This window comes from Myodes glareolus, chromosome 5 (genome assembly GCF_982192425.1).
Source record: "Myodes glareolus chromosome 5, mMyoGla1.1, whole genome shotgun sequence".
NCBI lineage: Eukaryota > Metazoa > Chordata > Mammalia > Rodentia > Cricetidae > Myodes > Myodes glareolus.
The window spans coordinates 21292673-21363855 of record NC_142030.1 but is presented as its reverse complement, the minus strand read 5'-3'; the positions used below and the strand labels follow the sequence as shown (position 1 = coordinate 21363855).

Below are 71183 nucleotides of genomic sequence, written 5' to 3'. Positions count from 1 at the left end.
TAGGCCAGGACCACTAGATACTTGATCCCAAGGGCAGAAGTATATTGTATGTGCTTTAACAAATTCAGTTTTAGCTATTTATGTTATGCAGCTCCTGCTAAAGTGTGGGACCTATGGTAAAATTACTTTGCACAACATAAAACATGTCCCTGACTCTGGTAGTTATTTTCAATAAATGCATGATAATGGCATGAGGAGCTAAGCTTATTTGCATATGCTTCGGTGTTGACAAAGAGTATTAGTTTCTTCTCTGTTCACTGCGAACGAATATTCGACAAAACAAACAAAGAAAATTCTTAAATTAAGGAAAGATGTATTTGCTTATGGTTTCAGAGGACTGAGTCCATCACAGTGGGGAGGGTGTGCAGGACCTGAGGAATTCAAACTCTGGAGGACAAGAAGGGTTGTAAAGCATGGCTAAGTACATAGACACATGCCAAGTAACCTACTTCCTTTACAGCACTAACTCTTATTGTATTTTTAATCACCTTCAACTAATACCATCATATTCTGAATCTATTAGTAGACCAAGGCATCCATATGTCAGAACCCCCTGGATCTAATTATCTTTGGGATGACCCACCCCCACGCATACCTAGAAGTGTGCTTTACTAATCTGAAAACTATTTCTTAATCCAACCAGTTGACAGTCAAAGTTAACTATCATAGAACCTTTTTCGGTTTTACCTCTGCTGGGACCTCTAACATTTATTGAGTTCTTTATCATGGACATTATTCGTTAATACCTTTCTCTTCTTCACTTCCATTTTTGGTGGCTTTTGTTGTTTTTAAAAAGTCTTCCATAAAAACTGCAAGGCCCTAACTTTGTCTGGGCTTAGTTCAGTGCAATGGAATTTTCTGATTGGCTAACCTGGATTCTTTACTTGCCCTGAGACAAGTGGGGTCCTCATACTGTGCTGAGCACATTGCTCATGGTGAGTTTTCATTTTCCTTATCTACAAATAATGATTAACTCTGAAATGGACATGTGTCCCAACAAGGACAGAATTTTCCAGGGATTGTATAGCTTCTAAGGTTTGTCAACTTCAAAACTGTTAAAGCTGAAGGCTGTGGAGGCCTACAGACACCAAAGGCAACTCTTGTCACTGACTAGAAAATGGTCAGGGAAAGGAGACCACAAACAGAAGTGTCAGAGCCAAGATATTAAAGGAGACATCTTATGATGTTGTTGGAGTCATAGTACTCAACTTCACCTACCGTGAATCACCGACTTACATGAACCATGACATTCTTTCAGTCTGGTCGTTTTTCTGTTATCTAGTCCAGGTTACATATTTGCCATTTACATCCAAATAATACACAACCTTCTCAGCTGTCTTGATTTTCTTTTTTATTTCATATCAGCATTTCAGCACTGCTTTCCCTGCTGAAGTGCCCATGACAATTACATAAAAGACTGAATGAAGATGACAATGTTTTGGTGTTCCATGCCACATACAGCAGAATTTTTCAACCCTCTGTTCTTTGGTTCTTTGACTTGTGTACTGTTGTGTTCATGGTTATAAGTGAAGAAACAATGGCTCATAAAGTTCAACGATTTTATCCAATATTATTAGCTATAAAGCAACTGTGGCAAGATTGGCAACCTGAATTGACTAATATTTGTACTCAAACTGAATTCCCAGCTAAGGAATAAAATTAGTGTTTGTCTGTTGTTGTTTTTAGCTATTTTCGATCTGTCTATGGTTGCTGAATTCTCCATGCCCACTGTATCTCCTCACTTACATCTCTCGATGAGATTATTGATCTCCTCCAGTATCTGAAAACCACTTTAATAATGAGAAATGTTTAGTTTGGTGTTTCAGACATTTTATGCTAAGTTTTGGAGCTCTTCTTTGTATCCCCAGCATAAAACACACACAGTGGCACCAGGTGGGTGATGGATGTGTACTCATGTGTTGAGGATTGCTTTGAGCCATCAGTGACTTGCTTTTATGATCACTATGTAAAAAATGGCTAGAGTGTTTGCCTTGATTTTTTTCTCTTTTCATGAGGAAAATTCCTTAATCTTTTTGGTTCTCCTGTTGAACATATTCCAGTTGAAGATTGTTTGGCTTACCGTAGTCTTTACACATGTGAGAATCTGCCTCCCTTGGAAGATGAATGTGATACTCATTTTCAGAATGGTAAAGGGGAAAAGAAGTAGATAGCAAACAGGCCAATGATGTCTCATGTTTATCACAGCCCTTATCAGTGTATGGCAATTATTCATTTGGTTATCTCTCCTATTAGACTGTAATCCGCAAGAACAGATATGCCATTTGTCTTATCCATTAACTTCTTTGAAAGGACAGCACAAAACACACAAGTTCACAACTGATATCAAGTGCATAGGCTTTCAGGCTGGACTCCTTCTGTTCAAATTATAGATTAGCCACATGGAAGCTTTATGACCTTAGGCAGCCACACAATTCCCTGCTTTTAAGTGGGGATCATTTTCATGCCTTAGTCAGATAGTCAGCGGAGAGATTAAATTAGGTAGACCATAGACTGTGTTTAGAATGTTGACTTGTGCACATTAAGTGCTCAAAATCACCAATTGTTGCTATGGACATGAGTTCCTCAGTAAATGCTTTTAAATGAATTAGTTATAGATTCCAGACCTTTGCTTTCTCTGTCTTTAATAAGTCATACATAGAAGTCTGATAATGTTCTACACAATTAACCAACTCTGAAGCTAGGAAATGACCAATGACACATTACACCAGAGCCATTTCCCTTTTTATAGATAACTTTCTCATTTAGGAGTCCAGTAATACTGTACCTTGAACCCTCTGCATGGATAACATTCCCACTTAGGAGCCCAGTAATTCTGTACCTATTTTGCTTGCCAGTACTTGAAAGCTCTCTCAGACACTTTGCCAACTCATTAGGGAAATATTGGGTGTAGACAGTGTAACCTCACCAAGTTGGAATCAAGCAATTGCTAGCTTTGGCTTCAAAATTAAGTACAGACCTGAGGGCAAACAGAAAGGACATTGCCTCTTCAATGACCCAGGACAGTAAAGAAAATAGCTCTGGAATTGGTGATGAATGGGCAGAGATTAAAAGTGAAAAGGAGGAAGCAGAAAGGGGATAATCATGGATTTGCTTTTTGTCTCTGCAAATGCCAAGCTGAAATCAAATTGTGCTTAAAATTCCTCACGCAGATAACATTTGCGTCCAGAGAGCCTCGTCCACTGCAGTAAAGTGACTTTGTCCTCTGTAACAGCTGCAGGGAGAAGGGTAGAGCTGAAGAAACGACAGGGCGGAAAGTCAGTCCTGGGGCATGCTCTTTAGAGGAGAGACTCCCCTCACCTTATGGAAGAGCCGTGGAAATGTGTTCAGTGGCAAAAGTGACCATAGAGCCTTCTGGCCAGAAGCTGCTCTGGGCAGCTGTGACATCACGTGTGCATGGAAATCAGGTAGTTCTACCAGCCCAGATGGACACCACCTGGTCCTCGGCCAACATCCTATACTTGTGGGCATGGAACAGTAGCCAAAGGTTATGTCCTGACTGAGCTGCCACTGTGGGCCTGAGTCCTGTCGCTGGGCAGCATGCATTCTCTGCATACCCTTGTTTCTTCTTCCTTAGTGTGAAGCATCCTACCACCCAGGCACTCACAGACAAGCTCCGCACCTCCCTTCTCTGCCGTGACCAATGTAGCCTCCAGTCTAAACAAGAGTCTCACTCTTCTTCCACATACATCCTTCTCCATGACTTGCCATCATGAAAATGCATAATGAAGATTTGTTTAAAGAGCTAATGCATTGATTACCTAATTAATGAAAAAGGTCACTTCCCAAGTTAATTGTGGTTTCTGTATGAAAGATTATAGCCTATGCTTAGTCTAGCCTACCCAAAGATAAAGTTTTTCCTTCTGCTAAAGTCAAAAGGCCTTGGGAAAATAACACACAATCTGCATAATGCCTGGAGTTTATGCATCCTGGATACATTTACAGATGCTCTAAAGGCGGGCAGAAATAATTGCAGTATGTCTGATCTTTATTGTTTTCCCAAAGAACGTTTAAGAAACCCTCATTCAAAATCCGAAGCATTTCTGGCTCCGATCCAGTCTTTGATAATCACCAGCGTTACTTATGCCTTGTTATTATTTTGCATTTAGCATCAGCCTATTTTAAAACCTCTTTTCCAGGACTCTACCTCTCCAGAGGCTCTGTGCCAACACCCTAAATTCCCGTGGAAACACACATCCTATCTGAATCACACAGAAAGCCACTCTCATCCAGGGAAAGAGTTTAAATTATTTTATCAGATTGATTTCACCCACTTGCAAAACCCAAAGCAATTGAGGCTTAGGATGTTACCATTAGACGAGGTGTTTTTGGAGCCCAAAATGAAGAGCGCTTAAAGGGGTGTTTTTGACCTGCTCCAGTGTGCTAAAAAACCAGACACAGATAAATTCGTTAAGAGAACAAAGGGAAACAAACCCATACACAGTGAAATGTATCCTTCACACAGAAGTGGCCATTAGATATTGAGAATATAAGAGGTGTGTTCTTAGATACTCTCTGCCACAGGGCAAGTGAGATAGTAGAGATGATAGTGCAGTGAGAGTCCCCTTGTCGTCGTCTACAAGAAGCAGTACATGTCAAGAGAGGCACATGTCTCACCCTGGCTTAGGGAAACAGTTCAATTATGAAGAAATAGACAACAACAGGAGCTCAACTCATCAATCAATGAAAAGCGCACCGCACTGGTGCCTACACCTATTCTTAGCTAGTAATCCTAAATCATATAATCACTAAACAGTGTTCTGTTCTCTGCTTTGCACATCCTGCACCCTCACCCAGGTCATTTAAACTTCTGGGGCATATCTTTAACGGCATGACGGAAAGTCTAAACTGGAAAGCTAAAGTCTTTCCTAAGTGCTAAAAGTTCGTGTGGAAGGTGTCATTTGTAGTTTTATGTCCCAAGCAACCAGCCAAGGAAAAAAAAACAGGTACAAATTGTCAAGATTTACTTGATGAGACCCTTTTTTCTTTTCCCTGTGTCTGCCTCTGGTGACCTTGCGTCTGGGGCACTTCATTAGAGCGATATTATTGTTTACATAAAGTACTGTGTTCCAGTTTGCGAAGTGCTGCTGTGATAGAAGAGGGCATAACTCTCTGCCGGCTTGGGTTCAGAGCCCAAAAGACCCAGATTTAGCAAATGTTTTGCTACTTCCCAGCTACATCATTTTGTATGATTATTGGTGCTCTGGTGTTGCCTATTAGAAAAAAAGGTACTCAGGGGGACCTAATACATAGGGTGATTGTGGGCGAATACATCCAAGCATTTAGACAGTTGCACCGCCCGTAGCAAGCCCTCAGAGACTATTAGCTACAGCATTAATAACAATCATTATGTCTATTGATTTTCAAAAAACTAAACAGCCATTTGAATTGATCCTCCCGATGAGGCACCTGGAGGGTAGTCACACCTCTTATCAAAGGTCACTACATTAAGTGCCCTGTCCTGAGAGAACTCTTGGAATTCTAATTTCAAATCTCTAGTCCTGTGCACACAGTTTCCCCTGTTAAGCCAAAGGCGGTGCAATCTGACCACACACTGGTCTGGCAGGCTTCACTCCATCAGAACTCTGCCTCCAAGGTTAGCGCAGACCCCAGTGCCAAGCCAGCCATCTCCAGCTCTTCTAGTTGAGAACTTACAGGCAGGGTTAACAGCTCCATAATTTTCTGTGTGGGCATAAACTGGCATATTATCTCCCCGAGGCATCTGCCTTTACTACTGTCTTTTCACAGAAAGTAATTACTCTCTTCTTTTGACAGCCACATCACTTCATCTCTATCTCTTTCATGGCTTTATTCACTTCCCAGCATACATTATGGCATCCCGCACACTTATCTGCTTTGGCGCACTGTTTGCTCTATGTGTAAACTGTAGATGTCTTACTCATTCTGCATCTGACCGTGCACTCTGTAAGCGTCTGTTAGTTGGATGGAAGAATGAATGCGCGATGAATGAAGGCATACTTCAAGTATTTGGTAACAAAATTAAGACCCTGCAAAGATGTAACACAGTCCAAGGAATGTTTTAATGGTGAAGATATACCTAGCATGGTACCAACTATTATAGGTGATTTGAAACATACATCATCATCTTTTGCATTTTTGGACATTATACTCACAATTAAAGAATATTCATAATGAAATTTTATCAGGTGGATAAGGGGCAGGAAATCATACAAAAGCGTAACGTGGCAGTCCTCAAATTAAAAGATATTCCAAAAATGCAATTAGGCTGCTCATTTGCAGTTTGAAATATATCTTCTTATGGAAACATTGTCATACTTTTTTTTTTTAGTAAATTTTATTAAATTATAAAAGTTTCCATTTCCGCCCCCCCTCCCAACACCCTCTCACTCCCCCCATTCCCCCCCTCCTTCCCCTCCATCCCCCAGGGGAGTCAGGGTTTCCTGCCCTGTGGGAAGCTGCAGCTCCCTCCCCCTCCCTCCAGGTCCAGGATATTATGTCCTGTTTCCAGTCTTGCCCTATAGTTGCTTTCCAAAAAGTCTAGCAGAAAAAAAAGGGGTTAGTATTTACCTGGTTCAATACCCATTTTATAGAAGAAACAGTATGGCTTTCTCCAGATCACATAGTGAATAATCTGTGACCAGAATTCTCTCTTTAGTAGCATTCAGTAGTGGTTACAAAAAAAATCAACCATCACGAGAGTGGCCTATGCGTGCATAAATATTTATCAATTATATATCAGACACTATATCTCTGCTGACTTCTCCATCTTCTTCTTCTGCTTCCTCTCATTTTCATCCTGCTGATTTTGTGACCAAGATATTCTTCCGACACTGTCTCCCCAGCCAACCCATGGCTTTCCTATTTCAGGTCATTCACCTCTTACTAACCAATTACAGATGCTTCATAATTTGCTCCCATGGGCCCTTTGCCTCAACAATCTCCAAAGTGATTTGCCTATGATTTCTTTTTAATTAAATTTTATGAAGCCTTGCTCATATTATTTCTCTGATTAAAAACATCCTGTGAGTCCACACTGTGGACCAGATAAAATCCATGCTCTTACTTGTTCCACAAAGTTCTCATTGCTCCTACAGCCTCCTATCTCTCCTGTAATCCTCTGCTTCCCACTCTAGGTGTGAATTGCCACTCTCTAGCTAGACTACGACACCATCCCTCCTTCTTGCCTTTTCCAGAGTCCTTAACTCCATTCTGTTTACCAGGATAGGTCCGGATCTTTGATAAAAGATGTAGCCTCCACTTCCATCTGTCTCTAGATTGCTCACTTCATAGACTAAAATTAGGTTCTTGAATTCTTTGTCTACCATATGATGACAGAAGAAAGTTCAACAGAACCTTTCTATTACTTCATTACGAATTCAAAATTTCCTACTTTTTGTATGAGCAGAAGCATTGCTTAGGTAAGTTAAAACAGTCTAGGACACAAAAGACAAATCTCAGAGTTAACAAAATACACATACACACACACACACACACACACACACACACTTACAATATCTCCAACAACAATAAAATAACAGGAATTAACAATCATTGGCCACTGCCACTCACTGGCTGTAACACTCAGAAGAGGAGGTCCTGCACCTCACCCAAGCACACAATAGACGGGTATAGGTGATTCACCCTGGAGAAAGTGGGTGGAAAATCTAGCCACACCTCTCAACTACTATATGGTGGATTGGGCCAGAAGAGAAGAATGTCCCCCTCACCTGTCTCCCTTGCTGTCTGTGTAGGTGGGAGAGCTGGCCCATGGAGAATATGCATTGCACATCACCTGGGCAGCACAGTAGAGCTGACCCTCTCGACCAGAGGACGATGTCTGGTGGGGTAGAGGGTGATGATGGTGTTTGTGCAGGTGAGCAGGCCTGGAGGGCGTGAGACCAGTAGAACTGGCCCAACTCCTAGGGGAGTTTAACATTGAATGAGCAAGCTGGGGCAGTGCGGAGAGATCACCCTGGTTGTGAGAATGAGGGAAAGCTGGTGAACTGACTAACTCGGCTACCATCCAGGCCCAGAACCAGGAATATGAGTTAGTCCACCCCAATATCCACCTCATCTATGATCTACTGGAGTATATGAAGGGGCCAGATCTGCAAATCCAAAGCTACAGGATCTCCATGACACAGGACAACAGGATATCCAGGAGGAGTCCCACTGTGGACACAATAGGGTAGTAGAAGGTAGAAGCCTCTAGCCAGATCAACAATCCATTTCAAAGAACACGTACAAGTAAAGTTGTATGGACTAAGGTGTATATTGTCTGACTCATTGGGCCACACTACAGCTTCCACACAGAAATTTTCTTTTCTTTTCTTCTTCTTTTTTGTTTTGTTTTTAGTCTACACTTTTAAATTTTGTTTAGTCCTGGGGGTCTGTCACAAGGCCAGAGTGCTGTGGTGAGATGTGTGGGATTGCTATGAATGTTTTAAAATCCACAAAGAATCAATAGAAAGTGAAAACAACAACAAATCATTGGTCATTAATATCTTGAAACACTAATGGACTCAATTCCCCGATAAAAAGATGTAACTGTATTTTAATTTAGAATATATAATAATGAAAAATCATAAAGAGGATATTTTCATAAGCAAGCTGGAGCAACTGGGTAAGAAATGCCATATCTTGAGCCACACTCCATGAAATCAACACACTTAATCATGGAGAAGGCTTTTGCATATTATGGAAGCCCTGATTAAAATAAACAGACCACGTAAAAATGAAAAGAAAAAGAACGGTTGATGGAATTTCAAGGTAGAAACAAGATTGCTTGCATTGGCTCCAAATTCCAAAGGAACGAGAATGATCAGGGTTTCAAATGTGGCTTGACCAACCAAAAAAGACACTGCTGAAAAAATCTACAGCAAGCCCTCCAGAAGGTTCTGCTGGAATGGCTTCTCCAGGAGCCATCACTTTAGGCGATCCACTCACTCTCCTATCAACCAACCTAGGTCTTTCCGGTGCTTGACTTGGGACATGACTACCTCACAAAGTACTCCAGGACCCTGAAGCTCTTCTCTCAAATGTCTTCCTCAAGCCCAAGTCCAAGACTGATCCATTCTCCTTACAGGCTCTTGTCTGGGTATCCATAGACAGGAGAAGGGCTGTTATTTCTGGTCAGTTTGAACCCAACAGTTAATCAAAGATGAATGAAAGTTGGATTCATTTTTGCACGGCAAAACAACCCTCTAATAAGTGAGACGCTGTCATATGTTCTTACTAAGCTTTAGGATGAAATTCTGCATTGAGGCTGACTGCAAGCCACCTTGGCAACCAATATTTCTGTCCTGTCTGCTCCCTGGCTAAGCTGGGGCCATTCCTCTGTGCTCTGCAATTAGCAGGATTATACTCACCACACTATGCTGCTAGAATCTGTTTTTATGCCTCTCTCCACTATCTGTAAGACATTTTAAGAGCTTCCATTGTTCTGTTCATCTTTGTATTCTTTACCCTAACAACAGAGTCTGACACATAATAGATATTCAATACATTTGTGCTTCTTTTACTAACTTCCATTGATGCCTGGAGTAATTCAGAAAGCTGCCCTCTACCCTCAGAGAAGTTATGTTTAATTTCACCACAATTATTACAAGTGCAAATACCCATATTTAGCTGACATGGGAGCTAATAGGGGTACAAGAAATACTCTGAAAATGAAAGATGTGTAGAAATATTTCTAAGAAACCAATACTCCATAGCTCAGATAGGCTGAATGATCACCCAGGGTGTGAGGGTTCAGCATCAGTCAGAGACATGAGAAGTCCACCCGGAACCCCAGCACTTTGTCGTTTCCTCAGGCGTTCTGGATAAGAGGTAGATTTTGATAGAGGTGTGACTTATACTCTGACTCATGCTGAACACAGTTAGGTGCCCAGCGAGCCTTAAACGTGTGCTTCTTTAAAGCTTCATGCATTAAAACAAACAAACAAACAAACAAACAAAAAACCCATGATACTACAAACTAGATAGCAGTTGGCTAACTAATAGTAGAACGTTAGGCCTTTATGAAGGCTATTAAGAACAGGGAATCTTCTAATAACTTTCATTGCCATGGAGGAGATAAGACAGGCTCATGTGCAAATTGGCACAGAGATATCTTTCTAATCTCTTTCCTCTGAATTGCAAAACTTGGCAGAAAGGCAAGATCTACTGGGTACAGGGAACCTCAGCTAGCCTGGCGTCTGCTAGAAGGCTCATGCGGAACAGCTGATGATTTTTGCCTGGTATGCTGACAACGTCATCTCTCACTAGGTAGAGAAAGCAGTGAGGGAGAACTGCTACTCAAGATTTAATTATGACCAGTAAAGAGGGCCCAGACAAGGATGTGTATACGGTACTCAGCTAAAGGGACAGTAGTTATGCTGTCTCCCAAATTTAATACTAAGTGATAGGATGGCCCTTGTTAAACTAGAACCTGATAAGAATCTCAATTTGGTTTTGTAAACGGGTGTGACATGGATAGATGAATGAAGATATTCCCTTTGGTGTACCTCCAGACACTAAGAAATCAGCTTTCTGGAAGTTTCAGAACAAAGATTTAAGACCTTGTAACCTGTGATCTGAAACAATAATGGAATTCTTTAATGGGATGGGCACTTCTAAGAGCTGAAGTTCAAATAAAATAATCATGAGTTATCCTGATAAAGAAAGGAGAAGGCAGCTAACAAAATCCACGGGGATCCATAAAAATCTCTTTGATGAACTCAGATTGAATAAAGACTTGTACAAAAGGTATAAGGAGGAAGCATAACTTAGAAGAAATCCAAAAGTCCATGAGGTCCTGGAATGTCAGCGAAGTGTTAATACTCAGTATGTATTTACTGCCTGCTGAGAGCTTCTCTTAGCACCATTACATATATTAACTCATTGACTCCTCAAAGTCAATGAAACACAAAGCAGATAATATTTAATAATATTTTGTCTTTATTTTTTAGATAAAGGTTCTAAGAAATAAAGTGGTGACTGTCCCAAGGTCAATAAGACCAATATGCAGCAACCTTAAAACCTGAATCTAAATAAGATGGGCTGGGAATTAATTTGGGGGAGGGCACTTTTGTTAAAACAGCATTTCTCTGTGTAGCCCTGGATGTCCTGGCACTAGCTCTGTAGACCAGGCCAGCCCTTGAACTCACAGAAATTCACTTGCTTCTGCCTCCCAAGTGCTGAGATTAAAGATGTGCACCACCACTGCTCAGCTGGGAGTTGACATTCTTAATCCTTAAATTCTGCTTCTCCCACACTGTCCCAGGACACTGTGTTGCAGGTAGGGTAGAATACATATATTCAGGGGTGGGACAATAGTTCCAAATAGCTTTTAAAAGGATATGAAGAAGAAATGACAAGAGGTTATAAAGATGGCAAAATGGAAACAGATGTCAAAGAAAGGGAAGGCAGGTCTATTAGACTCTTACTTTGTTGCCATTTTCTCCAAAGAGAAAGCTTTTTAACTTGAGGATAGGTTTAAATTGTGGGACTCTTGAAGCCAAGGTATGTGGAATAAATCTATTTTCTTCAAAATACTAGTTTCTTTGGGAATCTTAGGAATATCAGCTGGTGAGAAAGAAAACAAGGCCCATGTATGCTCCCATGGTTGTTTCAAACTAGAGCACCCAGTATAAAAGGCAAATAGGACAGCCAGTCATAGACTCTATGTCCCCAGAAGACCATCCAACCTAGTTCTTTGCTTTATGTTATCCATATAGTCAGCTAGGTCAGAAGATTATGTTCAGTTCTGGGTAGAATGTTTTGTAGATAGTATTGAATAATCATATTCAACCTGTGTCCAGAGGAGTCAAAACTGATATGTACAATAGAGGCTGCGGTTTGAGAAAACCTCTCAGTGGATATGGGGTTGAGTCTTATTAATAGACACAACATCATTTATGATGTTCATCCCTCATCTGTGTCTTTCTTGGTTCCCACAACATTCTTCAGAGGGAGATGTTCCTAATCCACTCGATAGAAGGTTAGAGGGAAGCAAACACACTAACAGAGGTGCAATTGCTTTATATCAAAGGCTCTATCCTCAGTACTAAGATCCCTTCTGGTTCCTATTTTCAAAGTCCTGGAGAACAATTCTTCAGAAGAAGGGTGAGGTGTATTTTCTTGTCTATGCCTGAACTCTAGAGTATATAGAATTTTCCAGAACCATGGTTCAAATGGAACTAAGATGATGACATGTAAGGTTGTTCTGCCGACAGAAGGGTTCTTAAATTATTTAATTTTATGAACAAAATAATGATTATAAATGGGCCAGTGATCTCACTACCTGGATTTCCACAGCAGAGAAAAAAATAGTTTGCCTCTTTATTGTGTTTCTGCTTTTATATTTTGTTGTACCCCAGGTTAAAAAAAGAAATCAAAAACTGGCAACAATCCACACACAATTATTTGAGAAACATTGGATTAGAGAGTTTTCAAGGTAAGGTTTTTTGTTGTTGTAATTTTGACAATTGTACAACTCTAAATCACATATTTCAGTACTTAATTATGCCTTTCTTTTATTTAGTTAACGCCTTAGAATTTTACTTAGTGCCAAGTAAAGTGCTGAGTTCCTTTCATGTTAGTTAACTTAACCCTACATGGGATGCTATGTTAGAGATGCTTCTGACTCTACTTTCGATGACAGCAGAGACTCTGGGACGTTAGTGACTCATCCCAAGAGAACTGAACTCTGATTTCTAACTATGATATCTTTGTTCTAAACAGCTATCCTTGCTTGGTTGTCCGTACCCTGCTTGCTTCCTTTCACTCCCACACATGTATTGAAAGTCCACCCCAGTATATAGGAGTCTAGGGAAGAGTTTAAGGAAGTAACTAGAATGTAAAGCTTTAGGATTAGTTCCCCTACGGAAGAGACACCAGAGATTCCTAGTTGTTGTCTATAAACCATTAAGGGTTCAGGATTTTATTATTGCAGTCAGTCCAAACTAAGACAACCACTGAGTGCATGCCTTTTGCTATTAAATATTAACAAACATCGCAAGTTTCTTTATAGACTCCGCATTCCTGGATGGTGGGTCTGTTCATTTTTTGTTGTTGTTGTTTTGTTTCTGAAGCTCTCAGCAGCAGCATAGAGGATTATGGAGTGTCCCCTGAAGCTTGTGGTAACTCACACCGTAATGCACGGGGTAGCTTAGCAGGCTCGGGGCTGACAGAGGTACACAGAAGATATCTGCCCGCTTATAGTTTCACAAATTTAAACATTAGAATTCTGAATCTGTGAAGCTGGTAAAAACGGCGCTGTCGTTTAAATTGGTCACTCAGTGATCACCGTGGAGAAGAACCTGCAGAGCTTGTCCCAATCTCCTCCCAGAGACAAGAAGAGCTGCAAGGAACTGCCTGATCCTTTGTTTCCTGTGTCCTCTAAGCACTCAGCAGGACCTGTGGGCCCCAGAAGACTGAAATGGCTGGCTCTCTTGGTCTTCCTCAGTTCCAGCACCATTAAGAGTCTGTTGATTAAGAAGAATTCAGCATGAGCCACAAAGTAGGAAGAGCTGATTCCAAGTGAGAAGAGGAGTGGATTTAGTGAAAAGGCAATGAGGAAATTACTCTACAGGGCCCATGAACCTGAGGTTTGACTTCACAGCTTATGTTCATGTAATGCTCATCATCTGACCACCATCTTTGAGTCAGAACGGTTTTCACTGTTGCGCTGCCACCTTCCTTGTGAAAAACCGTGTCGCCCGCTGAGACCCTCCAATCAGCACAGCTGTTATTCCAGCATGAACAGGCAGATGTGTGCGATCGGCCCCCACGGTGTGTTGTGGAGATGGAGTGCAAGTGTGCTTGCCAGAGCTGCTCTGACAGCAGGCTGTTTCTACCACCTCCTTGTTTGTGCCCCGTGCTCCTGCATTCTCTTAACCGGTGCCCTTCCCAGGCACTGGCACATACTCGGCATGTCCAGAATCAGAGCTCAGGAATTGCGGGCCTGAAGGAAAGGCAATTGAGAAGAACAAAATCTATTCATGACAACCTGAAGGTGGCAAGAATCGCATTTTCTTGAGACTTGCTGGAGAATGAACTACTTGTTCTTAGAGGAGTATGTAAACATATGCAAATGTATGTAAATGCTAGACCCTCTTAGCTATTTTCTCCAGCTGGATGTGGCCCCTTGTGGTGAGGCCAGAAGCAAGTGGGCTCTAAGTGACAGATTCTGTCCAGTCTTCCCCTGGGGCAGAGGGGAAAGCTTCTCTGTCGTTCTGTCTATCTTCAACTCATAGTCAGGCAGCTCGGGCACCTAATTAGATTCAGGTACTTAAGGTTCGTCTTGACTCAGTTTGTTCTGAAGTGGAGGAGGCAGACTCCCTTTGCCTACCTCATCCCTACCGGATGCCGTTCCACCCTGTCCAGACCACAGCGGGATAAGACAGTATCTAATATCTGATGCATGGAGGAAGACAAAGAGAAACCTTCCGTGTTTATGGGCCTCAGCCATCTTCTGTACGAGAATGAACCTGATTCCCTCAAAGCTCTCTCCCAGAAGGTCGCATCTGAATTTATAATGTGAACCAGAGCATCGAGGCTGTGTGTGTTATGAGTCACTGCCATCTGAAAGCAAGAGAAAGAGCAAGAGATTGGAAGTCTTTTTGGAACACAGACGTGGGTTCAGATCTTAGATTCTGAAGACTCCTAACAGTTTATTCTTGGAAAAGTTGCTTCACTTCAGATTGGAATGGCCCATTTTCTTCTCTATAAAAGTATATTACAGTAATATGCTCTTAATATTAATTGATACATGCAACATTTAAAGTGTGTGCCAAGTCTAGCACTGGGCTAGGTTCTAGAAATTGAAAGACAAGAAAGCCACAGAGTCTGCCCAAGGAACTTGGGGGAGCAATCCACAGGAACAGTGGTTACTCGTGAATGCCAAAGTTGCTCTAGGAGCACACGGCAAGCATGCACACCTAATTCACCAACCCAGTCAGCAGGACACATAGAATGGATGTAGGAAACGGGGATAACCTGAGATAAGTCTTGAGGAACAAGTAGGCCTTGTCTTAATAAAGGGAACTGTTGAGACGTGTCTGGGACAGTGGGATCATACTGTGTAAAGACACAGAGGTCCCAAAGAAGGAGGCTTATTTTCAAGGGATGGTTTTTATCTATCATGTCTGCACGTTATCATGTATGGCAAGGTAGGAGGAGTCTGTGGATGGTGGGGGTTGGTGTGTGCAGGGAAGCAATGGATACTATGCTAAATTTGGTCTTACTCCAGGATGATCAGAAGCCGGTGGTCCTCAGGGGAAGTTATGAGTTGATGGACACATTCCAGAGATCTCTTTGTCTTTAGGGAGAATTGTTTTAGAGTAGATGGAGCTGGAGTCTGGGAGGCCTTCAGAGGACTGGAAATGCTTCCCTCTCTGCCCCAGAGGAGTTGCTATAATCCAAGCAATGGTGGGAGTCCTTCTAAACTCTACTGTGCAAAGACATCACATAAAGGAACTTATCAAAGAGCAAATTCTGATTCAGTGGCACATCTAAGTTGTATGTGTGAGGGGTCTAAGAGTCTGTAATCCCTGTATGTTTCTAGATGACACCACTGTCATGACTCACAGGCCACACTTGAAGTAGCCTTAGTAGGTCAGGAGGTACTTACATCCTTTTTACTGAGTTGGGTCAGGTTCAGCTACAGAGCAGGAACATTTTTCTAGTGACCCTGAGCCCACCTCCCTACACTAAATATCCTCCAAGGGGTGGGAACGACAGGATTTCTGGGTAAGTCAGAGTAGGATGATTTTAAGATCTTTAAGTATGGCTAGTATGGTGAAGGGAATTGGTGTGGGAGAATCGTCTGTATTCTGTCAGTCATGTTTTAAATAAACGCTGATTGGCCAGGCAGGAGATGTAGGTGGGAAAACCAGACAGGAAGTGGAAATGATGCAAGGAGTGCAGGAGAATTCTGGGGAGAAGGAAGCTGATTCCTCTCATTCCTGCCCAGGCCACCGAAGCAGCAGGATGTGAGCTGCCTCATTAAAAAAGGTACTGAGCCACATGGCTAAAAATAGATCAGATAAATGGGTTAATCAAGATGTAAGAGTTAGTTAATAAGTAGCCTGACCTAATGGGCCAATCAGCATTATAACTTATAGAGATTTATGTGTGATTTTTCTCTGGGACTAAACAATTGTGGGGACCTGGTGGGAGGATAGAAAAAAACCCCAACAAACAGGCCCCATCATGTTACAGGGAATTGCAGAGGAACCATTGCTATTTGGCAGGACAACAACATTTTATGATCTGTTCCAAATAATGCTATAATGTAGCCCAAGCCAGCCCAAAGGCTGCAGCATGCCCAGCTCCAAGTAGGCACCACTACCACCTTTCCACACCTGCTAGCTCCCATTTTAAAGGAACTCTTTCTTGTAGTTTGCTACTAAACATTGTCTCCAATAGACTCATAGCCCTGTGGTCATGAGTGGAGACAAGGACAGTGGTGGAGGGGTAACTTCCAAAAGTTTATTTGCCATATGCTCATGTATTTAGAAAAATGTGTGTTTAGATGGAATGATCCCAAAAGACAATGGGCATTTCCCCCAATCACCTGCGGGGCAAACTCTTTTTGAATGCCAATTACAGTATTCTTTTTCCCAGCTATAACTGATTTTACATCTTCAACATCTGTCAGCCCATTTGATCTTGACATCAGACCTGTGAGCTAAGTAGGGCAAGCATCATTATTTTCCCAGATAAGAAAATGAGAATTCAGAATGTAGGTGACACAGCACAGAACGCAGGACCCAACCCTCCATTTCTACCCAGTGTTTCAATTCAGTCACCAACAACTTTATGTATTTTCTCATAGAACAAAACTGACCTTTGGAATTCCCAATTAATGTCTCATATCCTTAGAGAATTGTTTATTAAATCCATAAAGCCTGTGTATCTCTCAATCTCCTTGTTTAAATTTAGAATACCCGACACAAGGCAAAAGAGGGCAAAGTGAGTTTGGAAAGCAGTCCTTGTGATCTCCCACCTCTATTATTAACATTAATTACAGAGAAGAACTTTCAAAAACACATCTTTAGGCTTCTTTGCTTTTTTTTTCCTTTTTTTAAAAATAGGTCTCTTTTTTAGAGCTTTTAACAGTAAATTTTAGGACCCACCCTAGGTCTGGGAGAAGTGGGAGTCGAAGTGACCGCTTCTGAACACTAGAGGGCGCCCAGGCACTAGCAACACTTTTTCTGCAGTCATTTGTGCCAGGAATGGTCCCCACCTGTTGGAAAAATTCAGGTCAGGTCCACATCTGGCTAAGGATTCTTTCATTGTTCCATAAGCCAGGTAGAGAGACAACAAAACTATTCCAGCTTTGGATCAGATGTTTAGTTCCAGAATCCAAACAGAGATAAAAATCAATGTGAGACCTGGGAACCTGAATTTAAAAAAATACATCTTTATCTAGCTATGTCATTTAACATGTTATCAGAGGGATCAAGGGCTCTTTTGTACCAAGTAACCTGAATCAGAATTTCTTTGTTGAGCCAAGGAGGCCATGATTGAAAAAGGTCTGTTTGGGTGGTCTGGTCCCTGCTTCTGTGAGCTAGTTGTTAGAGCTTTCTTAGCTCCACCCTATGATAGGGCACCCTGCTCTGCCTTCTGAATTTTTTCTTGCCAAACCTCAGCTTCAGTTCTTTCTGGAAATAAAAATTATAACATTAATAATTTCTTCCCCTTTATTTTCTTCTTATTCACGTCCTCACTGGCCCTTTCATCTCATAACATTTGTAATTTATTTGTGTGCTTATGCATTTAATCTTATGCATTTAATCTCTGCCTTTCGTTTTGATCTTTAGACACCACAAGGTCATGCCTCATATCTGGTCAGTTAATGACTAAAAAGAACACGAAGAAGTATAACTCCATTTTCTGTTCGTGGATGTGTGAGTTGGGGAGGTTCCTCTCCCCTTGTCCGTCCCCTTCTCTTTCTCCCTCCTTCCTTCCATCGGTCACAGTTGTCAGCCACTCTTGGTGGCATAGATCCCACCCTAGATTGCATTTCCTGCAGTTCATCCCTCATCATTCTCCCTGTTACTTCCTTTCATCCACTATTTCCAGTTCTGGAGCTCCACATCTATCTTACACCTTTTCCCACAGCCCCACCTTTCATTTGCTTTAACACAGACAGGTGTTTTCTCGATGTTTTTCAGTGTGGTTCTTCCACACCCTCTGAGGCACTCCTTCGGACCATCCTTGTGTCCGGAGCATGGTCTCTTATGTCATCATCATTCTGGTCAATGTCTTTTAAAAACTCTAATTTGTTAGTGGTCCTCTCAACACGTGGAACCTAGATCTGAGCCCTCCTTTCTGCACACATCCTGTTAGGGCAAGAGTAGCATCATCTCCTTTGTCTCCTGGATGCTGCATCTCCTAATGCAGTTGGAGACTGCATTAGCGTTTTGGCTGCCACACACATGATTGAATCATTCTTAGCTTGCAGCCAAGTGAAACCTCTAAGTGTTTGTTTTTGTTTTTAGTATAAAGACTTTTGTTTGTTGAGAGAGGTCTCTTCCATTCTACTCTGTGCAGTTGATGTTTTCAATGCGAGCTTCTAATCATCAATTTTAAATTTTATTTAATTCTTTCAAGTTTTGTGAACACAGTGTCCTTCCTTCCTTCCTTCTGTCTGCTCCTTTTACATTCCCCAGTACTTTCTGTGAGCCTCCTCTCATTAATCAACTCAATCTGGAAGGAAGAAGCACCCCTCACCAAAGTTGGAAAGGAGGGAAGGGGATGGTCAGAACAAGGCTATGTATTTGGAAGGTTCTAGGTTGACAAACATAATCAGTTCACTTCACCTCCTTCTCAGGTTACAGGCAGAGAGAGCCAGCCAATTCATTTGTGCTAAGCTTCTGCTCCAAGTCCACACCCATTCCTTCTGCTCTGACTAATTGGTTTTCTGTGTGTTGGCTTCCAGAATCGTCCACAACCACCTTACAAACATGCATGACAGCAAATGTCTGTCTATGAGTCTGCTCAGGAGAAACGTGCCAGTGAGACAGGCACTAGCGAAACTTTGAGGTCAGCTGTGAAGAAGCAGCCTCCTCGAGAAGATCTGCTGACTAAGGGTGCTGGAGATGTGCGTTCTGGACTGCAAAGAAGTCCAGTGCTGTTTCATGGAAGACTGAGAAACCACGTCTGGGAGAAAAGAAAGAAAGGAAAGGACATGCTGGGTCCGACAAGACAACGTTGATTAAAACTACAATCACTCTCGTTACATTCATTCTGTGCTTTGTAAAGCTAACATGACCAAGGACCTAAAATGTGTGAAAGATAGATTGTCCCCAGAGAATGGGGGTCACTGAGAACAAAAGACGAGGGTGGGAAATAGAGTTTAGAGGGAAATAAGGGGTAAGGCTGATGGGAATGCTAAATTAAAATTACTTAGTAGAGAAAACGAGGCAAAAGTTGCTACGAAGATCAAAATGACTTTTCTTTGTGGGCCCTTCCCTGGGCTATGATAAAAACGGAGCAGGGAACTGAAACGTGAATGTGATTCAGAGCCAATGGAAGACTTCATGTCCAAGAACTTCAGGGAGTATCCTGTGATTCAATTTTCCTCACATGCAGATGAAATATGACAACCTTTCCCTCCTCTTACTGGCTGTCCCAAGCCTAGAAGTTCCCCAAAGGAAGCAGAGTATTATTGTTTATCACATGGCTCACAAACTGTGGTGAAGTCCTCCAGTTCTGTCGGACACGACCTGACACAGAAAAGGGAGTCAGAGGCCCTGAAATCATTAAATAACACAAGAAAGACACAGCTTGACTCGGAGAAAGTAAGGGTTTGTTATTGTTGATTATTTTTGTTTTGATTTTACAGATTTCTCCAAAAAAATAATTTTCTTGTTTATCTCTGTTCCTGTCAGCACTAGATGACTATGGATCCTCCAGTGTGGGCAACTGTGCTTTATTCATATAAAATTAACTCATTTGCTTATGTGTTTATCAGCTGTTTACTGATCTCTGTGTCAATGCCCAGGCTAGGTACTCTTGAAGCTCAATACCTACCAGTGGAAGGAAGGGCTGGATGGGCACTAAACTGGCCAGACAGCAAGTGAATAACCAAGACAGGGCTGAAGTGGGATTCTTGCTGCTATGGAAACAGCATCAGCTGGGTGTGGTGTCTCATGCCTGGAATTCCAACATGTCTTTCTCTTAACTTGCCCAGAAAAACATCTCTGGCAGTGCTGTCAATGACCAGGGCTTTGTAACTGGGAAGGAGGAGGATGAGTGAGAAAACAGGGTGACTAAGGTCTTTGGGAGACTGAGGCAGGGCTATTTTCATGAGCACTTGCTGCTTTTGTAGAGGACCCAAGTTTAGGTCATAGCTTACAGCTAACTAATTGTAACTCCAGTTCCAGGGGATCTGCCTTCCTCTTCTGCCCTCTACCTGTGCATGCATCCACCTCCATGTGCTCACACAGGCGCACACATACACTAAAATAAAACCAAAGTGATTCTGTGTGTGTGTGTGTGTGTGTGTGTGTGTGTGTGTGTGCTTGTGCGTCTGTGTATGTGGGGTGTGTAAAGACTGGAATACAGAAGGGACTTGCCCATCCAAAGAATTGAGAAGCTACCATTAGGAATAAAACTTCAAGAACAAGAGGAAAAGCCAAGTTCCAAGTCTCAGACTAACTACCAAAACTCTGATACAGTGGCACAGTGCTAGCCATGAACTCCAAGAGCGGTTGAGGCAGTCGGCACAGTGCTAGCCCTGAACTCCGAGAGCAGTTGAACCATAAGAGCAGTCAGAGCAGGAAGACTAAACCCCGACTCTGAGGTCTGATAGCATAATTCTTAATGTCGGACTCTGTGACCTTCAGAAGATTTCCTAAGATGTGTCCCCCACAATATAACTTGCTTTCAAGGGGAACACAAGGTACATGCTATTAGCAAGACTAGAGACATAAGGGGTGGAATGTAATTGCTCCAGCACTCAGAAAACCACTTAAGAAATTTTTGCAAATAATTATTCTTGACGGAGGAGACACGAGGGTGACTTGAGACACCATGTGGGATGTCTTTGGGTGTCAGCAACTTTGGGTGCTCTGAATGTGTTAGAGACACACCAAAGGAAAGTAGCAAGCAATGGTGGTGATGGGGAAGGTGGTGCTCTCGGGCTCGAAAACAAGTTAGCAAACAGGTAGACAAAGAATTGGAGACACCTGAGAGTTATGAAGGCATAACCCTGTTGTGCGTTTAAAAGTATAGAAAGCATATTCTAAATGTAAAAGAGGCATGAAGATACCTGATTTCCTGCAACGATGTTTCCCCAGATCCTCCTACCCCAAATATCTGGGAGTTCTTATCTGGGGTTCCCTCTTCCCTTCATCTAACGGATATTGAAGGGATGAAAACCAGCACGAATGTTTTTCTGAACTGATGTGTTTTTAGATAACCCCCACCCCCTGTATGCTCCATACCTCTCCCACCCAAATCGCCTAACTGTCTAGATGATGGTTTGCAGAAACTTGGACTTGTTAATTAACCTAAACAGCCACATTCATCTGCAAGGTGCATTATTGTTAATTAAAACTGCGATTCTCCTCGTGCCCAGACGGAGGACTGCTGTTGTCAGAATAATTAGATAGCATAGGATGATTTTCATGCAAATTCCCAGCAATTAGAGTTGGCGATGAGTTGGGTTTGAAATCCCAGTGAAGTTCTCAGTGAGAATTCCTTGGAGGCTGCCAAGGAAAGGTGTTGGGGGACAGGGGAGGAGGGTAGAGGTATGGTGGTGGAGGAAAGGATTTAGGAAACAAATGCATGGTTCCTAAATCCTCTAGGGTGTGGGGCTCAGCCAGAAGGAAATGAATTAGAGGCATCAATGTGATGTTCAAACTTTTCTCAAAAAGAAAAGAATTCTCCCCTTAATGTAAATTGACCCTCCCCAGGGCTTTCTGCATTCCCAAGAGCTTGTTTCCCTGACTCTCATCTTTCTGAAAGTTTTTTTTTTCCTTAGCCAGGAGGCCCAATAACTCATACGCAGCTAAAATCCCTGCCAACCTTTAGATTAAATTCTAAGGAAACAGGATTTGTATTCCTGAAGGGTTGCACAAAAGATGCCGAGTTCCAACCCAATTTAGAGTGGTTAGTGGTACCCATTGGGTTAAATGGTTTGGATAGCAGGTCCCCATGGAAAGCATGTAGAAATGGCTGAAGTCAGAGTTGGACATAAGGATGAACTATACAGTTGCCGTATGCATAATGGCAGGGAAAGGGCATTCCCAAAGGACTGGGAGCAAGACAGCAAGGGTGAGGGAGGGGAATGAGAAGGAGATAACTTTTAGTGCTCTTGTTTCCAAACCCACTGTGACCTCTTATCAGTTGCCGGCTTCTGTTTCTTCTGCCTTCCCTTTGCAAGAGATGAGATAGCTGTCATCTATGCCCAGGACTCTCTCAACCCCGACTGAGCAAGGAGGGAGATCTAGCTGGAAGTATAGGATTGAAGTAGAACAGACAGCCCTAGTGGTGTTAGGCCAAGTTTCCCCTTAGTCTTGGAAGAATCAGGGAGTCAAAACAGCCTTACCATCCCTTAAACTAGGTCAGCCTCTAAATCCAGTTCCTCGTAAGAGAGGAAAGCAACATCTGGAATGATTGCAAGAGCAGCTGGAGATTCTCTCTCTCTCTCTCTTTCTCTCTCTCTCTCTCTCTCTCTCTCTCTCTCTCTCTCTCGTGTGTGTGTGTGTGTGTGTGTGTGTGTGTGTGTGTAAAAGGCAACTAGAAAGGAAATAGAAAATGAAAACACCAGGACACATTCACCATCACTATGGTTAGAGACCTGAGCATAATTTAGGCTTGTAAATTATTTCCCTTTTCCTCATTTTCTTTTCCTTTCTTTATGTTTCAGAATGTCTCCCGCGTCTCAATGGTCTCATAGTCCCGCCTTTCAATTTATGAGGCACCAATCAGGAGCTAAACCTGGTGGTTGCTAAGAGACCAGAGGAGGGAGATTTAGAGTCTTTGTCAAGGCACCCACCCAGGAAAATTCCCTGATCCTTATGCACCCTCCAGCCCAGGATGTTTTAAGTCATCCCTGTCCCTCTCCTACAGTTTCCTCTCAATCTTAAAACCCAGAACATCATGCATAGATATGTTAGGAAAGAAGACAGTAAAGAACATCTTTGAAAGTATAGAGACTGGAAGTAGATTCAGATTGATTTGAAGTATTCGCTCAAGTTTTCCTGGGTGGACTGGAGGTCGGTTGCAGGGAGAAATCTGTGGGCTTTCCAGGAAGAGGGTGAGATTGTTGCTGGCAGGAGTGCTCCATAGGAAGAGGGTCTTGCTTGCTGTCCTCCTAAACACTACCCAAGATTCTCTGAGCAGGGCATGAAAACAACCCTCTCAAGTCACAGGAAACAGACAGAGAAGCAGGCAAGTATGGGGGACAGATGTTCTAGAAAACTGGATAGGCAAGAGGAGGAGAAAAACACTGGTGTGAGGTAAAGGCTTCCTTTGAGAGCTGGGCTTTGAGAGGGAAACGTGGGCGTTTGTGTCACACGATGGCTTGGAGCAGGGTGTCTCCCTTCCAGTTGTTTCACCATTTCCACCTTCATGATCTCTTTCATGCCACACCACACACAAACGTGCTGCACATAAACAGCAAGGGGAGGGAATTACCGAGTAAGGATTTCTGCCCTCACACCCTGAATAGGTGCGGCACAGAACTAAGTCAGGAAGGGGCTCAGTAAGAGGTCTGTGCACACACACACGGGCATGGTATGTGTACTGCAGATGCAGATACTGACTGAGATGTAGGCTCATGCATAGACACGTTTCACTGAGTGCATGCATCCATTATAACATGGATACTACAGGCCCTAACAGATTGAGAGACAGATGTGTAGGCACACTCACAGAGAGAGGGAGGGGGAAGGAGCAATAAGGGTCATGATGAAGAATAAACCTGCAAGAACACACACACACACACACACAAACTCACATTCCCCCAAGCGCACATGCATTCTCATATGGAGAGAGACAAGCATACAGAGGAGCCAAGGTCATGGTAATGGGGGAAAAAACCTTCAAGTGTGCATATGTGCATGCAGAGAGAAGGAGAGGGGGAGGGAGGAAGGGGGAGGGAGAGAGAGAGAGAGAGAGAGAGAGAGAGAGAGAGAGAGAGAGAGGTGGAAAGATGGGGGGAATCAGGTCATGATGAAGAATTAGCAACATTATATCCTCCCTAGGTATATGCCCTAGTCTAGGCCACAGTAACAGCATTGGCCAAGTGACTGATAGCCCTAACAGGGTAGCTGCTCCCCAGTGTCCCTGAGCTTGCTTCTTTCACTTCCAACCACCACTCCGACCTCCAAGCAAAGTCAGAGAGGACAAACAAGTAAGGATTACCTGGAGGGGTCAGACAGGAGAGCAGCACTACCGCTTTGAGCTTTGCTCTCTGCCACTCACCTCTGAACCCCCGCCCTTTGCTTCTATACCTAGGCCATGTATTTTCTGAAATGGCTTCTCTTTCTCTTGCTCGTGAAGCCTTGTCTTCTTGTTTGGAGAGGTCATTTCTCCACTTACGTTGTTGTTTCTTTTTCCTGTCCGCATAAGAAGACAGTTTTCACTCACCTCAAGAGAACATCTGTATTCCCTGGGGATGTTTATCCACCGTTCTCTTTCTTCCATAGCAACTCTAGAAAACAGGAAAGCCAGGCATGCACTGCCCTCCTTTCTCTCCATGCTCTTTCTCCTCTTTAGTTCCAGATGAAATAAGAAAGCACCCGCTTCATAAAGGCAGTATAGACTTTAATTTAGGTTGACATGTGGGGAAAGAACTAGGATTTGCCTGAGAGGGCATCCACAAGAGAAGACTGTCTTGTAGGGAGGGACAGAGAAGGCAAGGATCTACGGGTGGTCTGGTAGCAGAATAGGGCCACGAGCAGGGGTGTAGCCACACAGTGCAAGACAGCCAGGGCTTCTGCCAGGTTCAGCATGACATCTAGAATCTTCTGGTAGAGACAGGTTTCCAAAAGCACGATTTTGGATCTCACCAAAGCATCAAATATAAGAACCATCCCATGAGGCCACCAGAAAATGAACCAGACCCATAGGACACTAACCCAGGGGCCTGGCTCCTTGCTCAATGCCTTCTTCAGCCCCTTGGCTGCCAAAAGAGCCAGTGGTAACACAGTAAAAATGGTAAAGCAGATTGCAGAATGCGTGAACTTCAAGGCTTCCAGGGCCCTGACGGGTGCGAGGGTGCAGACGCCATTGTAGACATCACTGGCCATGGTGACTGGCAGCCCTAACAGGGCAGCTGCTCCCCAAAGTCCCACAGTGAGTCCCAAGGTGAGGCCATGGATTTGACCTATACTCAGTCTGGGGTTCAGGCAGGCATAGCACCCTATCAGCAGAGCCTGGGCAAAAGCGGAAGTATACCAGACCCAGTAGCCCAGAAAACACAGGACTGTGCTATGGGAATGGTTTAACCCTGGTGCCAGGACAGGCACCGCAGTGCTGAAGAGGGCACTGCCTATTGCCAGCTGTGCCAGAATAGGCCAGCTGGGGCAGATCCGCCAGTGGGAGAGTGGTTTGAGAATCACGAACAGGACGGCACCACTTGCCAGCAAGCCCAGGAAACTGGTGAGGATGAAGAAGGGCAGTGAAGAATTATCAAGGAGATTACAGGAGTGGCAGGGGGCAGCTGCTTCAATGCTGTAGTTATCGTAGCTGTCAGTTGAGTCATAGGTGTTGTTTTCTTCATATGCATAATTCGACAAATCCAAAGTATACTGAGTTCCCGTCTTGTCTATTGGAAAGGAGGTTTCCACCTACAGGGTACACCCAGAAAGGACAGTCAGTCGGGGGCGGAGGGGAGATCTAACGCAACAATGAAGAGGCTAGAGTAGACTTGGGTTTGGAGAACAAGGGATCTGCCTCCAGGAGGTGGGTACAGCGGGCATGGTGAGAGCGGAAGCTGAGGGACCTGCAGGGTCAGAGCCACAAAGAAGCTTGGGTAGAGCTATGTGGAGATTTGGAGAAGCAGAAGGACAGAGAGAAAAGAGGAGACACCAGCATGGGACTGGCTATAAGGTGGAGGAGGAAGAGCAAACATGGACAGGAGGCTGAGGGAAGGACAGAGAAATGATTTTTGAAACAGAACAAAGAAGCACAGGGAGATGGTAAGGGAAAAAAAAGAAAGGGTATAAAATCCTGAGAAGACAGAGACAAGGGTTCTGGAGCACGGCCCCCACACTCACCGGGTGCAGACAGTTCCCCATGGCACAGCAGGCTCGGGGCAGGCAGAGTAAGGAACAAGGAGGCCTCTCTGTCAGCAGCTGTGACTCCGAGATAAGTGCCCAGGGCTAATGAACGCTCTCAGCTTCTGGGCAGAGCCTGGATGTGTGTGTGGGTCACACTCAGGAAACTACCCAACGCCTACTGCCTACTTAAACTTTAGGCCAACACAGGGGGCTGTCCGGGGGCTTCCTGTTTTGAAGTCAGATTTGACTGGTAGAATGGCCTCGAGAAAATAACACAGTGAGAGCCACAAAGGGGGAATTTTCCCAAAGGTGGCAAGGAAGAAGCCTTGTGAACTTTCCAGCAAGGGAGGATCCTTCAGGAATAAGGAAGGATGAGGGGCCAGGGGTGACATATGAAGCAGAGATAAGAGAGGGGAGCTGGGAAGTTGGAGTGACCAGGCATCTGATGACTCTCTCTGTTCTCTACTCCTTTGAATCAGATCCAAGGAAAGAGTTCAAAAGTTCCCGTTTGTGGGGAAGGTGTGCTAATGGCATTGGCTGTTGGCTCCACCCAGACTGAGAACATGCAGTTAAGTGGATGTCTTTTGTGTGTGGTGGAATGAGCCAGGGAATACACCTATTTATCTGTGTCCCTGGGTTCAGTATCAGTGTGCCCCCATCTGAGTGCCAGCTGCTAGGTGGTGCCTGGGTGTATGCCTCGCTATCTAGAGGTGTGGGTGCTTCAGTCTAAGAGGGACAGAAGATTGGAGGTCTGTCAAGTCCATGTAATGACTTTCCTTCAGGGAGCAATTGGGCATTTGCCTTACCACCTATGGACTCAACGAATGGGTCTCTCACACCAAGCAGAACACATGGTGTCTGACACATCAAAATAGCCTCTGGGGGACCATGGGACAGCTTACTTTGATGTGAGAGTATAGCCCACTGGGTAATCTCTATTCATTTTGATGTGAGACGTACAGACTATGAGACTGCTTCATTGGCTTGCCGCCTTTGCAATGAGTGGAGTTTTTGATGGGACATAGAATTTCTCTGGCCAGGAGAAATACAGAATCCATGTTCAGTAGGTGGATTTCCATTAACCCCCTCAGACTGAGGTGCAAAAGGCTGAGTACCCAGGTCAAGTTTCAGGCTTAACAGGAGGGAGACAGGAAGGTGGTTTGACAAAAACAGGTGAAGCTCTCCTTCCTGGAGGGTGTGAGTGGGGTCGTCACCTCCATCATGGTGTTGGCCAGCATTGCTGGGCAGAGGGTAACAGGATAGCAGTCAGATGACATGCCTCAAAACCAAATGTTCTCTGGAAAGCAAATGACTCAGACACTCTCTCCCCTGACTCCACACACAGACATTCCGGAGGGTGGCACGGCAAGGAAGCAGTGCCAGGTGCCTGGGACATGAGGACAGCCCTCAGTTACATGCAGCCCAGCCAGCAGTGAGAACAGCAGAAAGGAAGCAACCCGACCACACGGATAATCCAGATATATTGAGGGTGGTCCCTCTGAGATTAGCACAGGAGAGTTAGAAAGATTATAAAGATACACGATCCCCTTCCTGCTCCCTTCCCCCACCCCCACCCACAGACAGACACACACAGCACAACGGCCCCTCTCCCCCCCGCCCGCCCCGTACAAATATGGCTTCTGTGTAATATGGACAAAGTGGTTCAGCTCGAAGAGGAGAAGTCGTTTTCCCAAAAGCGGGTGCTGGGAGATGAGGAGCCTGGACAGGTCTGGGGCCCAGGGCTCCCTTGCTGCTATAAGAGGAGAATCCCTGGCTTAAGTGAGGGGATGCCTGGGGTGCCCAGGACCCTAACCAGGGGCTGGAAGATTCACGAAAGTATTACCTGAACTGAAGGAATAGGCAGGCCTGCTGGATGGCAGCTGCCCCGGTTTGCACACCTGTTGTCAGAGCAGGGAGGACATGCTGGAGGAGGGGGAGAGTGATGCCAAGTGCATCCTGAGTCTGAGGGACAGACCAATCAGGATGGAGAGGGTGAGCGATCTCAACTCCACAGCAACCAGCGTGGTCATAGAAGGAAGACCGTAAACCAAAAGCTGAGATGGGGACCCAGTCCTCTAGTCCCTGGGTACAGAGGATGGGAATCTAGAGTCAGTGCCAAGGAGAGACTTGAGGGGTGCATAGCAGAGGCTGTGGCCCTGGCTCCATGGCTCAGAGATGGGAGGTCCAGGGAAGGGTGGTGAATGTGTGGTGTTTCACAGAGGGACAAAACGCACAGCTGGGCAAACCACATCTTGGGACTCCCCCCCCCTCTCAGATAGGCATCAAGAATGGTTTGGAAATGACTAGGATGGAGCAGCCCTCCTAGATGAGGTACAAACCCTGACTAGGAACCATTCACTCCCAAAGCCCACCTCATGCCTTACGTGATCCATGCCCTGGTGCCCACCCAAGATCCCTGGTCCTCTTCAATCCCTTTACTTCTTGCTCACACAAACACACATGTACACACATTCATGCACACTTACACACACTTACACACAGAAACAGACACACACACACACACATGCACAAAGTTCACATTATTCCCTCGGTTTGGGCAGGAAACAGCTCACTGCAATGAAGCTCCTTTTAGTAATTTTGTTGTCATGTCTGCCTGGCTGCTGAGGGAGGAGGGGCCGAGGGCGGGCACAGGGAACAGGAGAGGGCACAGGGTGACACAGGCGGGAGGAGTAGTTGCTGAGCAATGCCATGAGAGGAGCGGTTGCCGTGCAACAGTCCAGGGTCTTGGGTAAGAGTGAGGGGCCCCGTGCGAGGTGGGGGAAGCAGACGCTGTCCAGGCCCAGAAGCTGTGCCTCTTTCACAACTGCTAGGAGAGAAAGCTGAGCTCTGCTGTCCACCAAGGGCCAATTCTGTGAAAAGAGCCTAGCTTCATTCATCGTGTGGGGGCAGTGGATGGACAGGGCCACTTTCTCCATCCTCTCTCTGAAAATCTGTTCTCTCTGGGAGGGACATGTTGAAGCCCTGGATCCCTGTGTGGCTGCACGCCATCTTCAGTTCACATCTTCTTGAGGACTTTCCTACTCATTCCTTTCTTACGTAATGCAAGAGGGATATCGGCTTGACGCCCGTCTCCCTCTCTGTAGCTCACAATACATGGCTGGCAGAGGTAGAGCCGCCCCCACCCCCTGCTTCCATTCCCAGGCTCCTCGGAGACACCTGGGAAGCTGGTCTGCCGTGAAAATGGAAGGAGGGCTATCTTGAGCCCCCACCTGCAAACCAGCCCTGCTCCGCATTCGTTTCTCATCCCTCCAAATTCCTTCTCTGCGCACTGCACATGCGCTGCTCTCCTCACCCCCATGGCCCCTGCCTCTCCAGTCTTGGAGACGGATTTGATTTGGGATTGTTACAAAAATAATAATAACCCAAACGCAGAGAAGCCACGGAAAGGGCTGAGGGCAACCCACCCCTCCCCCCCGCCCTCCTCCCCCCCATTCCAAACCGAGTACAAAACCGCACCCAAAGCAGACATTCTGTACAGGGGGCTGGGTGGGCTGGGGAGCAAGCGGGAGGGGCGGCCCTGGGGTCGCTCTGTACAAGTTCAGGTTGGTAACAGCCCAGCAGTCCCCATGGGGCCCCTGTGGGGCACAGGAGGTGAGTGGGTGCTCCTAGATGAAGTACTCCTTCTTGTCATCCCCGCCTGACTGCCCGCCTTCTGCGTTGATGATGGCCGTATCTGCATCTGGAGCATCGTCGGAGCCCTTCGCTTCGTGTGTCAGGTAGGTTCCTGTGTGGAGACAGAAGCTCCTCTTTGCAGAAGTGTCTCTGCCTTTGAAGTCCACCCTGCCCACGTCCCTACCCACCCACTCACATAGCGCTCATCTCGTCTTTCTCTTGCCTGGAGCTTTCTTCCACCCAGCCTTCTCTTAATCTGCATTTCACTGCCAACATCCCTCACCTGACCACACCCCCATGAATAATGAATCCTACCCTTAACTAAAATCTCATCTATAATGTAGGCAAGAAATAAAAGAGGGGTGTGTGTGTGTGTGTGTGTGTGTGTGTGTGTGTGTAGGCGCACACGCGTGCACATGTAGTGGAGATAGGACTTAGGCACGACCAGTCTAGGCAGTTAGGCTACTGGCTGCACGTCGTAACAAAATAGAAGGGAAAGTGGAACAGATAGAGAAAAAAAAAAGGTATGTGTGAGGATGAAGAAGAAGGAGATCAAAGAAAGAAAAGGAAGCCAAAGAGATGGCAAAGAAGGCAAAGGCAAGAAGGAAGGAGCCAGATCAAATGCAGAGCAGCAAGGAGCAGCTGACTAAGTGGGCAGGTCTGATTGTACTTGGATGTTTACCAGGTGCCAGGCTTGACTGTGGGGTTGCTGCTGCTCAGTGATCACAGCATTGGCATTGCATGGGTTGGCTGTATTTCTTTTTCAGACACCCTAAGGAGTCTACAGGGACCTGCCTCTTACTGTCTGTCCTTTCCTGACTGGTCTCCCCACCCACCCACGTCCTCCTGATCAATGCCTCTGACCTTTGTGCCTGATCAGATAGTGTCCAAGGAAGATAAGCAGAATGAGCAGCAGGAAGACAATGAAAGCCACAATCCCTCCGATGATGGCGTGGTAGGTACTGGAGGATGAGGGCACTGGACTGGGGTCTGCAGGGAGAAGAGGCATAGAGTTAGAACTGGGACGGTGAGGACCTTCAGCTCCCATGCTGATTTGGCCCTAGATAATATCACAGAAGAGACATCGACTTCAGGGGAATCCAGGAGGTGTATGCAAGCACAGGGACCATGCCTTAGTCTGTGCTCAGGTGAGTATCACCACGCTGGCAATGTAGTGATTCTTAAAAGAAAAAATGATGTATTCATCAGGCAATAAACAAACCAGCTCTCACTCCACTATCCACGTTGCTTTCTTGGCATCAAAGCTTGACCTTAATCAGAGATAATTACTTTAATGGCTGTGAGCAATATCAAAATTCTCCCCTTCCTCCCTTTTCTCCACCCCCCAGTCTATTGTCCACCTCTGTCTCTCTCTTCTCTCTCTCTCTCTCTCTCTCTCTCTCTCTCTCTCTCTCACACACACACACACACACACACACACACACACACAGAGAGAGAGAGAGAGAGAGAGAGAGAGAGACATCTGTGTTTTTTTGATCCTTAACTATCTCTCATGTCTCCTCACATCCTGTCTGCTTTTCTGCCCTAGTCCCTTTAGGGGCTTCTTTGCCACTCTGCTAGTCTTAAGATCAGCAGATGGGGAAGAAACAGTGAAAACTGATGGAGCCAAGATTAAGAGTTGGAAAGCACCTTGCAAAGAAAATGCTGGACTGTTCCACCCTGTATAAAACTTGTAAGTTTCCCTAGAGAGCAAGGTAATATAGTCTGATGTGAATTAGAAACTCATCTTCCTTCTTTAGGATGAGCCCAGGACCTCAACTCTACCCTGGAATCTTTATTCCAGCCTGGGCTGTGACCTAGACAACTGCCTTATCCCATAGCATTTAGTATCTCTGCTCCCAGGGATTTCATTCTTTCTTCTTTAAGCTCCCCAACCCACATGCTCTTAAACATATCTGGTCTTTTTCTTCAGTAATTCCTTCTTGGCAAGGAAGACGACTTATTCAATAAAACCCAATCTTCTGACCCATCCAAGGAAAGAGGCCTAATATTTCATCTCTACTCTGACATCATCCAAAAGTTTGTGCACAAGACTGGTTTGCTTTCTCCTGTGGTGTTGGTGTTCTTCCACTCACTACACAAAATTCGCCATCCATAATAGGTGTGGACTGATCTCGTAGTACAACCTGGACCAAGAGTGTCAATAAAATCCTTAACCTTGGTCAGAAGGCCAAATGTCTGTGGATAAGTGCACAAACCCAGGACAGTTCTGACATCTCCACGATTACGTTAGCCGCAGCTATAACTCCCCCACCCATGGGAGAGCTCCTGTTATTCCTTGAATCCCGCTTGAGTCTTGCAGCCTCATTGACTCCTAGACTTTTTTTTCTTCCCTACCTCATGTTTCCCCAGGCTTGACTGGGCCAGCTTTTTAGTTCCTTGACTTCCAATGCCTTATTTGAAAAGAAAACATATGTACTTCTCTTTTTAATGTTCTGCTTGGGAGGGAGATGGAGGATGGACCAGGAGTTCCATGATGGGACAGGGGTGTTGACATGTTGCAGGGCAAGATGACTGAAGAAACATGAGATGCAATCCACTGGGAAAAATCAATCCTGGATATTTACTCCGGAAGATAGAGAAGCAAAAAAGTTCTTGAAAAAAAAGACTCACAGTCTTCCGCTGTCAAAATGACTTCTGGGGTTGTTAGCAACCACCCTCTGTCTGCAGGTATAATGCACCTTGCTTTTCATTTCTGGGAGGTCTTCACTCAGGAAGATTCCTGAAGAGGTTGCAGTAACTCCTTTCACCACCAGGCGTCAGCACTGGTAGCAAACACTAACCTACTCCTGCTTAGCTTTTTATCCCAGGGCAGAAGGATCAACAAGATACCAACTGCAGGGCATATTAATTTTCTTTCACTGCCGGTAGCCACCAGAAATGGTCTGGAAAGATCCAGGGGATGAGTCGAGATCTCAGAGCCTTGTTGTAGCTCTCAGAATCTTATACTAGCCCTGTTGTGCCGAGCGGCTCCCCATAGGGTGAAAGGTTGAATCAAGAAGTAGACATTCTGGTCTCAAGCACTTAACCCTCTTTCTCATGCCTGAGAACCTGGGTGTTAAGCATCCCTGCCTCACTGAGCATTTCAAATGAGGAAAGACCCTGAAGTTTCTTCAGCACTTCCTCTATTCTGTAGAAAGATTTGAAGACTTTCTGGAAGGACATCAATGGCATTGATGTCTTTCAAAGAAGAAAAAAAAATTCCTTACCAGCTCCCTCTAAAGCCACAAAGTGACAGCTTTCCTAGCTTGTCACTTCCCTTGAAGCTTGGTTTAAATATAGTGTGTGTGTGTTTGTGTGTGTGCGCGCGCACATGTCTGTGAATGTGCATGTGTGTGCTAATGTACACTGTATGTCTGTGCACTAACTGTAGAGGTCAGAGGAATACCATCCACCTGATTCTTTGGGACAGGGTCATTGTGGTCATCTCTCACTAGCAGAGAGCTCATCAAGTACGATAGGCCGTCTCTGCCGCCCCAGCACCGGGATTACAAATGTGAGCTCCCACACCTGTTTTTGTTTGGCTCCAACTGGCAGGGACTCGACTGAGCAACCCAACATTCTAGGCACCTGGTGGCTCCAATTTTTGAGAAGCACTTCAGAAAGAAGCCATCTCTTGTCCCTTAGGAAGGTGAAGCACCAGAGAAGAGACTCGGGCCATCTCTCAGCATAGCGCATGCTTGTTCCTTTTGTTCTTTGCCAAACTCTAATGCACACAGGGTCCTCGGGAAGGAAACAGGTGGCAGTGACGCATATGCTGTAGCTAGTCCTAGGAGGAGGAGCTCTTAAGTAAGCACACCTGCCGTCAGGAGGGGCCTCTAAATGAAAATGGCATTCTCCCCGTTAGGTGGTAAAGACGGTTTCAGAGGAGCCACTGCCTGCAGAGAGAGACGGTGGGAGCCCATCTTTCTTATGGTTACATTAAGAAACAATAAGGCTTACCATTGTTACACATCCCTGGGGCCTAAGGGCAGTGCCTTCTGGTAGCGGGCATTTTTCATCCACCCTACTGCCACTCAAGGGGATGCGGTTGCCATCCGGAGCGCAAGAGATGGTCAACGAAGGGAGATGTTGGAGGAGAGAAGCTGAAGTGACTCACCATTGACGTTGAGGGTGAAATAGGCTGTGTAGCTGCCCATGTTGCTGGTGGCTGTGCAGCCGTAGGTGCCACTGTCGCTCTTGTTCAGGAAGGGGAAGATGAGAGCCCTCTCTTGGGTCATCTTCAGGGGTGGCTCGCTGCCTTCCTTTACCCACAGGTACTGCTGGGGACTGTTGAGATAGAAAGATGGGAAGTACTCAGGATGGCCTGGAAGAAAGGGCTGGAATAATTAAAAACAACCTGGTAGCAGGGAAATCAGAAACTGCATAGTGAAGTTTAAGGGTAGGTGTTGGTGGAGGTGTCTTGGGTATAATTTAGAAAAGGCAGAGATGTTTTGAACCATATTTTACTGTGACTTTGTTCCTTAGGGGAACAGAAGGAGCTGAGCAAGGGAGCGCTCCAACCTCACTTCTGCTGTAGAAATAAAGGAGAAGCCCTATTGTACAGCTAGGGGACCATTGTTATGCCTCAGCAGGTACCCAGGGGATGGGGGTTATCAGAGAGAGAAGAGGGGTATCAGAGACCACGGACTGCTCTTCTTACACTGGATTGCCACGCCCCTCACAGTGTAGCAACAGCTTCTGGCCTTCCCGGGGATGCGCAGGCTCTGGTCTAATCAAGGCTGTCGGCGTGTCTGTGGAGAAGCACAGGATAGCAGCGCCAAGCTCCTCACTCTGCATAGGAGATCCCTAAACCTGTGGGAATCGCCTAGTTACATGTTATAGATTCTCCTGAAGTCTCAGAAGTGTGAGAGGCTGTGAACAAGTCCTTCTGCCTCCTGGCTCTTGTGAACATGGACTATGAGGGCCACAGACCGAGAACAACCTGGTGTACCTCAACCTCTGAGTGATGGCATTCCAGCAGGTCTGTCCTTGGTGGGGGCCTATGGGATGTCTTAGCAGAGCTGAGGAGAACCCATGGTTTATTCATGCCTAGCAAACTGCCTGGCACCTAGACAGGATCTAATACATATTTTTAAAGGAACAAAGGAAGTGAACTTGACACTGACTGAGTCCACAACCTCTCAACTCTGTCTGCTCTGTGAGGGAGCTTGAAGTGAAAGCAATGCCTGAACACAAAGCATCCCTTTGAACGGTCAGCCCAAACATGGAATGAGAGTATAGAAACAGCAAGGGGCGAGGGTCAAATTTTGGCTGAAAAAAAAAAAAAAGGCCTGAGACAATATGGCTGGCTCTGTGAGAGAATAATGACATCTGTCAATGATGCCAAAAGGCTGCTTAGGAGGCTGGGTCCAGATGGCGGCTTAGAACAATGTGACCAGATGCTGGTTTGGAACCACAGATAAAGAGGATGTGCTATCCCTAAGGAGAGAGCCAACCTTAACAAGCAGTTAATGAACATGCGTCCGTTAATCACACAGGACAAAGAGAGACAGGTCAGGTGAGAAAATGGGTATTCTGGGGCTTCACAGCCGAAGAGGCCTCTAGCATAGCACCTGGAGTGGGGCATTTGTTGACTGACTGCTGATCACAGGCTGAAGAGTAATTGCCAAATGGCCTGGTTTCTAAGAGAGGACTCTGTGGGGCTCCAATAGTATATTCTTCAGTTACGGCTGGGGACCAGGGTTCAAGAGAACTGCCCAAGGCCCAAGACCTCACGCTTAGAACTAGTAAATACAGAAATACTTTATAGCAAGTTAGAACTTGGAAGTTAATAGAGTTCTTCCATATATATTATTCCATTTATTCTCAGTATAATTCAGCGGAGTAAGGCAGATTCACCTAGATATTAAATGCTTTGGTGAAGCCAATAGAGCTAGTACGTAGTAACCATACTCGCTAGGAGGCCTGTCCATTGAATGTCATCCAAATGGACTATGGTACTGCCCAAAATTAACGAATGTTAAAGTTTGAATAAAGGGTCTAGCCACTGATTAAATGGCACCGAAATTAATCAGCTTGTGTCTTCCATAAGGAGATTAAAAGCTATCACTATTTTTGAAAATCCCCAGCTTTTTGGTAAATTGGGAAAGCAATGCATGGCTGTACACGCCTCTATGCTTGACTTCCACACTTCCATTCCTCCTTTTCTTTTCCACATGGAAAAGCTCCTTTGAAAGGCTTCCAGATTTCCCCAGAGGAGAAACCTGCAGAGACGCCAGCTTTTCAGGCATTCTTTACTGGCACTAAAGACAGAGTCTACGAAGAGGATGCAGAGGTGTGGAGAAAGTGCGAAGCAGCGAGCCCTGGGCCACCTTAAGTCACAATCCCAAGAAGAAGCGTGGAAGAGGGCCAAATAGAGATGTGACTGAGAGGTAGAAGTCCTTGGAATGCTGCAAGACCGGAGAGAATTGTGCCTCGCTTCCACCCACAACTCTTGGCATGACAGAATGTTAGAGTGAGAAGAAGCCATAAGGATATCCCAGCTCACCTCTCTCGTTTCAGAGGGAAACAACCGCGATCAGTGGAGGAGAGCTGTCTTCACACCACAGAACCAGCGTGGCGTGGAGTACAGACTAAACTACAGCCTGAGACTCTGGGTTTGGTACTCTTACCACCGTTAAGTTACAGCCTCACTCCATTTCACCAGCGTAGCCCAAGGGCTGGTAAACTTGGCCCCTGGGCCAAGTCTTGCCAGTTGCAAGCTTTAGTAAATAAAGTTTTATTGGAATGCAGCCCAACTCATTTGTTTACGCTTTGTCTGTGGCTGCTCTCCCGCGGCACAAGCAGAGTCAACTCAGTGAGACAAAGACCTCAGCTCCCCAAGCCTTCCGTGTTTGCTATAGGGCCTGCTTTACTGAGGCTTTGCTACTTTTGCTAAGCCTATTGCCTCGTGTGTAGCCAGCAGCACGCTTTTCTTTTCCTTACTCCCTACCTCACACCTGGTCCTTCCCACCCCAGAGCCCATGACATACATAAAACTTCAATGCGCTGAGAGGTGACTCTGTCAGCTCCCTTTAGAGATTCATGGTTCACAGAGCAGACGATGCTCGCTCCGTCATCTTCCCGGGTAACCTGGAATGACACTGAGCTGCTCACAGTGAAGGTTTTTCCATTAACATCTTCCTGGACTCGTGTTTGTTCTCCTAGAATGCAGAAAAAGGCAGACAGACAGAAACACACACACACACACACACACACACACACACACAGGAGATACATTGTCAGTATATACAAATAGACTGTATCTTAACATCCAGACACTGTCTGGGCCCCACAGATTCTATCTTGGACAGACTCAGAAAATGTTTGAAATGGATATGAATGTGTAAAGAGAATGTAGATCCTGACACACACATATCCACAATGTCCCTGCCCTTCACTTTCTTCATCTCCATTATTTCTTATGTGTCATATACACATATATTGCACCACCCCATTCCCTGCACCACCTCATTTCTGCAACCCCGTGGCAGGAGCTACTCACCGTGGAGTTCTTGGTCACCTTTCCTCCAGGTGAGCTGGGCTGCAGGCTTGCTCCCAGAAGACTGACAGTTTAGAGTGGCTGTCTCCTTTTCCCGCAGGGATGACTTATAACCAGTGATTATGGGCTTCTGTGGGATTCCTGCAATGGAGAGGGGATGGCCAGGATAGGAAGGAGAGGCACCGTGAAGTCACACTTCCAGTTCTCCCTGTAGATATGTCCGCTATAAGAGGCAGAATATCTGAGCTCTGCTTTGGTTTAGACCAATGGGTAGAAGCACAAAGGGTAGGTGCTCTCTTGGATCTAGTTCTTGAGGACAAGATGGGAAGACTAAGGTGAGGAGGTATGATAGTTTAGGAGGAGTGGTGATGCTGTGCCTGAACATGATAGTGACTGGATGTCCCAGAGTCCAGCTAGGTGGCCATGCATAGTAAAAGGCCCAGAGAAGTGGAGATGTGAATTAGAATCCAGGATGAAGATAACTGCATTCAAACAACTGAAGAGCTTTTCTTGGAAATTAAAATAAGATATTTTATATAGATCTTGTGTCTCCACATGGAATTTTCAGAGTGAAGGAGAATGACCATTCCCTGCTATAAATTGTGAAGTTTATGCTTAAAGAGATTTGTTCCAGAACAAATAGTAAGTACAGCAGATCAGAACTCTGCTTTTCTCGTATTTAGAAGAGAGCGTGCAGACCTTTTCTGATATTATTGGAGGCCTGCATGGTTCTGGGAGGCTTTGGGGGATCAACTGAGGGAGATTTGTTGGCAAAGCAGCGTGCCGCAGAGACACAGGGGTTGAGGAGCCTCACCTAGCACAGTGACAAGGGACTTGGCAGTTCGCACAGGCATGGTGAAGATGGAGCAGGTATATTCGCCCTCGTCTGCCAGCGCCACATTGCTGATGCTGATACTGAGCTCGTGGGGAGTAGATCTAACCAGCTGAATCCGATTATCTCGAAGAGCTGGGGAAATCAGAATGGAGAGTCAGGGTTCTACCAGGACCTTGCACGCTTATCTTCTACTGCTGTGCTAACGTCATTGAAGGGAGGGGAGGAATGATGGGGATGGGAGACAAAACCGAAAGAAAAGAAAATGATAAACAAAAACCCCAACCAAAACAAACAAACAAAAAAACCATCTTGAATTAGGACAGAATCATTCCGTGATTTTCATGAGCCACTCAACATGGTAGCTTAATAGACCAATATTATAGTCTATATTTTGTGTAATTACTTAGGAAAAGCCTGGGGCTGCCTGATATCAGTGCTTCTTTGGGGCTTGGTGCTCCAGCACCTTATGAGGCTATAAGACCTATAAGACTATGCATGGCTAAGATCAGAGCTAGAGTGCTGGTTTCTCTCTGCAAACAACAGAGGAGCCCACAGTTTATGGCTTTTTCAAAGAACTTGCCTTGTGCTTCTCAGCCTCTGGACTACAAAGATAGCCTTAGCCTCTGCTGTCCCTCTCTCCTAGCCCATGATTCCCATGGAGAAAGCTCACTCAGGAGACACTACCTCTCTTCTCCCCAAAGTAGAGCGTCTGCTGGGCAGGATTAGACCACTGTAGGGACGAGTCTTCATGGTCTTTCACTTGACACTTGAGCACCACGGTGCCACCAGCCACCACTGTTTCATCAGAAGTCCAGGGCTGGCTATCTGCAGGAGCAGAGCAGAGTCAGTTTCATAGAGTCCCGAGGATGTCTACCCATGACTGGGCCACAGCCAGCCTCTGCTAATTTATTGTCCCCAAGGCTCTGCTCTCTGTCTACGCTTGAGGCTTCATGAGTGAAGGGATAGAGAGGTGGTTGTGGCACTCGAGGGGGAGACACACCTGATCTTCTCTCTCACTGTGGACACACAGAAAGCATCACCCCTTGCTGAATGTTGGATGAACGGGCAGGGTCACAAATGCTAAAAGGATAAAGGCACCCAGATCTAAACATACTACTCCATATGTATTCTTTTAGGTATGGTTCTAGCATCCATCGTTGAGAACACACATACATATCTACCACCCTGTGTTCTGCCTTCTTGTTACCACTTATTGTAAGAGCAAAACCATTAGAAGCAATTATGACTACTAATCTAAGACCGAAATGGGGGAAAAAAATCTAAACCAGATCTTAGTGTGTATCCCTTCATCCACACAAAAAGAGCAAAACAAACCAAACAGAAATTAAAAACAGAAACATTTTAGCGTACTTTAAAAATTTTCAATAATATTCTCAATCCAATCATCAAATTCATCATCAGTTTTCACTATTATTATTAATTATTGTAGCTGCTGTTGAGACAAGGTCTCACTATACAGTCCTGGCTGGCCTGGTATTTACTATGTATTCATGATAGTCTTGAATTTACCAAAGTCCTTCTGCCCCTGCTTTCTAAGTGCTGGGATTATAAGCATGCACAACCACATCCAATTATTTGCTCTCTTTCCTGGTAACTCTTCCTGTCTCCCCAAATTCAAACCCAAGTTACCACCCTTGTATCATTTAAAGAGTAAAAGACTGAAGTTTCTCCCACTCATTGTGCTGAAAACATATTTTATAATTCTTCTCTCCTTAGAGAAATGAAACAAAACACAGACTCAGTTGATAAGAGTCCTTGCCTAGCATCCAGGAAGCCCTAAACTGGATACCCAGCACTGTAATGATTGATTGTGATGGATCACATATGTTAACCCATTACTCAGGAAGTAGAGACAGATGGCCAGAGGTTGTAGGTTATCCTTGGCTACATACTGAGTTTGGGATTAATTTGGACTGCGGACACTCTATATTAAAAATAATATACACAAACACACACACACTCACACACACATGCACACAGAAAGAGAGAGTGGAAAAAGGATGGAGGAAAGGAAAGAAAGAAGGAAGAGAGGGAGAGGGAAGAAGAAATCCAGGTATCTTTTGGATAGATCAGTTTAATGCCAAATCAACCTTCTCCTCAGGCCTAGCTGTGAACCTCTCCAATACTGACATCTGTTTCCACCACCAGGTCTTGTGCTCAGTTCTCACAGCATGGACTCTGATTCCTAATATTGATTCCCTCATCTTCAGAATTGCTTTTAGTGACCCAACATCAGTGACCTCCTCAGAACTAATCTAAAATAATCACCTCCCTTCTCTGCTTCAGGAGCATCCAAAAGTCTGTTCTATGTCACCAAATTCCTCAACCAGCAATATTCATTGCTCAGTAGGAAACCAGAAATCATGCGAACCACATCCTCTACAGAGCACTATAAAAACAAACAGATGTCCTGAGCGGTGGTGGCGCACGTCTTTAATCCCAGCACTTGGGAGGCAGAGACAGGTGGATCTCTGCGAGTTCAAGGCCAGCCTGGTCTACAAGAGCTAGTTCCAGGACAGCTAGGACTGTTAAACAGAGAAACCCAGACTCGAAAAACTAACCAACAAACAAAATAGATGCTCCCTTTACCTCAGATTGATCCCACCTGACTTTTCTAGTCACCTGACTTGCATTTCCAGGAAATATACCCTGAGTGATACTAGTCAAGAGAAGGCCCTCAGAAGGGAAGGCATGCTGAAAATTATGCCAAGCAAGATACACCGTTAAGGACTGGTAGTTTCCGAATTGGAGTATGAAGCCTGATGTTTAGTACTGCCTAGAACTGTAGAAGCTGGAAGTGAGGGAGCCACTGGGGCCAGGAATCCAATTCCCTCATCTCCTAGACACAGGCAGCAAGGCAACAGAGGCGAAGAGACTCCTAAGATCAGCCCACCAGTTCTCAACACTGTAACTCTGTTCTGTCCTCAACAAGCAGCTGTTGTCATTGGAATTCTTCCTGAAGTGACCCTCTGAAAGGAGAATTAAGACTATAATTGGATTTTGCGATTGTTGTGTAGCCACTAAGCAAATTTGAGAGTGAAATTTTCTCAAAATTTCTCAATGGAAAGTGACTGAGGCCCTTCGTTTGCAATAGACACATATCAATCTCCAACCTCTAAATCCCTCTGTCCTTGTCTCACTTGAAGAATTCCTCTTTGACAATGTCTTTCCAGGACCTCTTTGTTTTTGAGTAATCCATTTCTCCCAGGCATCTTATTTTTGGAAAGAGGTGTAGGGTTACAGAGGTCTCTGTGCCAGAGTGAGAGAGGGAGTTGGTGCATGGAAATGTGGTGGTGGATGCGGAACTGAGGACTAAATGTCAAATGGGAAGGAGGAAGCTGTGTGGTGATGAGAGGCGTGAGAACATGGGGTGGAGGTACCACGACTGGGAGATGATGTGAGGATGGGTGAGAGGCATCTGGAGAACACTGAGATGAAGGGCCTGGTTTCTCACCTTGACTGGCCAGCATGTCAGGGCTGCTCCAGACTGTGGAGCTGAGGGCCTCGTCCAGTGGAGCCAGAGTTCCCAGCTCCAAATCCTGCTCCTGCCAGTAGCCTGGGGAGAGAACCTGCATCAGGGGTGAACCCTGTGCACACTACTATAGCTTGTGTCTACCCTTCCATTGTGGGGGTGTGGGAGGGGCTAGGCCCCTATGGAAAGTGGCTTCACCAACATACCTAAGAGAAAGTGAGACATTAGCAAGAGTTCTGGAAAAGGGAAAGATTCTCCTCTGACAGGCCGTTTAAAGGAGGATGATAACGGTTTTATCTGTCAACCACGTAGTGTGAGAGGCAAAGAGAACTTGGAGACCATTCAGCCCAGTTTTCCCACTTCACAGATGAGGACAAAGAAGTCCCCAAAAGACTGAGAGGGACTCACTACAGAAAAATGGAAACTGAAAACAAAACAGCCCATTATAAACCCCTTATCCAAGATTCTTTTTGTTGTACCACATTATCTAGTAACACATTAGAGCATATGATCACATTTGATTCCTTCCCTTGACCTAGGAAAAGTGCTGGTATCACCATTCCTGTTTTGCCGGGTGGAAGCAGAATGAATTGACTTATCCAAAGTCACACAAATTAAGTAGACACTAGAAATGAAATGCCTGCTTTCAAATCTGATGCTCTTTGTTATAAGGTGAGACACCTTTCTGGTTGAAGAAAGACTGAAGTTGGGGCTAGATGTTGCACTACACATTGCCAGAGTCTTACCCTCTGCGCTCAGATTCTAAGTTTTCATACTAGGTTCCCAGGGCTCTGCCTCACTGAAACTGTACTTCGCTCTGAAGCAACCAGACCTTGTTACCCGGACAATAGTCACCACTTCTCTTAGGACTAGATCGCTGTTATGCTGTCTTGTGAAACACAGTAGTGTCTGGGGTTCACAGCTCCTAACCAAATGGAAAGAGCAGAGGGACAAAGAAACCAGCTAAGTCCCACTGCAAGATCTCCCGCCACAGAGCCCTAGAGCGGCCAATCAAATCGTGCAAAACCAGTGAGATCATCAGCTGCTGAGCAGACACCGGAGTTGCTTCTCTTCCTGGGACAGCGTACAGTGAGAAGTTTGTCAAAGGTCCCTACAGGCGCCACAGTCTGGGTGGGGGTAGGGAGGATAAGAAGGTAGAGGTGGGGCTAAGAGAGAGCAGGTGGGTGGGTCAGAACTGAAAAAAGACTAAAGTGGGGTGTGGACTTCTCCAGAGAAGAAAGGAGAAAGCACTAGGGTGAGAGGATTAATTGGAAGAAAAAGAAAGTAAGTCGGTGAGGGGAAAAGAGAGAGAAGACGGAGTAGCCCAGAAAGAGGGTGAGGGAGAGGAAGGAAGAAACGGGGGAAGGAGAAAGGAGAAAGGGAGACTCCTAGCATCAGATAAAGCTCTAAGAGAGCTTTTGGGGTTGGTGGGCTGCAGTGTAGACAGTTGCCTTTCCCACTGCTCCTGACCTGGCTCTCCCAGAAGATTTGGGAATTTACTTGGTTCTGAGTGACATTAAGAGACCAGGTGCATGTCTAATAGGAAAAGAAGAATTGATGAAGACAGGCAAAAGAGGCGAGGATGAGAGAAAAAGGAGGGCAGGGCTCTCAGTTTCAGCAGAGAGGCAGTCTTGGGGTGCAGATCCCTCATCCTGGGAACACCAAGGGTGAAGACGACTGGACATTGGTGAGTGTTTCATATTATTTTACAGGTTATACATTTTGGAGTGTGCTGTGCCAACATCAAGTAGGAAACAGGGATTGATGGTGCTAAGGCATGGGCCGCTTGAGGGACAGGGAGGAGCAAGGCAAGCGGTCTCAGCGCCCTCATAGGGCATCGGTAACCCAGCACACAATCTAAGAACCACAACACAAGCTTTTACTCAAATGGACCGAGGAAATAGCCTTGTCATTCTTCAGTGTGGGACTTTCAGTTTGCAGAGCGGATTTTCACCCATGATTTCATTTAATCTCAAAACAATTGCTAGCGGTAGGCAGCCAGATATAATCACTTTTAAAGTTGACATCCAAAGAGGTTCCTTGGCTCACTGAAAGGAACTCAAATAGCACAACTCTCAAGAACCCCCTCTACCCCTTGTGGGGTTCTCAGCTTCTAACGCCCCCTGTTTTCCAGAGCCTTTGCACACTTCACTGGGATGTGCTTGGTCCCCAGGCTCTGTGTTTAAACTCTGAGGTGATTGGGGGCAGAAACATCACCATTTTCACCTACATTTTTTTAATTGCCCATCCTGGTGAGCTCTTGGTGCATGTGACTTGTCTGGTGATTTGCTACCTCGGCACCAGGCATTCTGCACCTTAACCACGTGGAGCCAGTGTCTGGTCTCCTGTCTCCTGCTTCCTACATCTCTACTTTCATCTGCATCTTCCTCAGTGACTTCTCTCCTTGCTCATGCTTGTCCGTCATCTCCCCATTCCCACTTCTGTATTTTTCTTTTTTCCCCCCTCTGCACAGGATAAATAAGTCAAATGGTGATGTACATCGGTTAAACACAGCTGAACTGTTCAGAGGCAGAAAACAACAAATAACCTTCAATAAATGACATGTTTGGGGTGTGTATGATTTATTGCCTCTATATGTTTGCAGAGAATTCACTTTGGTTTGTAGTATTTTAGGAAACTGTTTAAGACATGGCTGGGGCATTGCTTCCCTTTCTATGGCAGTGTGCGTGACAGATCTCCTAATCCTGAAATGTACTTTTGATCTTCTATCTCTAGTCTTGGGAATTCTGTTAGCATGTCTGAAAGTTACCTGATTTTATGAAATTGTAGGCTGCTGGTGATAGATTCTGAATGGCCATTCCTATCGGAGCAGGTGATCAGTTGAGTGATTGCAATGCTATCATCAGGAGTACGGATAAGTAGCCCAAATTATAAACCGGTTTATGAAAAGCTTGAGCTATCTTTGGATGAAAATTGTGCCAGTCATTTATGACATCACCATGATATCCCTCAAAATGTTTGGACAGGAAAGGGATGAAACTGAGGAGTATTCTAAAGGGGACATATGGACTTTTTGAAGTGGGTTAGTAAGGATTCTACTCAGGGACCTTGGAGGGAGCTGCTGGCACAGAGCCACTGGTGAAGAGCACCCTCCCTATGTGGGGAGAGCCATGAAGGAAAGAGAAAAGTTCCAGTCTTGATTGTAAGAGTTGGGGAACATCAGTCTTATTAGTCATATTGTTATCTGCTCACATACCTTCTCTGACTTTCCATTCTCTCTCTCTCTCTCTCTCTCTCTCTCTCTCTCTCTCTCTCTCTCTCTCTCTGTGTGTGTGTGTGTGTGTGTGTGTGTGTGTCTAAGAGAGAGTTGAATGCGGGTTCATGAGTATGTGCCTACATGTACATGCAGCTGTGCATGTAGATGTCAGGAGCTAACATGGTGTGCATTCTTTGCTCATTCTCCAGCTTATATTTTAAAAACTAAATTTATCTGGGTGAGGTGGGGATGCATGCCATAGTGTCTGTGTGGAAGTTGGAAAAGAACTTTTTTCTACAATGGTGTGCACCTGCCACCCCAGCCACTGGTGCTGGGTGTCCAGATACATGCTGCTATACCAGGCTTTTTACGTCAGTGCTAAAAACCTGGATTTAGGTTCATAGCAAGTTCTTTGCTGAGTCATATACCCAGCTGACTTTACATTTTCTGTAGATAATACCCACATTGGTTAGCCTGGCCTTCCAGGTCCTATACAGTCCAATGTCAACTCACCTATAAACTTCGTCTTTTCTCCATTTCACTGATCCTGCATTCTAGACGTAGGAGCTATTTAGAATTCCACTTAAGGCATTGGTCATCCCTTGTCCATTCCCTTTTCTATAATCACTTGGTTTAAATGCTCTTCCCCCATCTCCACAGGTCTTAACTCTAGCCTTTAAGCCTACTTTGTGCAGCTCTTCTTTCAAGAGGGTTTCCTTGGTGGCCTAGTTGGGAATTCTTTCCCCTATCTCCGGGTTGCATTATTTCCCTACCTTCCTTTCATGATGCAGAGCTTCTTCCTGCATTGCCACTGGGGCTTCTTCCTAAATCATAAAGATTCTGCAAGAACAGTTGATATCTAATTCATCTTCGTATCAATAATGGCCCCAATATAGCATATTGCACATAGAAGGTGCTTAATAAATATTTATTTATCAAATGAATCAGTATCTTCTGTTGTGGGAACAGAGCTCAAAATCTGTTAGCGCAGAGAACATAGCAAATCCAAAAGCACAGGAAGGAGTAGGCCAAGCAAAGCTTGGACAACTACTACATGGACATCTAGATCTCTACAAGACAGGACTTGATATTAAAAAAAAAACAACAAACCTCACCCCACTCTCGCCACAACCTAGTTTTAGTCTCAAGATTTAAGTTAAGAGGTTCATAGCTGTAACTCTAGGTAACTAGGGAATTATGTGATGCACCTAGTAAGGGCTAGGTTGGGACGTAGGTCTCTCTGGTCCTGAAGCCCAAACTTTCTGCATCTTCCTACTGCACGGCCTGAACCCAGGAGGCAGAAGCAGGTGTCTTGTGTGTGTGGTGGTGGGTTAGGAAGAGGTGAGGGGAGACTTACATTTCTGGCCAGGGATGGTTTCCCTAGACAACGTTCACAGTGCTTGCCTGCAGAATGATTAAAAAAAAAATCACAGAGAAACAGGCTAGAGTGGGTGCTTGTGGTGGTGGCAGTGTTGTGATCGGCATCCGATGAATTATGCTTTTAACTGGATTTTATAATGCGCCTTCGCTCCATACTTTGGGATCTATTTTGTCTACCCTTAATTGTCTTACAGTGTGGGGCTCCTTGGTTAACCAAACAACAGATGTGTTTATTTAAAACTTTTGACAAAATCTTTTTATGTTTTCATTACATTCTAGCACCTAGGCTAAAAATGAAAAGGTTATCTCGTTGGCTCTCAATCGTTTTGAGTGTTTCTTAGTTCTTCTTTTCTTTACCCATGGATTCTGATATCGTTAGAATTCTCAGCATTTTAAAGGAAAAGTAATCCTTTTCCTATAGTGGTTTCCTTCTGATCGATTGTTCATACTGGGAGTAGCAGAGGCAGGGATTGCAGACTTAATATTGTGTCTCTTCAAAGCATACATTGGCACCAATGACTCAGTTTTTCACTGCAAGCACAGGACCTCACACATCGTAAGGGCTCAATAAATATTTATTGAATAAATAAGTGAGTTACTCAAATGAATAAAAATGTATTATGTCTGCAATTTAAGTGACTGGTAGGGAAGGCTATGAGAGTATGCCAGCATCACCCTTGACTGTTTGGTTTATGTATCTTCCCTGCCTTGTTTGCTCTGGGGATCTAGAATGTATTGGCAGAACTATTAACCATGTCGTGGGTGCACATTTGGGATGGTGGAACAAAGGGCCGAGAGATCCGGGCTTCATGACTACAGCTGGCCTCGCTAATGCTTGTGTCCGGAGCCCCACTTCCCTGACTCTAAGGAAAAGCAGCTCTCTGAGTAGGCGTTGATGATGATGGTGATGATGATGGTGATGACTCAGCATTTCTCTAACTCCGGAGTTAAAAATAATGTTCAGCCCAGCCTACTTGTTATTCCTCACGACTACCCTGACAGGTGGGTGGAGAAGTGTTATCTCCAAGCAAAAAAACATACTGGGGGCTGTGGCCCAGAATACTGACTCTCTTTTAGAATGGAGTATCCACCATTAGGAGTCTTATTGCTAGGCTCCCAAACCTGAGAATCTTCCCCAATTCGGCTTCTTAGTGAATTGCTATGCACATGCGGGTCACAGACAGCAGAGAACGGCCCATAGTACATTGAGACTTGGAATTTGGCCCCTGGGAGTTTGCTTATCCTCAGAGCCACGCTTTTCTTTAAGAGTAAATGTTTGAATGTGCATTTGGAGGAAACTGGACCAGTTCCATCTGAATCTTGACTTAGAAGATAACTCTGAGATTTGGAGGAGTCACTCTGACTTCACAAAGGATTCTCTTTACATTCAGTTTCCTACAGTTGGTTTTTGGCAGCCACGACTGTGCCAGATTACCAAAACCATCCCTCGGTTTCTAGACTAGAACTTTGACGGCTAGTGGTAGGCTCTCTTCTTGTTCTGTATTCCTGTCTCACATTGCCTATTTTTCCTTAGCTCTCAGTTCACTAATACCTGGACCTTAAGGCATAGTCAGAGGGATGCTGGACCTTAAGAAATGGAACTTATTCTGATTTCTAGTCACCTCTGTCTTTTCAGGTGTTTCTTTATTTTTCTTTTGGGAATGAGATTTTGGACTGCATTGAGACCAGGAAGTCCTCTTGAACACCCCTCTCTTCCATAACTCAGGTGCACTTTAGCTTGTGCTCACCCCAGAACCTCGGGCCTCAGTCATGCCTCAGCTGCTGCCATCTGATCTTAGCCTCCCTGGCTCCCTGCTGGTCTTTTTGTCACTGGGCTGCTGAGAGGAGATGTTGCTCCTTCTTGGTCCTCCCTCTATTATTTCTGTTGCTGTCTGGTTTTTTTTTTTTTTCCCTCCCGGAGTCTTGTTTGTCAAGCAGCCTCTTGGGCCCAAAGTCATTACTCTCTCCAGGCTTGATTTGATTCTCCTAAGAGGCACAGGAGAGTAAGTGGAAACAGATGGGGGAAGGGTAGATTTCCACTCCTTTCTCCCCCAGGAACTTCCTGTTGTGCTAACTAACCCCTTAGTTTGGTATACAGCCTGGACCAGAGACTCAAGAGTTGAGAAGTGTGTCATTTTCACACTGTTAGAAGATCTGAGAGTCAGGTGAGGAGCTACTCAGTCTGCATTCCAACAGGTTTTATAATGTGTTTCAGGGGCATATTTTGGTTCCATCCTCAACAGGTAGGAAGCAAAAAGTTTTCCAAGTTAAATGAGGCGAAGCATCCTCAGGATCTTTGGCCAGCTTGTCAAGGGCAGGTGTGAGGATGAGGTTAAAATGAAAAAGATTTCTCGGTGTTAAAACTCCTTTCTCACTAAAATTAAAAGTAAATGAAAATACAGTCACTCCAAAACCTTTTGTATGCAAATGTTAAAAAAAATCTATCAAATTTTAAGATGTCATGAAGGTGGGGGGGCAGGGTGTACACGTATGTGCGCACGGCTGTGTTTCTTAAACCAGATTCCATCAGTATTTTCTACTGACCCCTAATGGCCAGTGCTGGTTACTCCCAAAATCGTTGACTATCAGACAGAAAGGGAAGGATGCCTTTCTGACTCTGGCGCCAGAGTGCAATGATTTTTCCCCTCTTTCTGTTATAATTAATTCACACAACACGGTTTCTCCTGCATGACTTTCACAAGCATAGACTTTCAGAGCTGACGCAATCGTCAGGAGCAGTCAGTCCAATGCCGTTGTGTGCGTGTGCATGTGAGCATGCATGTTTACAAGCTGCTGAACCACATCCCCAAATTCAGCTGCTCATTTTAACAACGAGGGACTGAAATCCCCGGGAAGTGTGAGAACTGGACGAAGTCCCACAGGCGGGTAGTGGGAGTCACAGTTATGACTCTGGCCTTTTGTGCTCACCATCACTTCCCAGGCGTCCTGATGGAATAGCGAATCCAGAGGTTCCGTTGCCACTGAATGTGACTTTTGTATCTGGTGATTTCTACTCTGCTTCTTATCACCATATGGGAAGGACCCCAAAGTTCAAGGGAAGTCAGCTTATTAACTATCAGACAGGTTGGAGAAGTTGGGATGAGACAAAGCAGTCTCATCTGCCATATTTTCACAAATGCCAGGCCTTAAGATGGACTTCAGTTCCCACAAAAGAGAAATTTGAAGGTCAGAAGCCACTGCTTTGTCCTTAGGAGCTAAACACAGTGGCCATGAGATAAGACTTTGTGTATACTGTGTGTGTGTGTGTGTGTGTGTGTGTGTGTGTGTGTGTGTGTGTGTGCGTATGTGCACGCACTCCTGAATCTACCTGCTGGAGCATGTACCTTGCACAGCCATGGGAACATGTGCATGAGTGTGAAGTGGAAGAGAGAAGGGTTCAACTAGATGGGAAGAAAAAAGCAGAGGAGCATGTCCTATTCTTGAACTAGAAAGAAAAAAATCTGGAGGCAGAAGTGGGCTTGTGGTAGGCTGTGGGGGGGATGCTCACAGACTTAGTTAAGATTCTGAGGAGCAGAGACTGGGAAGTGGGTGGCAGAGAAGGAGGTGGGGACAGCTGTTGCTTTGATTTGGTACTGAGTCAGTGTTCTCGGTGCATTAGCGCTGAGAGGGAGCCCTAGGCTGGCCCCCAACCAAAACAAGCCCCTCTGCAGCCAATATTGAGTTGTAACAAGGACAAACGTAGTTGGGAGACATAAAGGAGGGGCATCGGATCCTAAGCAACTCCTGGTTCATCTTAGCTCCCTTATTCTGGAAGTGTGGATTCTAAGTAAACATCTAGCCTTCTGCAGCAGGAGTCTGAAAGGAGCAGAGGTGGGGGTAGGGGAGTAGGGGGTGGGGGAGCAGAGCACTGGAATGCATCGTGGAGAACTTCTGGAGAACAGGTTCTGTGTAGTTACAGGATGGTACCTGAGATGATGGCAGCCTTTTGCAGGGTCTGTTGCCTCAACTCCTCATGCCTTCTCACAGTGATCTCATTCTTCAGAAATCAGGGCAGGTTTGTTGTGGGCTGTATACTCTGGTACAGTAGCCAAGAGGCTGGTTTTGTCTGAAGTTTTGGATGCCCCTTTAACCTGAGCAGGAGAGTTTTATATCCTTCCTAAAACTTGTTATTTATTACACACACAAATGTACACAAAGACAGAACTATAAAAAAGATGCATCCCCCATACTGTAGGAAAGCATCTGGGATCTTCTAGAGGACCCAGGTTCAATTCCCAGCACCCACATGGCAGCTCACAACTGTCAGCAACTTCTGTTCCAGGGGATCCAACACACACAGACATGCATGCAGGCAGAATGCTGATACACATAAAATGCAAGTAAATAAATAAATTTTAAAAAGAAATAAAAAAGCAGTTAGGAAAGGAAACATAACAGAATTGAACCTGGAACTCATTTAGTGCACTGAAAGGGTATGGGAAGATGGGAATTGGTTGAGACTGAGTGATAAAGCTCAGCCAACCAGGGACATGCAAAGAACAGATTTCCTGAGGGTGAGAAATCTCAAGTCTGACTTCCAACATGTTTCTTCCTACTTGGTGCCTGGTACCTGACCTGTCTGCATGCACATGCAAATTCCCTTTCTTACAGGGTTCCACCACATGCATCGCTGTTTCGGTGATGATTTAGATCTTTTGGGGGCGATGGCTTGGTGTGGCGGGATAACAACACCGTGAAAAGCATGATTTGTTATGAGGCAGGCAGGAGAGCATTTATCTCTGCTGGCTCTGATATTCCTGACTTGTTTCCCTTCACTGGATGATCAGAGGCTGGGTGTGAATGACAGGTTCAGGGCAATGGTTAGGAGTGTTACATGAAGAAAAATGTGTTCTGCTCCATACACCCACTCACACTACTCTAGTTTCCCTGATTCCCCTAAGACTAAATGAGACTTAGGCTCGCTCTCTCTCTCCTTCATTCTTATCACTTGAAAAAGAAAATCTGTATTTTTAAGAGTGCTGCATTGCATTGTACATGCTAGCCTCACTTTGTGCTTTTCTGGTAGTTTAACTCTTCTATGAGACAGTCACATTCTTCTGTGTCTACAAATCTCACAGTCTCCAAAATGGCAAATAATGCTGTGTTGATAGAAAGGTCCCTCCTTCCCTCTTTTTAAACCTCCATTGAGTTTCTCAGTTTTTATGTGGTTATGTCTTTTCTTAGCTCCCTAAGATGCTTGTATTTTCCAACCCAGTCATCCTTTCTCTCTCCTTCAGCACGTGTCCTTCAACACACTATGATTCTCATTATTCATATGCCTGAATAAAAAATAAAAAAAATTTTATTTTTTCTGTCTCAGACACACAGCTTTTATTATGACCCAGATACAGAGCCCCTTTCACATGCTCATATTAATCAGAACCCCTTACTTCCAGAAAACCATATGGCTTAACCTCAGAGCTTCCCCCCAAAGCAGAATTTAGTCTCTTTCTTCTGCTCAAACTCCCCAGGAAAGGACCAGAATCCTCTCCTCCCTAGGGCTGAGGCTCAGTCCATCTGTCACTGACATTGGACTCCAGGGCTTGGAAACCAGAAAATACTTGGCATTAACAGCAGTTGAGGATAAAAGAAAACATGGAAGGCTCAGGGGCTTAGTGGTGCTGTGTTTTATATTTGTGTGAGATTATAAGAGGCAAGTTGGAGGGGGAACATATACTATGTCCTTGGGAAAGATGCCATTATCCGGAAGTGTGAGAACTAGTGAGTGCCACTGTCCCACTGTAATTTTGTGTTTGTCGAGTGACAAATGGCTAGGAGCAGATGGTAAAACTGGCCCTTCATTTTATAATGGAAGAACTTGGCCTCAGGTTCCTTAAAGGGGTGGACACGATGGTCAGTTCCATGTTATCTGTCGCTGATGCACGCAGTTTTTCTGCATTTCTAAAGGGTATCAAATATTTAAATCAGAGGCTTCATGAATAAATTCACATTTAGAAACTTTTTACCCTGAGTGAAACTTTGGCTGGAGAGCAAAGGGCTGAGGCATAGAAGATAAATAAACACACACAGAAAACAAGGTCTTGCCCATTCTGAATAGCACCTGATATTCAAAGTCCTAGCTCTTCATCCTACTTTGCTAATATATGAGACGATTTTGAAGACAAAGAAGAGAGACAGGTAGTGGTCAACTTAGAGATGAATGGCTATGACACAGACTTCCATCACATTTCCCTTTCCCCAGAGCAAGGCGCGACTCCTGACCTTCTTGACCCTGAAGTAGAAGTAAATGAGCTAAAGGTGTTTATAATTAGCAATCAATATACAATTAGTACAAGCCTAGCTGGGGAAAAGAAAAAATAAGTCTTTAGCAAATGCAGATATATATATATATATATATATATATATATATATATATATATATATATATGTGTGTGTGTGTGTGTGTGTGTGTGTGTGTGTGTGTGTGTGTGTGTATGTGTGTGTGTGTGTGTGTGTGTGTATTTCTCCTGGACACCTTTCCAGATGTAAGATCTCACACAGGGATGAAGGACATACTGAAAAATGTTAAAAGAATATGCATTTCGATCCTTCTGGAAATAAGTCTGCTCTTCACTAGAGCAGAGTGTCCAGGGAAATGAGTAGATGCAAGATACTCCAGCTGTTGCTGCAACCTCAATCCTATCTTCCAGAAGGCTCTCTCATAGAGATAAATCACTTACATTATCTACCCTTGATTGATGAACTTCTTCTTGCTTCAAGTGAGGAAATGAAGGAGACATCCTGGCAATTCATTTGGGTATCCAGCCTCCTAGACACTTCTCTGGGTCATTCATGTAGAAATCGACATGGGACAGTTTAGACTCAGGGCAAGAGGAGCTTGCCCTGATCTGATATAAAATGATGAAGAGGCTGGCTAGGTGGGTGGCACTTGGTGTCTCAGATTATTGGCAGATGTGTAAGAGAGTCCATCTGAAAGATGCGACTACTGAGATTTGGCCAGGACAGGAATCCGGGATGACGTTTATGTTTAAGGCCACTTTCTCCATAAAGGTTGGTTACAAAAGCAGAAGGAATGAATCAGGGTTCTGATTTTAGTTTCTATGCCTCTCATATGTTGGGGATTTTCTATTGCCTAGTTTATTATATATCAAGTTTGCATTGCTGAGGCAGAGGACAGAAGGAAAGCAGGCATTATAGTAGGACAGGTAGCGCTCGCATCAGAGTCAGGGTGCTAGTGAGAGCTGCATGTTTATGACTGAGGCGGACTCATTCTGCACTCCACATCTGTGGAGTGTATGTGATTATCAGACAGGAACAATGTCATCTCAGTCTAAAGCACAGCATCTGTAGTGCCATTTTAAAGTGTGGTTCCAGCTACAGTAAAACGTGGAGTTATTTCAAGGCCATCTGAGGACACTGTAGACCCCAATTTCCTGAACATGTACACCTGAGAAATACTTTTCTGTCTCCTTCCTAGGGTTCATTAATCAGGAGAACTCACTATATCTCTGTAACAGGGTGTGGACTCCCTTTTCAAATATCAGGGCTGCATGTGTTTCTGGCCGGGGGAGGGAAAGCCCAGCCAGTTCTGAGGCCTGCACTGCAAGAGCGGAGATGATAAAGCAAAGGTGGAGCAGGACCATGGAGAGCAACAAGAAGTGCATGGAGTGTTACCATGACGGGCCAGCACCATGGAGAGCTCAAAGCACAGGTAGTTTATTTGAACGGGGACTTGGGACCTGGCATGGCAAGGTAGCAGGCTCTGGTGCCCACAAAACGTAACGCTAGAGTTCTGTTAGCATCACGTGACGTCCATCATATTTTTTTTCCTGAAGGACTTTGAGTCTGTTACATACACCCAGAAGACTGCGAGGACCACCACCAGTTAGTGTGTGATCATTAGCCAAATTATCTAAGTGAGATTGCTGACGAGGAGGTTTTAATTTGCTACAAGTTATTAAAAAACAAAGGTATGACTATTGTCTAGTGAAGGAAATGACAAAAAAGTTCCTGTGACCCGCTCCCTTCAGAAACACTAGGATATAAGGAAGCCAAAATGTGTATAGTCATCAGATAGGTTATATTGCATACACAAATGTTCTGATAGTCTCCAGTTTTCTATAAAAAGTCAATATTTGATGACAAAAGGAGAAGAAGCATGAGACCAGACTTTTTAAGATGAGTGGTGTCTGCTGCGCAAAGTGGCACATGCCTTCATCCCTGCACTCAGCAGGCAGAGGCAAGCAGATTACTTTGAGTTTGAGGTCAGTCTGGTCTACAAAGCAAGTCTCAGTACAGCCAAACTGTTATACAGAGAAACCCAGTCTCAACAAAACAAAACAAAACAGAACAACATCACCCCCCCCTCCAGAAAAGAGTTGTGTCACCAGGGCTTAAAGCCCTCTGTTTTTATTGGAGAAATTTAGTAACTAGCTTTTTTACTTAAGAAAATTTTGGTAAATTAATCAGTGAGTCTTTAATACTTGCTAGTTCAATAATGATTATATAGCTTTAATGAGCCACTGTGTGTGAAAAAAAATCTCAATAGATGTATGTGTTCTACTCCTGAGAGGTTGATTTTTTCTTTCAGGATTAGAATGGATGGACCTCCTTGTCACATACAACAGTGCAGGCTTGAAATTTTTCTGGCATAGTTGTAAGAGCCTGAGCCCCAGCTGCTTCTGACCTTATAGAGAACCATTACCACTGCTGATCCTGGCAGCAGAGATGGGTCTTTGCCCTGGAGACATGTTTTTCTCCACTTGAAAATGATATAGAGTGTTTATTCTTAATTTGACTGTGTTCTTAGAGACTTGAACCTTTTCCTAGTGGTTTATAAGACTCTTCTGTGATCTCTCTCTCTCTCTCTCTTTCTCTCTCCTTCTCTCCCTACTTCTGTCTTAAAAGCATTCCTGTGGTGATTGCTATTCTCACAGCCTATGGTGGACATCCAGGACATGACCCCATACAGGGGTCATGTTCCAGTATATTGACCTGTAGCCAGTGGTTAAACAGGAAGCACTAGACTCTAACATTAAAAATAAAAGAAGATCCTGGGCTAGAGTAGAGGTTAGTGGTGGGGAGCTTGACAAATATTCACAAGTCTACAGGTTAAATCTTCCCTCCACAACAAAAAAGAGGAAAAAATAAAAAAGAAGATATAATTACTCCAATTTTCTAATACTCTGGTTTTTTTCATTCAGCAAGAAGCTGACTGCTTTCAGGAGAATCAAGAGCCTAGACTGCCATCCTTAGATGACATTCCTTTACAGAGACTCAGATAAAAAAAAGATTGTGGAGCCAATAGGCAGCTCCACTGGAGTAGGAGACAGTGTGGAATGTGACTAGGTACAGCCCCAAGGGTTTTCTTTCTCTGACAACTGTGAGATTTTCCCCTACCACATGACTTACAAACAAACAGCTTTAAAGACCATTCTACGTATTAGAGTGCAGTGAACAGCAGCAAGAAATGCTTAAGTCCAATCTAAAGATTCACAGTGCAATGGTATCATGTCCCGTCTGCCATTTCAAAATGACCAGAACACCAAAAAGATGCCATCTGTTGAATTTCATGGCTGCAGAAGTATGAGTCACCCACTTCAAGAGGATGCTGAATATCTCCAACATGTCACTCTTGAAATTGGACTAGGTCTTCTTTCCTCAGTTGGAAGAGGAATAAAGGAAGCCTAAGTGCACTCTGATGGCTCAGTTGACTTTTGGCAGAGGGCAGAGGATTTTGGACTATAGCAACAGTCAGGTGTAGCTTAAAGAATACAGAGAAGCCAAGAATAGGGCAAAGGCTACAGATCTTAATTTCGGCAATTCTCCGGTGGTCTCTTTTCCTTAACGAGGCAGATACTAGGGTCCCAGAAAAAACTATCAAAACCAACAGTGCCACCTAGGCCTAGGCTGAACTTAGGCTAGGATATCTAGCCATAATTTCTGGGTAGCCATTTCACATCCACATTAGGCAAGCTGAATAGTCAATGAATTAACTATGTCATCCCAGTATCTCTCTGATGGCCTTAACTTTCTTGTGTCAGATGCTGTGCAAATCTTAAGGAAGAGTATGTCCTTCCCAAGAGTTATAGCAGGATCTAAGAAGAGAACAGAAATAAAACCAGACAGAACTCTTACAGCTATAACAAGGAACAGAAACTCAATGGAGCAGATCTGCCAAGCAGATCCGTGGGCAGCACTACAGAGAATGCTGGGCTTCTCCGGCACATTGGGCATGATCTCCACACTGGGCACCTGGCCAGGGGGCTGCAGAATGCATGGCAGTGGACAGAAGGTCATTGGGAAGGAAAACTAATGCATGTGTGGGACACTTAAAGGTTAAGTTGCTATAACCTGGAATGAAGCAAAGCGAGGTTGTCCATCCACTAGGTTAAATCACTGTACTGAAAATAACACAGGAATAAAAAACCCTGAGAAGGCTGGTCACAATATTGAATGTCAAGCTGCTCACCAGAGACATGACCACAGGGTGCATTAAGTTCACAGACCTTGTGTTTCTCAAACTGGAGCTGCCAACGTCTGCCAGTACTAGTGCAGAAAGACCAGAAGGGAGGGCAGGTGGCAAATTCCTAGGCTTGTGGCCACAGCACTTACGGCCAGGTTCAGATAGCATTTGCTGGCCCTACCTTGTTTCAGCTTCTCAACCCCTATTCATCTTTATGTGTCTTAAATATTTCTGCTGTACCCAAAGGAGCTTTACACCTCAGCAGAACATGAAGTTTGTTTTTCTTATTCTCAGTGGAATTAGCTTCCCAGTCACAACACCTTTGACCATTTCGGCTTCAGCGTGTTGGATTATTTTGTCCTTAAGTCTTTACACCACATCTCTCCTAGATTGGGTCAAACATTACAGGTTGAGTTAAGCATTACCAATCACCCTGCTCAGGAGCCCCAGGAGAACCCTTCATGATGCTAGTCAGCATGGACTCCAGGAGTGGCATCCGTGGATATAATCTATGCATTTATTTTCCATCATTGACACTCGCTTTCTCAGACTCAGAAATCAAGGTATGGAATTAATTTAGTGGAGGATACTTAATGGTTATGATTCAAACAGTGCAGGCATTGCCCTCTACACAGATATTCTGGAGGCCTGGTTGGATTTTTCTTTGAAAACAGTGGCCTAACTCTCTTTCCTTTTTCCTGACCCATCCTCTTCAATTCCTCATACAGAAGTTACTACCTTTCCCTCCTTCCTCCAAGTTACTGCTCGAACTATATTTATTTCTAAGCTTAGAATACAATAACTCTCCTTTTCTGAACTTTAAGCCCAAATAGGGGCTAGGCTCTTAAGGTGAAGAACAAGAAAGAGTTGTCATGCATTGGGTGAGGAAAAATATGGTCACTGAACAAATCCACTCCAGTTTGTCATTTATGTTCTAAAGAAGAAGAGCCTGCAGCTCACTGATGCGATCATTGTCTCTTTTCAGGTCTTAGATTGGCACTCTTAGTTCCTTTTGCCAAAGGATTGTAGTTTGGGCACTTGCTTCTTTAATTCACCTATGAGTATTGGGAAGACAGCGACTTCACTGAAAGTCAAGGCCTTTTAGGAGAGCCATTACTGAGGCACAAACACCCAGTGTCCCCTTTTGCCTTATATTAAGCCCACTGGCCCCCAGGACTGCTCATCTCCTCTGTGAGCAGGGTCACCAGTGCTGTCTTCTGGGAACAGGGATTCCATGTGCAAGAGAAGAGACTGCCATCCCTGCGGTGACAGTAGGAACTTCCTTTAGGGAGTTTGGGGAGTACAGAGTGAAAGGAGTCAGCCAACCAACTGTAGAGAGGGGATCCCCAGGGTCCTCACACCAGGGAAAGCTTCTTTACCAGGACAGAGACGGGGTAAGGGGAGGAGGTCAGGCAAGGTGGAGCTATTATTCCTCCAGCACCCTGGCTCCCAGCCGGCTTTCCTCAGATGAAATTCTCTACATCATCCTCCCCAGTTCCAACCCCTCCCCTCTCCACCCCGCCCCGCCCTGTGCCTATCCCTGCTGGCCACTGGGTCCATCGCCCAGGAACCACCTCCCCTTTCTCCTCCCCTGCGGTTCTTTCTGTCCCCCCCCCCCCGTTGGCATCTGGCCGGGCACAGCCACCACCCGCCCTCTACTCTCCCCACTTCCCTTTGGTCCGCAAAGGTCCTGTTCCCGTTCCTCTTCCCTTCCCCCACCCAGCCCACCTCTGACAGGCCAAGAGAGAGAGGAGGAGGATGCATTCCTTTAGTCCTCCCTCCTCCGGGGACCTGAGGCTCTAAGCTGGGGTGCCCTTCTTCTTATCTCTAAACACTTCTTCAAGCCACCCCATTAACCACCAGCAGTCCTTAAGAAGGCTGAGGTGCCCCCACAGCGCTGACCTACATAGCCTGGCCTGGGGCGGGAGGGGCTCTTCCCCAAGTCCCCTCTCCCTTGGCCCCGCCTCCTTTCTTCACCCCCCACTCCCTTCCTTCACCTCTTTACCTTTCCAAACCCAAGAAGGGTTGAGTTGCAGACTGGGGCAAAGAGGCTAGTCTGCTACCCCGCCCTAAATTTGGGGAAATTGATGCTCAGCTCAGGAAAGCTTTGGGCTTCCCATCGATCCTTCTCCCCAAATATCTTGCTCTCTCCTTTTGCTGCCCCGCACCCAAGTATAGGTTTTCTTTCCCAGATTTTGCCACCACTAGGACTAGAGCCAAACTGGGGCCCCCTCCGCCCAGTGTTGTTGTTTTGCTTCAAGGAGAAGCCCCTCTCCTTTGCCCACGCCCCCCTCGACAGCCTCACCCAAGCCCCCTTCCCTGCCCACTCAGAGCTCCGCGGCGGGTGGGGGACGCGCGGGGGAGCAGAAATGTTTGCATGCAGCAGTTTGGGGGGTCGTTCTGGCCACCCAACCCCTACAGACATACATACACAAACACCCAACACACGCCCTGACTGAAACAGCGGCAAATCTCACTCCGCCCCCAACACACACTGACACAGACATACACACAGACTCTGACACAGAAACGCAGCACCAGACACCAACATAGACGCGCACACCCAGACACATACGGACATCAACACTTCCAGACCCCGGCTGCTCCAAATAGACAGCAACCCCCCCGAGATCCAGACCCCTACTGCACACGCAGACACACACAGTCGGCTCTGTACATAGAAGGGTGCACACGCCGGCACACCCCACGGTCCTCAGAGACAGCGATGCTCAGAGACAGACACAAGGGTATTCCAAGAGCCTGGCGACTTGAACCCTCGCTTCTAAACAAAGCCAACAGGCTCCCTGCTCCCGACTCCCAATGTGAACCCCCACCTCGGGGCTTTGGTCACCTCCCCTGGCGCCGCCCCCTCCCTCACTCACCGTCCTGGGAAAGATTGGCCCCGCCGGGTGCCCAGGAGCAGGCGAGGAGCAGGAGCAGGGGCAGGGCGGAAGGGGCCCCCATCGCGCTTCCTGGCCGCCTCCCCGGCTGGGCGCTGGCGAGCCTGGATCTCCGGGGACTGGGGCCGGGGGCACTGGGTAGACCGCGTCGCTGGCCAAAAGGGCGCCCCCGGAGCGGCTTCCAAGCCCGGGGCCGAGGCGGGTACCGGGAGGGAGCCGGCGCTGCTGCAGTCGCCGGGATTAAATAGGGCGCTCGGAGCAAACCATTCGGTTGGAGGTGGAGGGGGGGTGACGGGGGGCTGGGCTGGTGGCGGGGGGGCCTGGATGCCGCATTCCCTACTCCCCCCGCCTCCCACACCCCCTCCGCGCTTTTGTGGTGTCTTCCATCTTCTCCCCTGGGAGCTCCTCCAGCACCACTCGGGTGTGGAGCAAAGGAAGGGAGCTGGCTCAGCAATGGGACCCCACGCGCACCCCTCTTAGGCTTGGGGTGGAGAGAGGGGAGGTGGGCAGGGCGGTGGGCCAGCTGGCGAGAGCGTCCACTGCAGGCCTGGGCAAGGGCGTGCCCACTAGCCTGAGATCCTCCGGCCCCGCCTTCTCCTTAGGCAACCGGGATCCCCAAAGCTAGGGCACCCCTATCAGCAGTGTGGCCAAGTATACCTCCCCAGGGTACCTACTTACTCAAGCCTTTCTCCTAAGCTTAGCCTCCTTAGTTCCTCTTCCTCAAGACCTTCTACTTGTCCAGCAACAATTTGTGGCTCCAGGCAGCCTCCTTTGCAAAGCAGACCCAAGGAGGTCACGGGACTCAATTCCTCTTAAGTCTTCTTCAAAGACATCATCCCAGACACTAAACCAAAGAAGTGTCCTGCAAAGTAACTCCCAGTTTCACTCCTCGATGCCCTCTTTAGCCCCAGCTAGCCCTGCAATACCCCCTTCTTCTCAGTCTTCCAGACAGTCTCATCTTCTCAACTTTTAGCTAGTAAGAACCCACGGTGAAAGGCAGACCCACACACCCTCTTACAGACCAAGAAACGGTGTGATGAATGCCTCTGTGGTCACCAAGGCTATATAGAAGATGGATGAGAAATACAGTGCACTTGCTCACACCCAAGAGTCCCAAGTCCCCAGTGTTTGCTGTTCTTTCAGGTTATCTCTGGGAAAGTTTTTTTGGTATGTTTCAGAAAATGATCATTTTGGGTTAGTTTTGTTGGAATTTAGCTTTGGGGAATGAATTCCTAAATTTTAGAATCCTAAAAATCAGGCAATTTTAGGTATGTTAAGAGTCCTTTAAAAATAATAAACCTGATCTAACTTAAGCCAGGTTTTATACTCGCTCATCAGCAGAAGGCACAGCAGTGGGCATCAGAGGAAAGAGTATATGGAGATTCGTTCTAGAAGTGAGATGTGGGTGTCTCTAATAACGCCTGCAGCCCATTTCCCATGCTGCGTTCTTGTGCTAGCCTTTAACGTTTGAGTAATCTTTCTGTCCCTATGTCAAGGTTTCTTAGTTCTGGATGGTGATGTAGTTAATGTCCCTGTCATCTAAGAACCCGAGGACAGCCTGCAGTACATAATCTGTAACGGGTAAAGCCTTGTCTAAATGACAAGCAGTGAAGTTGGGGCTGAGAATATACTGTTCAGGGAAGCCTGCAGGCTGGTCTGGGTCTGCTCTGATATTTTTCCCTCACTATTTCTGGACTTTATAGTTTCTAGAGAAGTCTGCTTGCCTCTTGGACATTTCTTGGCTGTCTGGGTGGTTATTATTTTTTTTTCCTAGATGATATTGAACAGTGTCTGATTTGACCTGTGTTGGCGACTCTTGACTCTTTTTGCCTCCCCTAGCTCTCTACTATCTTGAAATCTGAGCAATGACAATGGGGTAGTATACAGTGTGGGGACATGGAGACATGGATATGAGAGGGGTAGGAGGCTAGACAGGGTAAGGAGAGTTTGTAGGAAGATTACACTTCTTGACGGAGGTGGGACCAGGTTGGTATGGGGTTGGTTATGATAAGAAAACGAAGGAATGTGGTAAAACAAAACAAAACCCAACAACAAAACAAACTGTCAGCCTCGGTGGGAAGGATCAGGCTTTTCTAGTTAACGGCTCTTGATGGATAAAGAGTATTTGAGCTACGAGAAACGTTTAGCCTTGGATTTAGAGAGGACAGGGTAAGGGGTGTGGAGGTGAGTTAGGTGGGGGTAGGCGGGATGTGGGATTAAGTCCCGAAGTCCTTTAATTAGCCATCTTTTCCATCTGGTGCTTCACAGGATCCCCTTCTGCCTGTCCTTAATTCTCTGATGACTGCTGCTCTGGCCCCGCCCTCTACTGTAAGGGGTGGGTACCAGGGGTGGGAGGGAGAAAGAGAGCTGTTTTGGTGAGGCACTATTAAGGCTAGCAAATGAGTCTCTGGGATGCTCTTTTCCTACTGGCTCCTCTTTCCTTCATCACGTCATCGGGATGAGTTTGGCAGCCTTTTAGATCTTGGTAATATGAAGTTGCCGTTGACTTTTAGAGTTACGGAATAAAAATGTATTAGAGCTGCAAAGAACCTTGAAGATCATCCTTTTAAATTGGGTCTTTGTTGAACAGATGAGGAAAATGAAGCTCAGAAGCCAAGTGGCTTTCTGTGTTCAATATCTAGCTAGTGAAGGCTGGCAGGACTGGGTGAGGGACAGATAGTAAGTACCCTTTGGAGTCAAGGAGGGTGAGGAGGATCAGACTCAGGAACAGAGAAGAACGTCCAATTTGAAGAGTTCCCTTCTCCTGTTTACCTCAAAATGGTACTTTTTCCTACAAGGAATGTATTCTATTTAGAAGAACCCTTTCTCTATAATTCTTCTATTGCCCTGTCTGCATCAGCCCGTTGCATCTTACAAGCATGTCATTTGCTTAGAAAAAGAGCGAGCATTACAAAGAAAGACTGACCTACAAGGATTATCCGATCATAAAAATAGGTAGAACATAAGTATCTCTGTTGGATTGTGATCTCTATGGTTACTCCTCACTCGAAAATGCTATGACATACAATTTGCATTTCCCAGAGCCTTGCACGAGGTCTGAGATGGATTGTCTGTGGGATGACAGAGCTGGCAGCTACAGTGAAATTTGGGGAGAGTCAAGAAAGGGAGGGGAGAGAGGGTGAGTGTGGCCTCCTGCATGGCCCTGTCCACTCAGCAACAGCCTGGGTATCTGGGGGTGTGGAATGTGATACTGGCACCGATGCCGGGCTAGACACAGCTGTGTGGGCCCTGGGCATTCCTTCCCCACGCAGCTTCTGCTCAAAGGGGAGCGAGAAGGAGCTTAGCTTGTAGAGGGTGCGTTTTATGTGTTTTTCTGGGAGGGGCCAGCAGCACCTATGGGGAAAAACACATCTGAGAAGGTGTGCCTCAGCAGTCCCCCAGATCCTTCCTCGCACTCTGACCCTTTCCTTCTCTGTGACTTTTATTAGTCGACTCTATGCAGGTCCCTACCTACACTGCTTTGCTCTTCGATTTTCCACCCAACTAAACCAGTACTTGGCAATACCACCCCTTACTTTTATTATCCAGTTTTAATTAACACCATCCTTAATAATAACCTCAAAACGAATTTTAATTCTAGCCTTAATTGAATTCTAATTTTAATCCTAACCCTAATCTATTAAGCATTTTAACTACCAGTCCTAATAACAGCCCCAACTTAATTATCAGTTTTAACTAGTATCTTCATTGTAACCAGGTTCGAGCTGGCAAGGAGAAGAGCAACATGCACATGGTGAAAAATGGCCACAGATCCCAGGAATTACGAAGCCATCATTTATAGCCTTCATGCTGAGTGCTTTGTATACACAGTATCTCATGTGGGTACCAGCAGCTACCTAATGTGGTTGAATTTATTAGTTCCGTTACTGTTGCAAAACAGGGTGTAACATGATTGCATTTGTAATCAGGGGATCCACAGCCAGGCCTGCTTGATCCATGATCCTGTGCTCACTTCTTGGCTACCAACAAGTAATTCTGACCCATCTTCTCCTAAAATCTCAACTAACACCCACTAGCTTGACTTCTACGTATCGTTACTGAATTTTGTTTTATTTTTAAGTAAGTAACAGAAACAAAGTAGAGAACGAGCAAATTGCAAAATCCCTGCGTGTCCCTGCCTACAGATCCTATTGGTACTTTGAAACATTAAAGTAATTTATTGATGAAGTTAAAATATTCAGACTATAGAAAGGAACTCACTGCAGAGAAAAGCCTTCTCGCCTTCGCCTTCTCAGAGTAGCCATATTGCACAACCCCAGGGGGCATCGTTCTAATTGGCGTTGTGTAACAGGGCAATGCTGCCTCCCACAGTTTTTCAGGCAAGCAGATAAAGTCAAGGTAAATAGCTACCAAATTAAATCACCGTGTGTGTGTGTGTGTGTGTGTGTGTGTGTGTGTGTGTGTGTGTGTATGACTTAGGGATGACAATCACTAGACACCTGGACTTTCTAATTAACAATAACTACTAAGGGCCAGGTTCTCAGCTAAATTCTCTGCACTTGTTACACAATTTAATATTCACATGCCCTTGTGCGGTGCTCATCACCTCTAAGACAGAGGAGGATGGCAGGCAGGTCCGAAGAAGCCTGGTTGCACCATGATGGGGAACGACACAAATCCAGGCCTCAAAGTCTACATTCTTAACTTTGTGCTTAGCTGGAAAAGCTGCTCAGAGCTGGGCTCTGAAGGTCATGTGGGCTTAGTTCTTAATGTCAGAGAAGCGGAGTTGCCTGACATTAGACAAGAGGATGACCTATGAGGCTGTCGATAGACTCAGATTGATATAGGAGGAGACTCTGTGAGGCAGAAGGGGCCAGGATTACTACATTACAGAGGGAAATGAGCAAAACGTAAGGGAGCAGAAGGGAAACAGAATAGGAGCAGAGACGGGGGAAATTGTTTTGTGATAAATTCAAGCAAAAATAAAATCATATAATAAATTTGTGTGTCACCATTGTTCCAGCTCCAGGCTGATTGATGTATTATGGAAAGACAGCAGACATACATAATCTTCTGTAAATGAAAATGCGCGTTTTCAGTTACCTGGGGATCGGTAGCCTCTCCTGTGAGGAGCTTCCACACTGCTCACCTTGATTCTGTGTTCCTGCAATATCAAGCTGTTTGTAATTCCCCAAACACACTTAGTTGTTTCATGCCTCAGTGTCTTTGCACATACCCTTCTCCATACGTGGATTACCCCTCTCATCAAGCCTGATGAAAATTGTGTTTATCCATCCGAGCTTTGATTAGGTGCTACCACCTGTGTAAAGCCTTCCACCTGAGGGTAATCTTTCTTTCTGGGTGCTACTATTATATTAAATGTATACATCAACTATTACAGATCTCTCACTGTGTTCTGAAGGTTTTGCAATAATTTTCTTCTCTAACTGTGCACCCACGAGCCCATTATTCCCAATGTAAAAACTAAAAGAATAGCAAGTTTTACTTAATTCTGAATTAAGCCAAATGTCAAGTTTACAAACATAGGCTCAGTCAACCATTTTCCATATAAGCATATATATGCATATAATCATAATTTCATGGCATATACCACACAGGCATGCGTGTATTTAGTTGTATGGATTAGGCTGATTCTAATATACATGCAAAACACTTTTATCTGTGTAAAATGAATTTTATAATTATTAAAACTGACTTTAGATCATGCTACTTGTCTATTTATCTACCATCTGTCTGTCGGTCACCTTGTGTTCTAAACCAGTCTTGAGTTTGCTCACCTGGCATTGTCCCACGAGCCTCATTTCTAGCTGCATGCAACTTTCTTTTGTACTGCTGTATCACTTGTAATTTGGACAAACACCTTTAAGGATGCACACTTTGTATATAAGTTGGTGGTTCATTCTGAGCAATAAAAAAGCTAAGACCTGGCTGCAAAATAATAGTCAGTGACTTATTGGTTGATTTATGTGTTGCTTCCTAAGGGAATTCCCAAAGAAGAGTTCTAGAACATTTCTGAACAGTTAGGTTCTTCTGCATCTGTAAATATAAACTAAATGCCACAAGAGTCTTTTGAAGCACACCTGTTGAACAAACAGGCCCAGGCTGTGTAAGAAGCCACCACGTTCTGTCCAGATCTGAACTCCACTCCCTGATCATTACTTCTTTTCATCATAGCCTGTTGAGAAGTTTCTGTGTAATGAACAATGCCTGTTGGAAGAGGTTGGTTATTTTGTGGTACCTTTTAAGAAATTGATTAAGCAATCACATTATTTATTTATTTATCTATTTATTCATTTTTGAAATTGCATTTCAAGATGTCTCGGCTGGCCTCTGACTTTTTCTGTATCTGAAAATGACCTTGAACTCTTGATTCTTCTGCCTTTCCTTCTCAAGTGCCAGGATTACAGGCAAGTGCTACTATACCTAGCTAGATATTTTTAAATTACAGAATTAAATATTCAGTAGGCCAATTTCCTTACCACATTTCCAACCCCATGCCAGTTTTGACCCATGTTTACCTGTGCCAAATAATACAAGTGTCAAGAATAGGTTACTATTTGGGAACACCAATACTTGATAACTGAGACCATTCTAACAGAAATGGGTTGCTTTTAAAAATCCTTCTGTGAAGGTGAATTTTAAAATTCTATTGCAAAATGTCAGTGTTTGGAAAACAAAATACAAAGAAGAATAAGTCATGAAAGCCACATTAGAGGAATTCATAATCCAAAAGCAAGAACAGGCTTGCAAACACATTCACCATGGCAAGATGGTGTGGTAGTGTGTATACATGAGGTACAGAGGGAGCAGAGGAGAAACGTTGAGACAAGGAATTGACCAGGTGTCAAAGGAATGAAAGACACGAAGGAGGGACTAGTATATGCTGAAATGGCGAATCAGGGAACACCGAAGTTGTGGCTAGACTCTGAGGAAATTTATGCTAGATTGCTCTTTATTCTGCACACAAGCAGTCATTGAAGGACTTAGGCAGAGAAATGTCAAGCCAGATTTCCATTTTAGAGCGATAACGCGGGCAGTGCCGGATAGATGATGGATAAGAGCTGCAAAAGCCTGACCGCCCTGGGTCCCAGAAAACCAGTACCATGACACTAACTAAGACCCGCTGAGTGTGGTCTTGTCTTACATCATATGGGTAAATTAGAGAACATATCCAGAGCATCAGTCTAGCACTTGGGCTCATACATGGTATAGACGAGGCTTCTGCACATGGACATTGGCTCACAGCAACTTACATTTTATGGAGTAGATTAGTAGTAAGACTGGGCTGTTCAGGGACCATGAACAGAGCCTTTGCTGCTAAAGCTGGGATGTCTGGTCACTCCTTCAGTTCCTGGAAGAAGTAGTCTGCACTCAGCCGCAGCCCCAGAAACCCAGGCTGTGGGTCAAGTCAAGGGCAAGCTGGACAGGCAAGAAGAAACTGAGTGAATTCTTTTCTGTTTGAGGACAGTAGCAGTGAGAAGGGCTGGGTGGGGGGTGATAGCTAGAGAAGTTGAATGGAAGGTGAGTTCATAAACCAAGTAGCAAACAGAGGAGTGAGGTTGGTCCCCAGTCCCAGATTCCATCATCATTCTCTGAGACTTGAGCTCTCTTTGATGGTAAAGAATGTTATAGGCTCAAACAACAAGCGCAGGAAAAAGTCGATGCATATACTTTTTATTCATGTGTAGCTTTAATATATTCATACATACATTTCTTTATTTGGCATTCATGGGGTGCCTACTGTGTGCCTGGCATTTTGCATATTCTTCATTATGTATTCTTTATGCACAGCCTTATGGCACGCAAACAGTATTATTCCCTTTTTATAAATGAGGAATTTGTGACTCGAGCAATTTGGTAGTTTCCTATAAACTATATTTTAAGTAGTGGGGTTGGTATCTCTGTGTGTAGGTGTGTATACATACCAACAGGCAGATGTGTGTGGTTGCACTTGCATGTGAATGCCAGAGGTTGATGCTGGGTTTATTTTCCAATTATTCTCCGTCTTATACATTGAGGCAGGGTCTCTTAATAGAACACAGAGCTCACCAATTGGGCTACTCTAGCTAGTCAACGTGGTATAGGAATACCATCAGTTCCTCTGCCACACTGGGACTGAAAGGGCCATCACATCTGCCTGGTATATACCTGGGTGCTAGGGACATAAACTGCTGTCCATATGTTATGTGGCAAGCACTTAACCAGCTAAGCCATAGCCTTAACCCTAGAAATCTTAGATGTCTTAAAAGCCTCCGGTCATTCCAACATATCTTCCTTTGCCTGATCAAAGAAAGACTGATTTGGAGGGACTTACTCAAACAATTTAGATTCCCCAGGATACTCTGGTTCCATGAGTTAATAATGAAAATTCCTGTTTCTAGTGCCAAGTGCTTGTGGGTGATTCCTAAGCCCTGACAACCCTAAGAAACGACTTGCTACAGCTGCATCTCCTGACAAAGTTCATTGATCCCCAAGGAAACCATGTAAAGGCCTCATTAGAACAGTTTACAGGAATGGTTCACACTAAGAAACAACACTGCCTTTTGACATTGAGTTTCTCGGTGCTTCCTCTCCACTGACTGCAAATCTCATAAAAGACTGTGCAGTGTGGCCCGTGCCTTCGTCCCTGGCTTCACACAAACTCGTTGCTCCAGCGTTTTGTCTCTAACAGGCAGACATCAAGCTCACGTTCACCTTTCCGTACTGGAGTGCTTCTCCTGTGCTCTGTGCTGAGGGATTAGTTTTGCATTTGCTTCTCCGCTTAGATACCGCCTCGTTGGAGATACCTTATTTTCTTGAAATCAGTTATTATTTTTGATGAATTGGTCTTCTATTTATTTATCATCTAGCTTCTTTCTCAGAGTCAAGTGTAAGTTCCAAAGGGAAGGAAACCTTGTCAATTTTGTTTAGAGCTGTATTGCCAAAAACTAGAAGATGCTGTGTGTAACACCCATATCTAGAGCACGCTGGTAAACCCTGTTGAATAGATGCAACGAATAGATTGTACTCCCTTAAAACTGTCACATTTGAAGAAGCATTTGCTTTTATCCTCAAGGACCTTTGTCTTTGGTCCAAGGCAAAACTCTGCCTGCTGTTTGAGGCTCTTCCCTCTGGTTCCTGGTAAGAGAGGATGTCTCATTCTTTTTTCTGACCACTATATAACGTCCCTCTAGAGGGTTTAGACCGTTATTAAATTGGCCTATGGCCTCTTGTTCATCAGAAGAAGTGCCCCAATTCATAACCTTCTGCTAGTTCCTTTATCATTCCTGCATCTCTTCTCTAATCTCTTTCTCTTTGTTAGTTGGGTTCAGGATAGGCCACGGTAGGTTAGGAAGGCCAAGACTGGTGACTGTGAGTTGAGCATGAGATGCTGTTCCAGAGCTTCTAACATTTATTTTTTGCATTCCTGATCTTTTAAGCATCCCCCTCCCCCTGATGCATAACCACTTGTGGTCTATTTTGACCCCAAGATATTTTTAAGTACTAAGGTTCAAGGGCTTGCTACCACTAGACTAGTATCCCTTTGCCAGTGGAGACCGGCTGAGGTTTCTCACTAGACTTCCTGGTTTCAGGAATTCCTTAAGACTCCCTTGGGTAAAGTAGAAACGGAGGGGATGGAGATGTGTTCAGATTGCTCCTGCGGAATTCATGTGAAGTCTGGGATTGTTTTCTGTGTATCGTGCAGACCTAGACATGAACGCGTGTTCTGCCCCCACGGAAGCTCTGGGGGTCCTGGCTCCAGCCTTGAGGAGAAGCTTAGGATGATGAGAAGACGGCACAGGGAGAACCACCAGTTGAGGTTAGACTCAGCCAAGACTAGAATACACGTTGTGCTGTTGTGTTTGTCAACGGTCTTTTTCATTTGCTAAACATTAGGCTCTATTACTGCCAATCTTACAGCTTCACTGTGAAGATTACTAAGTGAGCGCAGTCATGTAACATTCCTAGCATGGAACTGAGCACATACTCATTAGTTCCCTCTCTGACTCTTTCACCTCGGAGCAGCTGCCTGAGGGCTGTTTTTTTTGTGCTTGCCTTGCACAGACTCTTGTCTTGTACTCTCGTTGCCTGGATCTAGATTTCACAAAACCAATGTCTTTACTTTAACCCAGGCCACTTGCATCTCGCAACATAGCCTGCTCTCTGCTTCCCTCGTGTGGCCACCCTGACCCCTCGTTATTTCTGATCCTCTGCCCCCTCAGTGTGGTGGCTCTGCTGTAATGCACTGTGTTCTCAGCATCTAGGAATCCTTGCCTCAGCTCCTCTGAGTAGTAAGCCTTTATGTGATGTGAAGTCCCTTTCAGTTTGTCTTTTCCTCTGGTTATATTATTAAGAACTCAGATACTTTAGCGTTTTTCTTCCCTTACTACCATGCCCCTCACCTGTCACAGATGTATGCAGCATGGATGTATGCTGAGTTTGGATTGTTTCAAAACCCATTTAAGGTTCTTTCTCCTAGGAATTCTAAAACACACACACACACACACACACACAAACACACGCACGCACACACACAAACACACGCACGCACACACCTTATTACCTTATGTTATTTAATCATAAAATGACCTGCACCTCCACTTCAAATTAGTAAAGAAATCATATTCATTCCTGCCTTGGTAAGGGTTAATAGTAGATCTTGGGTAGACACAAAATGTTGGTGAGTTATATGGAAAAGGATGTATCTGTTTTTTTCTCTCTAATTGTGTTCTATATTTAGCCCAGAGACTGAAGAATTATTTAGAATAGAACATGTAGACTAGTTTGTTTGAAAAATGCTGCAAATGAGAATATAGGAAAATTAATTGGGAAAGCTTTTAAACCAAAACTAGGAAAGAGAGATTGGAATACCAGACACTGAAGAGCCCTTTATCTTTATACCATGTAGGAAATGGATCCAAAGCCTCAGAAATGTTAAGCAAGTGCTCTACCACTGAGTTGTATCCCAAGCCCTCGAAGGGTTTCAATGCTAGTCTGACATCGATCGGAATGACTTTGCAGCAGGATGTCACGTGACTTAGTGACGTGAATTAGTATTTAACTATATTAATCCTGTATTCAGGGTCGTAAAGATGTGTTAAATCTTCATTTGTAAATTCAGTGCTGTACTATGCTAAACCGCATTAAGATGTTTTCTGGTACTTGACAGGGAGATTTGAACTTTCCCTTGCCAAAGCAAGACAGGAACGATCATGGTGGACATAAGAAATTAAAGAGGAAGCGGTTTCTTTACCTATCCCAAGCTACTTAAAAATTCTAATCATTAAAACACAGTGAAGACATGGCATCCTTTCAAATCAATGTGTGGATTTAGTGCTTGGCGCAAAGGGTTGTCTTCCTTGTATATTCGCACTTCCTAACTGAAAATTGGGCTGTAGAGTGCAGTAGAATAAATGGCTAACTGTCAGTTGGGGTGGGAGCAGATCAACTTCCTTTATACCATGCACAGAACAGATGGACATGTTGAAAAATTTTATAAACAAAATATACTCTTTTTTCCTCCTGAGATAGGGTTTCTCTGTGTGGTCCTGGCGGTCCTGGAACTCACTTTGTAGACCAGGCTGGAGCTAAGAGATGGATCTGCCTTTGTC

At 45.0% G+C, this 71183-nt stretch overlaps 2 protein-coding genes and 1 long non-coding RNA gene across 4 annotated transcripts; 1 reads left to right on the top strand and 2 right to left on the bottom strand.

Annotated features, from left to right (window-relative positions):
* Positions 1-24748: 24748 nt before the first annotated feature.
* On the bottom strand, positions 24749-27785 carry Ackr1 (atypical chemokine receptor 1 (Duffy blood group)). Its single transcript, XM_048448852.3, has 2 exons — positions 26220-27785; positions 24749-25790 (listed from the first exon to the last, which is right to left on the bottom strand). Exons 1-2 carry the CDS (start codon positions 26238-26240, stop codon positions 24795-24797), a joined length of 1017 nt encoding a protein of 338 aa, XP_048304809.1. The 5' UTR covers positions 26241-27785; the 3' UTR covers positions 24749-24794.
* A 1010-nt stretch (positions 27786-28795) lies between these two features.
* Positions 28796-59824, bottom strand: Cadm3 (cell adhesion molecule 3). 2 transcript variants are annotated; one of them, XM_048448849.3, is made up of 10 exons: positions 59593-59824; positions 41670-41771; positions 38879-39019; positions 38174-38326; positions 37363-37500; positions 36851-37021; positions 34519-34609; positions 33976-34145; positions 30720-30845; positions 28796-29967 (listed from the first exon to the last, which is right to left on the bottom strand). In XM_048448849.3, exons 1-10 carry the CDS (start codon positions 59672-59674, stop codon positions 29849-29851), a joined length of 1293 nt encoding a protein of 430 aa, XP_048304806.3. In that variant the 5' UTR covers positions 59675-59824; the 3' UTR covers positions 28796-29848. The 2 variants fall into 2 exon arrangements, with proteins under 2 accessions (XP_048304806.3, XP_048304808.3); XM_048448851.3 differs by lacking the exon at positions 41670-41771 and having other exon boundaries at positions 59593-59823.
* On the top strand, positions 30840-34609 carry LOC125409705 (uncharacterized). The gene is made up of 3 exons (XR_007234872.3): positions 30840-31003; positions 31405-31548; positions 32381-34609. It is a non-coding gene; the product is annotated as an uncharacterized LOC125409705 (long non-coding RNA).
* Positions 59825-71183: the final 11359 nt, after the last annotated feature.

What these genes read in the sequence shown, in the direction of transcription:
- Ackr1 (XM_048448852.3), bottom strand. Translation starts at nt 26,240, where the DNA reads ATGGGGAACTGTCTGCACCCG. An exon ending in TGGGGAACTGTCTGCACCCG is followed by an intron (nt 25,791 to 26,219) that starts GTGAGTGTGGGG and finishes TGTACCCTGTAG; the next exon opens with GTGGAAACCTCCTTTCCAAT.
- Cadm3 (XM_048448849.3), bottom strand. Translation starts at nt 59,674, where the DNA reads ATGGGGGCCCCTTCCGCCCTGCCCCTGCTCCTGCTCCTCGCCTGCTCC. An exon ending in GTCCCTTGTCACTGTGCTAG is followed by an intron (nt 37,501 to 38,173) that starts GTGAGGCTCCTC and finishes TCTCCATTGCAG; the next exon opens with GAATCCCACAGAAGCCCATA. An exon ending in GAGGGGCGTGGCAATCCAGT is followed by an intron (nt 34,146 to 34,518) that starts GTAAGAAGAGCA and finishes CTATCTCAACAG; the next exon opens with TCCCCAGCAGTACCTGTGGG.